At 34.8% G+C, this 72,089-nt stretch overlaps 3 protein-coding genes and 1 long non-coding RNA gene across 11 annotated transcripts in view; 1 reads left to right on the top strand and 3 right to left on the bottom strand.

Moving 5' to 3' along the window:
- The window catches only part of LOC144970821 (PAN2-PAN3 deadenylation complex subunit PAN3-like), a 24,119-nt gene extending 5,813 nt beyond the window's left edge, over positions 1 to 18,306 (top strand). For 3 of the 8 annotated variants that reach the window (XM_078910878.1, XM_078910877.1, XM_078910885.1), the window contains 15 exons: positions 85 to 532; positions 836 to 987; positions 1,821 to 1,910; positions 2,498 to 2,602; positions 3,997 to 4,057; positions 5,034 to 5,192; positions 6,095 to 6,211; positions 6,581 to 6,718; positions 7,575 to 7,725; positions 9,159 to 9,234; positions 9,591 to 9,727; positions 10,635 to 10,761; positions 11,680 to 11,744; positions 13,061 to 13,235; positions 14,514 to 14,777. In XM_078910878.1, coding sequence (XP_078767004.1) covers positions 85 to 532; positions 836 to 987; positions 1,821 to 1,910; positions 2,498 to 2,602; positions 3,997 to 4,057; positions 5,034 to 5,192; positions 6,095 to 6,211; positions 6,581 to 6,718; positions 7,575 to 7,725; positions 9,159 to 9,234; positions 9,591 to 9,727; positions 10,635 to 10,761; positions 11,680 to 11,744; positions 13,061 to 13,235; positions 14,514 to 14,660 — 2,148 coding nt within the window. In that variant the 3' untranslated portion in view covers positions 14,661 to 14,777. Of the gene's footprint in view, positions 1 to 84; positions 533 to 835; positions 988 to 1,820; positions 1,911 to 2,497; positions 2,603 to 3,996; positions 4,058 to 5,033; positions 5,193 to 6,094; positions 6,212 to 6,580; positions 6,719 to 7,574; positions 7,726 to 9,158; positions 9,235 to 9,590; positions 9,728 to 10,634; positions 10,762 to 11,679; positions 11,745 to 13,060; positions 13,236 to 14,513 lie in introns of all 8 variants that reach the window. The other 5 variants (XM_078910884.1, XM_078910882.1, XM_078910880.1 and 2 more) reach the window with 4 other exon arrangements.
- Positions 18,307 to 31,456: 13,150 nt separating this feature from the next.
- On the bottom strand, positions 31,457 to 58,184 carry LOC144970820 (glutathione S-transferase C-terminal domain-containing protein-like). Its single transcript, XM_078910876.1, has 15 exons — positions 58,043 to 58,184; positions 47,370 to 47,570; positions 45,864 to 46,052; positions 43,640 to 43,675; positions 43,127 to 43,197; positions 41,323 to 41,884; positions 40,735 to 40,982; positions 40,318 to 40,384; positions 38,745 to 38,841; positions 37,333 to 37,448; positions 36,229 to 36,273; positions 35,155 to 35,244; positions 33,859 to 34,065; positions 33,336 to 33,399; positions 31,457 to 32,061 (listed from the first exon to the last, which is right to left on the bottom strand). The coding sequence occupies exons 2-15, from the start codon at positions 47,550 to 47,552 to the stop codon at positions 31,910 to 31,912; spliced, it is 2,127 nt and encodes a 708-aa protein (XP_078767002.1). The 5' UTR covers positions 47,553 to 47,570; positions 58,043 to 58,184; the 3' UTR covers positions 31,457 to 31,909.
- LOC144970819 (uncharacterized) lies at positions 53,684 to 56,959 on the bottom strand. The gene is made up of 3 exons (XR_013645028.1): positions 56,693 to 56,959; positions 56,000 to 56,146; positions 53,684 to 55,283 (listed from the first exon to the last, which is right to left on the bottom strand). It is a non-coding gene; the product is annotated as an uncharacterized LOC144970819 (long non-coding RNA).
- A 10,744-nt stretch (positions 58,185 to 68,928) lies between the features above and the next one.
- Positions 68,929 to 72,089, bottom strand: part of LOC144970818 (mothers against decapentaplegic homolog 9-like) — a 20,837-nt gene continuing 17,676 nt past the window's right edge. Inside the window, exons 7-8 of the mRNA XM_078910875.1 lie at positions 72,075 to 72,089; positions 68,929 to 71,651 (exon numbers count right to left, since the gene is read on the bottom strand). The exon at positions 72,075 to 72,089 is cut by the window's right edge and continues 146 nt beyond it. Coding sequence (XP_078767001.1) covers positions 71,412 to 71,651; positions 72,075 to 72,089 — 255 coding nt within the window. The 3' untranslated portion in view covers positions 68,929 to 71,411. The remainder of the gene's footprint in view (positions 71,652 to 72,074) is intronic.

The following is a 72,089-nucleotide window of genomic DNA, read 5'->3' as shown; positions in this document are numbered from 1 at the left end:
AACTTTGAAATATTCTTTGATATAATTGAAGTTCATTAATTTAATTTTACCTTACATTATAGCTTTCCTATCGTTATATTTCAGAATTCCGCAGGAGATTTCTCCTCCCCAAAATCTCCAGCTCTTCCTCACAGTTCCAGCACATCGTCTTTTGCATCCTACGCATCTATGTTTGGTGGCCACCAGTCATCGTCAGTCCCTCCACCCCCACCACCAGCAAGCACACAGCAGCAAACGCATCCCCCTATCTCAGCTCAACAACACAATAACCACATATTTGTTGGTGGTGGTCAAAACCAGTCAGTCAGCATGACAAATAATGGTGTCCTCAATGATCCAGCTGCCTCATCGGCAGCCCCACCTCCTCCACTTCCAGCAGCATCCATATTCAATAACAATCCCCACACAGCTCCCATATCCACTCAGAACAACACTATCACCCGACCATCTTTCTACCACCCCCCTACAGAGCAGCCACCTCAAATCCCTCCGCCTAGTAATATCACCCAGACTGTGCATTCAACTGCAAATGGTGAGTACTATTTATATTTTAAACAAAGGCCATGGGAAATGTTTTGTCTTTTAAAATGAATCCTCATTACAGTAGGTGGGAATTGGCAGTAAGTTTACTGCTAAAATGAATACGGGAAACACTAAGTTAAGACAATATTTACAGGTCATAGGGTTGATCAAATTTCCCCCTCCCCCTCCCCCCCCCCCCCCCTCCCCTCCCTTTACTTTAATTACTCTAAAATGCTTCATTTTCCGGGCTGAATCCATGATTATCAAAAAATCAGAAGAATTCAATTATTTATTTTTGAACATCCTATCCAAGGTCTGGTCTACTCATCTTTAAGTCCTGCTCAGAGTCCCCGAATGTCGCCCGCCAGTTCACCTCTTGCGAGACGTCGCCTTCAAAATTCATCCAACATACAATCACCTCAGTCCAGTCTAGCTCAGCAACATCCTTCCAATCCTTTGGTGCAGGTGAGATAGATCATCTTGGGATATAATTTGACATGATAAATGGATAAAAGCATTTTAAACGAAAATTGACATACTATTTTTGTTTTACCCATCATTGTCTCACATTTGTGGGGATCAGCTGGCTGATGCCTAAGTTATTCCATTCTTCCCTTGGAATAGATTTTAAAAAGACAAATTTCAACGTGGGGATTAGTAAAAGAATTTATATTTATTTGCTAATCTGTTTCCAATGATGAATAACTCCACATTTATTAAAAGACAACAAGTAGCAAAGATTAATATAAAACAGGTGGGGAATCTTCCATCTACGTTTGATCCAGAATTTTTTTTCTCTTGAAAATCGAATTTTTAATTTAAAAGATTTTTACAAAGAAGGATAATGGCTATATGTTTTTCTTCTGCTGTATCAATTGAATTTGAAATATTCAGTCATGTTTACTTTTTCTGCAATCATTTAGTCAAGATTTTGCTTCTTAAATCTCCTTTAGCTCTGTTTTTGAACTGGTTCTGTTCATCTATTTTGTTATCACTGATTGTACACGGATGAAGTAAGTAAAGTTAGAATCTATGATATTTTTATGATACTGTTTTTCTTCTGATATGCACTGAAATTACATGACCTGCTGTTTAACTTCTAAAATAAGTATTTAAGAAATTTATGTTTGTAATCCACTACTTTGGTTAACTAATGTGACATTATTTTCTTTTCAAATTATTCACATTTCTATAAGATGAAGACATAATGGAAAACGTTTTTCTGGAAATGGGAATGATTTGAATTCATAAAGATTTAACTTAAACCAGTCAGACTTTCGTCTGTGTTAAAATTGAAGTACCCTGTTTACTCTGTGCAGGAGAGCGGTGGAACCACATACTTCTACAGTTCAGATGAATTTATGCCTCAAAATGAACCCCCTCAGATTGTAAGTTTTCAATTTAGAATAAGATGGATGAATATGAACTTTTACATAGTTCCAGTTTCACTATGCTTTAATTATTGTACTTTACAAGACATATGGAGCTACGCTTGCATTTTCGTCACCTTTTTTCTGTACCAGCACTATAATATTAAAGACAGGGCCTTTAGCTCCCTCTGTGAATGTAATGTCCTTTAAGGACGCAACACCCAAGTTATCCTAGGGATCATTGTCCTGACATTTGCTTCAAATTTAATGAATGAAAACGTTGTCTTCTTAAATTTTGCAATAAGATTTTTTATAAAGTATGATTCCCTGGACGCGATTTGATAAGATTTGTAACGGTGATCTTAACGCATTATCTTTTTTAAAGACACATGAAAAAAATTTGTTTCATACCTGCTAGAAGATGTCTCGTTGGGTCATTAAAAATAATTTATTTTGTTTGCTTTCATTTTTTATATAACTTTATGTAATTATTTATTTATTTATTTTATTTATTTATTTATTTATTTATTTATTTATTTATTTATTTATTTATTTATTTATTTGATCATTTATATATTTTACTTCTTTTTTTTCACTTCTTTCAGCACCTTCCCAATTTTTGTGCTTACCCCGGAATGCCATCTCACATTGTTCACTTGAAAATGAAATCATCAGTGCCTCAGTATTTTGCTCCAGATGAACTTAAAATGGTGAAGTATTTCCATTTCCGATTTGTTATAATAATAATGATAATGATTAAAAATAATAATGATAATGATAATAATCATCACCACCACAATCAATGAAAGTGCAAAACTTTTTGAGGAATTCAAGCAGCGCAATCAATGCTACATGGTCTTCCTGACTGATGCTAAGCAAGTCCTGGAAACATTGGAGTCTCTAGATAACATTGGAGTCTCTAAATAACACAAGTATGAAATTTGTGAGGTCAAATCCCTTATCCAGACCAAGGCCAAAACCTCAAGGAACAAGAAGCACCCAGAATATAGGTGAAAAATGACCCCATAAAACATCTTAAAAGACAAGATCAAGTTGCCATTTTCAGACTTCGCTGCGGACATAACTGTCTCCAACACCACATGTTCAAAGCATTTAAGATTAGAGAAAGATATTTGTGAATGTGGAGACCCTTCAAAACTTCAAAACACTGTCATCTTCACAGACTCCAAATCGGTTCTCCAAGCTCTCGATTTAGATAAACTCTCCTCAACGTTCAATAGTTTAAGATCTCAACTAGATGAATTCCTTACAACACACAGAGTAGACTTATCTCTCCAGTGGATACCGGGACATTCAAATATACCAGGAAATGACAATGCAGACAGACTAGCCAGACTCGGATCAACACTTTTACAACCATCATTTCCAGTATCCTTAGACACAGCGAAACAAACAATCAAAACAAATAAGAGAGAAGAATGGATGGACAGTTGGGCAATTAGCACCACGGGTAGATGTGTGTTTCCCATATGACCACTCCTGTGAAGACTGATTGCCTAAATAAGCTCAGAAGACACTAGCAACGCATCATCTTTCAACTAAGAACACAACACATACCGCTCAACAACCATTTAAGCAAAATTACAAAAGACACATCCCCTTCCTGCCCCCTATGTCAACACCCCAATGAAACAGTAACACACCACTTTCTTGAATGTCAACCTCTTGAAGACCTGAGATGCACATTCCTCCCACCAAATCCAAGCATCAGTAACACACTTTATAGTCACTTGGAACAACTACAAAAGACATCTAACTTCTACGTCATGGCACAAGACCGAAGGGCTAGAGCTCAGGTGGTCGCTGGTTCGGATAAGTAAGTGAATGTGGAGAGGGGAAGTAGGATGCCACAAATGTTTTGCAGGACTGTACAAAGTGCAATAAGCAAAGGGCAACCATAGACTACACTAAAGTCAAAGCTCTATAGGTCCCAGCACAAGCTTGGGAAGACCACAGCATTCCTGCATCTTGTTGACCATAAAGACATCATGAGGGGAAATAATAATAATAATAATTGTAATAATTTCAATATATTCATCATTTGATAACCATGTTAACGGTTATGAATAATTGTCTTTTTCAGGATATTTTAAATCGTCATGTCTTATCAATGATGCAAATTGACCCGTCATCATCACAAGCAGGTAAGCATTATAACTTTATTTTCTCTTGTATTTCTTTAATTCACAAAGGCTTGTGGATCTAGACTTAATCATGCAACACTTTGTGGCTGCCTACTGAAGGGGATTCAACGTTATAACATTGTTTTAATGTAAATTAGAAACAGCTACCCACTTTTACATATTGGGGGTGAGAGAAAAACAATTCTAAATTTGGGCAGTTTTTCTCCAACTATTGAGCCCTCTGATTCTGATTATCTACGTGATTTTCAAATTTCATGGACAAAATAAGTTGATTAAATAATACTTCATTCATTTATCTATTGAGTAAACTATATATTTTATTCATCTACAATTTTAAAACTATGTTGTCTGTCTTGATAAAGATCTGGAAAAGTGTATATATTATCCATTTATTGATGACAGGAAAAAATGTATGATTATGTTTGAAATTACATTAACAATAAATAAAACAAGTCATAAGATAAAAGGTTATCTCCTTTTATCAACATATTTCTTTACATCTGTTAAGATGGAAAATGAATATATTTATATATATATTGTTAAAATGAGGTGAGCGGTGAATTTAAAGTTTAAGTAAATTATAGGTGTCTCGGTCCAGTTGGATGAGTAAAATATAAAAATTTGTTATTTTCAGGGGTGGGGATCTTGCAGATTTTTTCAGGGTGGGAGTGGGGGAAGGACCAGTTCGACTTTGCATGGACCGTGATTGTGAAATTTTCCTCAGGGAAAAATCACTCTTGTTGCATTACAACATATCGCAACATTGTATTTGGGAACAATGCAAGGGCTGCGTTCACCTTGTTGATCTTTTTTACAAAGTTAGTCCCCATCCCTGTGCTACAGAAGAATTAAGGTGTGAGAAATTCAATGTTACTATTTTAAGTAAAGTAATATTTTATCGTCAAAGTTAACTTCCCATTACTAGCCTTTCTCTTAGTATGATTACAGCAATAGTCACTTAACTATGTCATCTCAGCTGAATTACCAGAAGAAATTGACAACTATTCGCACTTGTGCCCTCTGGAAAGAATGGGCCCTGCCAAGGCTAGCCCTTCATTAGGCAACATGCCCTCCACCACTTACAAGGCAATCAGTACAAAAGATGGCCTCTACTACTGTCTGAGGAGGATACATGGTAGGCAGTTCTGTACATTGTATTTGTTGTATGTTATATTTTCTACAAGGATCTCATTTTGAGTTCAGGTTTTGTTTTTTGTTGGAGTTTGTTTTGTTTTGTTTTGTTTTTAGTTTGTTTTTGTTTTTGTTTTTTTTTTTTTTTTGGGGGGGGGATTTGGTTGGAGTTCTTTAGTTTAGTATCATTATTTTTTCATTTTATTTTTTTTCGCTTGTATTTCTATCTGTTCTTTCTTAGATTACTTCTATATTTTTTCCTGTGTCGCAAGCACTCCATGTGTTAACAATCCATTAGTCCTATAAATATAAATAATTTTTATTCATTAATCCATTCTAATTTGGAAACTTGCTCTTTCATTATTTACATGAGATTTATTATACAATAATAATAATAATGATAATAATAACAACAACAATAATACAAATTTGTATTTCTTTCCATGACTTTTCTTTTACGAATGATGAAAAGTAATCAACATAATTGTTCTGAACAGGTTAAAATAGAAAACTTATAATTCGCCCATATTTATATCTCATAATTCACATTTTGTCAGTATACAGGGTGTCCACAAAGTGTCCACCAAACATCTCAAAGCGCTTTTTAATAACACTTAATTCCTCTACAAAAACAACTTTATTCAATTAGGGTTTAATCGAATAGTATATTCACAACACATGACCTCCAAGTCAATAAAAGTATCAGCCAAATCTAGTCTATGGCTGGAGTGAATAGATAAAAATAGATTTGGAAGTACCACATGTACCCAGACTTCTGGACACCCTGTCGACTGGAAGTTTTAAATAGACAATGTCTTTTATTTCCATGTTAATTTTTTATTTATTTATTTATTTTTTTTCAGTTTACATTTTTTATCACTCTTTTTATTCTTTTGATTTTTCCAGGTTACCGGTTAAACAACACCAAAATAAACACTATAATTGAAAGCTGGAAGAGGCTTTACCATCCAAATGTTGTTCAGTTGAAAGAGGTTTTTACAACTAAAGCATTTAATGACAATTGTGAGTGGATTTGTAAATGGGAAGATTTTCTTTTTTTTTTAATTTAAAAAAAAAGATTATTTAAACGTCTTTCATTATTGCTCTTTATTTGAATCCATACGAGGAATTAAACTGAATAGCACATCATTTGTGGGACACTGCGCAAATGAGATCACTGTCTTTAATTCTGTTCACTTTACCTTCATTTCACCCACAATTAAGGATTATTGATAAGTTGTGATTCTTTTTCTAATTTTTTTAATTTTTTTTTTTTTGCATTCAATTTTAACAATTACTTATTAATTACCATTATCACAAAAAGAAAAGAAAAAAACATTAGAATACAAAATTCAATTGATTGGCTGCTTATTTATTTACCCGACAATACAGCTATTGTGTTTGTGTACGAGTACTACGCTGGAGCAGAAACCATGATGTCTCAACACTTCTCATCCCACTCCCAAATGAATGGTTACAGTCATGGCCACCACCACAACCACCACCACTACTCAAGGGATCATGGGAAAAGTGAGCCCCTTTTTTTTTGGGGGGGGGGGGGGAGGGATTTTGGTTAATTTTTTTAAAATGGTATGATTTGTAATTTATCAGTCTTTTTTATTATATTGCAGTGTAACTGGTTTTGTTTTATTTTATTTTATTTTATTTTTATAGGGGGATGTTTTGGTTCTTTGTTATAATGATAAATAAAGTGAAATGTTATTTATTGTATTCAGATCCAATTCTGCAATTTTTGTTTAGCTACTAGTAAAGTGACTACTGATCTTCTATATTTGAGAGGATGTCAGTATCAGTGTTTTTTAAATCATAATATATTAAAGGTATTGAGTTGTGCAACAGTTTCAGCAATCTAATTTTTAAAATAGAGAGACTTAGTTTATTCCTTTCTTTGAAAAGAACAATGAAAAAGAATTTAACTTTCAATATTTTTTTCACTTTTTTGCATGTTGACAAGAAAATTGGTGTCGTATATTTCCTGTAAATTTTTTAGACAATAGTGTGGCTGCCGCGTACAGATCAATTTATGAATTGGACAAGTTAATACTTGTTCTCCGTGACCCGTTCCTTGTTTGTAAGCTCAATAATTGAAAAACTCTGGTTCCATCTTGGGTAAGGAACTTTGCAGATCTCATCCTACTTGACCCGTGGTGTAATGAATACCTGGCTACAGTACAATATGGATGCCTAACAGCTAACTTGTACTGTATGGAATGGAAATCTGGTGCCATTTGGCTTCCTAAGGAGCATTGAAGCATAAATGTTCATTAAAAAAACAAAACAAATATGTTGAAAAGCTTCCTCCACCTTCAAAAGCAAGCGAAATTCATTGAATTATTTTTAATATCTTTTTGCTTTTCTTCATCAGACAACAGTCCCCGTAACAACAACCTGTTGCCAGAGGGCCTTATTTGGACCTATATTGTCCAATTAAGTTCTGCCCTCAGAGCCATTCACGCAGCTGGACTAGCTGTGCGCTGTCTGGACCCTAGTAGAATAATTTTGACAGGAAAAGCAAGGTAAGATCTTCTTCTTCTTCTTCTTCTTCTCCCTCTTCTTTTGTGTTTGTGTGTGGGGAGGAGTGGAGTGGGTGTTATGGGTTGGTTTGGAGGGTTCAAGAAACCTGCTTTGTCATAAGACAAAAGAGACAAATGCGGCCTGTAACATAAAAAGGACCCATAGATAGATGGCTAAAGGCTCAAAATATCATAATATAGTGAGCCAAGATGGAGAGAAGTCAGGGAAAGAGAGAGAAAGTGAGTAGACAAGATGTCTCAACTTCTTAGTGACCACACTGAGGAATAAGGATGAATATGATAGGTCACTAAAACTAAACAAATGGAATAACACAACGGTGTTAAAACAAGTTAATATTTATTATAAATGGTACATACAGTACTTGCACCATTTACAAAACTATCTCAAACAACCAGTCACCTCCATCTCTAAAAACATAGACCTTTACTCTCTCACGACATTAAACATGGAAGTGATAAATCTAGAATCGACTCAAACCAAGTTTGTGCTTTAGGAAACTTGTTAGGGGAGATGATAGAATAATAATTCTCTCTTCAATCATAACAGTGAGGGGTTTTTTTTCCTTTTTTTTTTTAGTTTAAAAATCTATTTTATGGTTTTCTTTTCAAATGAGGTATAACTTAAGCAACTAATGTTCTAAAACTATCAAGTTCATGGATCACAAACAGGAGAATCGCTCATTTTATCCTTTAGGTAGGATTTTGGTCTAACACAAGATGGATTTTCTGTAGATTTAGACCAGTTTTGTCTGAGAGTGAGGGCACTCCTGTTTAAACTACCTGGACAGTCTTAAAGGAAATCAAAGGAAACCCTTTGCACTAAAGAAATTTTTTTTTTATGAAATGGATTTATTATAAGTATATAATTACTAAAGGATTAAAGCTCACTTATTTGGTTATAAACACGTTTTAATTTAAAACTTTCATGAGCTTTGACTAGTGAGATTTTTAATTTAAAATGTCTGTTTGTAACCCAATATATGTGATTTTATCTTATTTTTGCACCTTTTCTCATCTAAAATCATTCATAAAACAAGCAAGTCTAAAAAAAAAGAGAATGAGGGCAAAGCAATTGAATTGGATTGAAAAAGCCAACTATCTCTGTTGCCCTCTACATCTATTTCAATTTAACATCACCAATATTAACACAAAGACCACCCTGTGTAGTTTAAAATTCTCACTCTTGCGTTACGTAATACAGCATCACTTTGAGCGTGGGTCACAAACCATGATGATGATTCATGATGTACATTTATGATTTTTTAACTTACACTTACGTGACAAAGGAAATGATAGACGAAAGAAAAAAAAGATAGGGGTGTAATAATACAGTCATCATCATTGTCATCATCAACATCATCATCTTCATCTTCATCGTCATTATCATCTTCATCATTGATATTTAAAATTTTCAGGTTGAGGATCAATTGCCTTGGAATTTTAGACATCATTACTCCAGACAATTCCGCCATTCCAAGTAATGCTCATCAGGTTGGCAAAGTTATTTTTAATCATTAGATAGATTGTTATTATTATATTTATTTATTTATTTGATTTATTTGATAAAACATTTGATGTGTGTGACTTTTAGTGGCTTCAGCTAGAGACATAAATAGTAATTTGCTCAACCTTTGCTTTTGTTCTCTGCTTGAACTATTCCCTTCATCTTTAATGCTTTTAGTGCAGATAAGCGACACATATAAAATGTTTGGAATTATCATTTTCCTTATCACTATTGAAAGTGATACAAGTATTTTAAAACTCCTCAGGAAAATAAACCCACTTCCATCAATTTTATTAAGTTTTCTTTTATGTCTTCTTTTTTAAAAATTATTTTTCCATTTCAGCAAGAAGATATGACAGCAATGGGACGAATTATCTTAGCCTTGGCTTGCAATAACATCATGAGTATTCAAAGAGACTTCCAGACAGCAATAGATATGGTTCAGAGGAACTATTCTCCAGACCTGAAAAACCTCATAGAGTGAGTAGAGTTGTTTTGTTTTAACTCGAATCCTCGTTTTTTCATTCACAGGTTTTATTTTTAAAAACATTTCAGAATCATTCATATTTTACTTTTTCTTGTTAGCTTTTAATTGTTAAACTTGAATATTTCTTCATTTTTAATGACCTAATTGTGTCACAAGTATAGATGTAGTTATTCTCTCTTTGTGTGTGTTTGTGTGCATGAGTTTTTATCAGTTTTTGTGCTTTTACACTTTGAAAATTACTGACAAGTTTGTTTTTTTCAAATTTTTAAAAGTGATTTTATGAACAATCATTACTAGTTATGAAATGCTGCATAAGGCCCCTTGAAGCTAAAGTTTACCTTGGCTTCCCAAGCATTATAAGACTAGCAATTGCTTGCTTTCCTTTGGGCAGAATGCTTGACTATCACAAAGTACTTTTGGACAGATTTTAGTTACTGTTTGGCACGCCTGATGCCTGGGATATTCCGGTATTCTCTTGGAATAATAATACAGTGCAACACGCGGTCGCCTAACAGTCGACAATCGACAAATTCAACGTTCAACGAACAAGGACAGAATTCCAAAATTATGTCCTTAATTGTCTTAGTAAATTTTTCACACCATCCACGCATTTGTCTTAGTAAATGTTTCATATCATCCACGCATGGTTTCACAGTTTCTATGAACTAAACTTAGATTTGGCCCCACACACTGCCCACAAAGAGGCAAAAAGAGAGAGGGAGAGTTGTTTTTTGGGGTTCTTTTGTTTTGCTTTGTATTTTGAAAGAGCAGTTTGGAACTTTTTGCTGCATATTTTTGAAGAAATTAGAATCCATATTTATATGGGGAAACAATGAAAAGATTTAATAATATCACCATTATTCTGTGCTTATCATCTTTATCAAATCCCTTTTTTTTCAGCTACTTACTACAAAATCCCAAAGTCAGAAGTGTCAATGATGTGATGCCCATGATTGGTGCTCGATTCTTTACTCAACTGGACCATGCACAGTTACGCAGTGACGTAGTGGATCATGAATTAGCAAAGGTCATTCAGCTGGATATTTGGCTATTTTATTTCATTCTTACCGCTTCTTACTTCTTTTCTTTTCCTTTCCTCCTCCTCCTCTCCTTTCCTCCTCCTCCTCCTTCTTCTTCTTCTTCTTCTTCTTCTTCTTCTTCTTCTTCTTCTTCTTCTTCTTCTTCTTCTTCTTCTTCTTCTTCTTCTTCTTCTTCTTCTTCTTCTTCTTCTTCTGGGTGAGGATCCTGACCTCCCATAGTGGGCAGGGAAGTACTTGATGTGTCTACTATCACCCTGTGTCTGTTTTCCAATTGCTTTCCGTCTTTGTCTTGGAATGAGATTACTTGGTTTTGTCCTGACCCTGGCCGGAATCCTTGGTTGGGAGGGAAACAGTCAAATGTATAGTTATAGTTTTGGGAGATATTTTTTTCCTTGTAAATCATCTCTCTGTTATATACTGTTATTATTTTAATTTCTAACATATGATTTGTAAACATTTGAGTGTATTCCTCTTAGTGGGGACCTGTGCTGGTGTATGTTTGAGACTTTTAGGTGATCTCAAACTAAGTACACTGAATTGATAGTGTGCTCTTGGAATCTAAATCTATTCCCTATTTGAACCGATTCCCATCTGTCTTACTTTTTCTTCAAGCCCTTATCATTGTTCATCAAGAATGTCTTTACTATCCAATTTTCTTCCTTTTTACTGGCACTGATATGACCTAAATGTGTTGCAAGCGCCGTAAAACCCTTAAAAACAAAAACAAATCTTCTTCTTCTTCTCCACCATCACCCAGTCGCATCATCCTCCCCCTTTTTATGTTGAATCTTCAAATGGTACTAATATAAAAGTGGTTTGTTGAGACTTTAATTTGTTATGCTGCAGGGAATTTAAATTCATCAACAGTAATATATTTTTCCCCATTTGATATTTTCCATTTGCAGGAGATAGAAAATGGTCGATTATTTAGGATCATGGTAAAACTTGGATCCATAAATGAACGTCCAGAGTGAGTATAAATTTATTGTAGAGAAATGAATGATTCATTAGAGCTTCATTGGATGAGCTAAAATTAACTCGATTTCTAACAGCTGGTCATCATGATACTTCATTTCTTTCTACCTGTTTGTCTACCAACACAATGATATGGCTATAGAAATTAACAAATGATGATTAAAGTAAATCACACCATTGAAAAAATTTCAAGTTTAATGTATCTTGAGATTTAAAAAAAATTATTATTATAAATGAACAAAATTCCTGATCATCTTGGAATGGAAGTGGAAAGCTGGAAGGAAGAGGAAAACAGTTGCATAATGTTATGATCAAAATGAAAATCTAATTCCATTCTGCTTCTCTGGCCACCGTTATGGATTTAATTAATCTATGCAGATTTTTTTGTATGACAAAATCTGATGTTTTTCTTTTTTTTAAAACCTAAGTTATTGAAATTTGTGAAAATATTATTTTACTCAGAAATAGATATGCGATTAAAGTGAATTATGATAATATGACCAATGTTACAAAACAGACCTTATGTCAATGATTATTATTCTTGAAATTTGTGCTCTGATAAGTTGATGATTGTCCATATGTAAATTTCAGTAAAGTATCCTGGATGAATTTAAGTACTCTAAGAGACCATTTAGTTTAGTAGATCTCCAAGTGACCATTTAGTAGATCTTGTGTGAACAATCTTAAAGTTATCAGCACTATTGATAGAATGCGGTGATGTCATATCTTTTTTTTTTTTTCTTGCCAGCCCTAGCAGGGCTTATAGAATCTATTTCTATTTCAGAAGTCATCTGGTGGGCACCCTTTTGTTCTTGTACTCTTACAATATCCCTCACTGCCTCTAGCCAACCATTGCTCAGCAGTATGGTGTCTCATCTTGTCGGAAAAAGTCGAGCAATGTAAAGCATGGTGGCAGTGAGCATGAACAATTCTGGTCCCTGCGTTGCCTTAGGGTATGGCACTTAACACAGATAACTACATAATGTCTTTTTACTGGCACTCCGTCAATGTGTTTGTGTAAAATTTCAGAAAAATTTTGCCTCCTGAATTGGCAACCCTGGCGTAATGTACATGAAGGGCCTAGAATTTTGTCACCCATCTTCTCACCGACTATACTCAACATTTGCTGTTGTTACAAGACAAGACACAATACTGCTGAACCACAAATAAGGCTGTATTAATTACTCTTTATTTTGCTATTGTTTTTTAAAGTCAGAATTGGTGAGCCTTTGACTGAACCACATGTTATCAATGCAAAACAAATATTTATTGTTAGATAATCAGGGTATCCTGCTGTTTGTTATCACATAGGGTCAGTAACCCATTGTTTTTAACTTTTTCAACCAGGTACAATTCTGAGCCATCGTGGGCTGAAACAGGGGATCGCTTCATGTTGAAATTATTCCGAGATTATCTCTTCCATCAAGTGGATGAAACTGGTATTCCATGGATTGATATGGCCCACATCATACACTGCCTGAACAGGGTAATGCATTCCTTTTTGTAATAATTAGATTTTGCTCTTGTATATCATAAATGGGTACATGGATGTATATGCATAATTTTTAAAAATAAGAAACAGGAGAGTTTATAACATGAAAGATGATTGGTTTACAACATATCTTGTGAAATAAGAATAAGATATTAAAGTGTTTTTTAAAAATTATTAATTTAAAAACAAATTTATTTATTTAATTGTTGGGGGGGGGGGGGTCCAAATAGCTCAGTTGCTAGAGCATTCGTTTCATACAGGCAAAAGGGACAGATCGATCCCGGGTGAAGTTGAGGTGTTTTTTTCTGATGCCACTGTCCACCCAGCAGTGATTGGGTAGATGGGTCTACATTTGGTGGCAGGAACTTTGCAATTGTTATTGTCTCGTTTCACGCTATAGAAACCAGGATAAACTACTGGGTGGGGTTCCTGGCCTCCCATAGTGGGCAAGGTGGGACATACTGTGTTTTCTATCCCCTTATAGCTGTTTTCCAATTTGCTTTCTGTCTTTGTCTTGGAATGAGATTACTTGGTTTTGCCCTGGCCCTGGCTGGAGTCCTTGGCTGGGAGGGAAACAGTCAAATGCATAGTTATTGTTTTGGAGATTATATTAATTTCCTTGTTAAATCATCTCTCTGTTATGCATTATTATTTTTATTTTGAATGTATAATGTAGGTATTTGAGTGTATTCCTCTTTGTCGGATCTTGTGCTTGTGTCTGGATGAGACTTATAGTTAGGTGAACTCAAAACTAAGTACATTGATTGTATGCTCTTGGAATCTTCATCTGATCCCCATTTGTTCATAGTTCCCCTTTTTCTTACTTTTTCTTGGGCGCTTTAATTGTAATGCTAGAATTTAACTATTCCATTTTCGTTCTTTATTTTGGCGCTAATATAACCTAAATGTATTGCAAGCACCTTTAAAAACAAACAAAACAAAATAAACTAATTTCTTTGAAGGACCAATTTTTGTTTTGTTTTTTTGTTAAATTTTATTTTAATTATTTATATATTTATTCTTTTATATATCTTTTTTCTTTAAGTTACATGATAGAAAATACTTAACTTTTCAACAAGCGTTATTGTTGCTTCGAAAATTGTGAATGTCAGAACAAGCTTTTTTACCTTGAATATTGAAACTGTTGTAAAAAGTAAAGAAGAAATGGGAGGATGAATAAATTAGTTCAAACGGTTCTTTTGTCATGAAGTTCAAATGTCATCTGAAATCTGGTTTATATGTCCCTGCATTATTTTTTTTTTCTCTCCACAGTTTGATGCCGGAGTCCAGGAGAAGATTTGCCTAGTGTCCCGAGATGAGAATAATATGTTGGTCGTTTCGTTTGCAGAGCTTAAGCGATGCTTCCAGTCGTGTTTCCATGAACTTGTCTCAGCTAACCAGACCTCCTCTTACTCATAACGCCAAAACTTTGGCACCAAATAACTTTTTATCTCAAGATATTTTAAAGAATGAGGGGGACATTTTAAGATTTTGTTAAAGATGAAGAACAGTTGTAATTACAAAGTTTTATTGATAATGACCCATGTTCAAAATGTAATTGATGTGTTTTTAATGAAGTTTAATGCATGTGCTTTGTTATTATAAGATGTTATGTGAATGTTTTGTTTTTTTGTTTTTCATTGAAAAAACATTTAATGGTGACTGTGCCTATTGTCCGTCCTATCTGTTTGATATTATATTTTCTGTGCAGTTAGAGATCAATTAGGTCTGTTCGGCTGGATGGGTTTCCCAGGTTGCACTTACTGTGTCTTCTATCCCCTTATATCTGTTTTACAATGTGCTTTCCGTCTTTGTCTTGGATTGAGATTACTTGGTTTTGTCCTGGCCCTGGCGGAGTCCTTGGCTGGGAGGGAAACAGTCAAATGTAAGTTATTGTTTTGGAGATTTTTTCCTTGTAAATCATCTCTCTGTTATGTATTATTTTGTTATTTTGAATGTGTAATGTAATCATTTGAGTATATTCCTCTCAGTGGGGACCTGTGGTTGTGTCATGCACAATGATAGTATGCTCTTGGAATCTGCATCTGTTCCCTATTTATGCCATTTCCCTTTGCCTTACTTTTCTTCTGGGGTTTTATTTTTCAATATATAACCTTTTTACTATCCCATTTTCTTCCTTTTTACTGGTGCTGAAATGACCTAAATAAGCGTCGTACAACCCTTAAAAACAAACAAAAACAGGTCTGTTCAGCTGCAGTACTCACCCAATCCAGGTGATACAATAACTTTCTTGTTGTATTTTTCTATATAATCTTTTCTGACCTACAAAGAAATGTAGAATAATGACATTTGTTTACATGGGAGGTGAAATTGGGTGAGTGAATAATGCCTACTACCCTCTTTAATTTGAAATCGCATTTTTGGGCTAGATGAAATAACTTAATCTTAACAAAAGTGTCTGTTTTTGTGGGAACGTTGGGAAATGAAGACTTGGAAAAAATGCACGATAAGATCTTGGTGTCTGGTCTGGCTTTCAACTTTTTAAAAAATGACTCTTGGACCATAAAAAATCTTTTTTTGTTGTTGTTGTTGGTTCTTCCTGTCTGGATTGCTTCATGTCTATAGCAGTGGTTACTATCAGCTAGTGAAAATGAAACTTTATCCATTTTAACCTGTCTCAACGATCAGACAAGACACAAAAAGACTGGTATGAGAGTTTCTTTGTAGGTTCAAAGTAGCTTGGTCCATTTGACAACTGTGTGGTGAAGGGAAAATTGGATTGATTGCACTTCCTCCGTATTAGATTATTTCTATTGACTTGCCATACCCTGACAAAACTCAGTTTTTTTTTTAGGGTTTCTAAATTTAATTTAATTTTTGAAGCTGTGTTGTGAGAAATATGATCCGAAAATATCATTTTCTGGGCGTTTCTTAACTTGTTTTTTTATGTTCCTCTTGCTTTCCGAACAGCGTCTAAAATTGATCCTCTCAATGCTTTTGTCTTGGTGCTTAACTTTTAAAATATTTTATAACCATTGTTATGATTTCATTTTTCAAATATATTTCCTTGGCCATTCGACAGTTTGAGGAATTATACAGGAAATTCTAGATTAAAATACTTCTGGATTAGTAACTTGATTTCTTAACATTATTTTAGTTCTCCATACAAATAATATTCATCCAGTCAACCCTATTATATTTTGATGAGTTGAAAACGATTATTTGAGTTTAGTAATATAGATACTTTTAGAATATTGATTCACACCAAATTTGAAAGAAATCTGGAGGGCTTTATTTTTCTGAGAAGGGGAATGGTGGTGGCAGATTTGATTTAAAATGTCTTTATTAAAGTTACTGATGTACGTTTTACTGTTCTACTTTACTGTTATAACTCGTTAAATGGTTTGTGCCAATCAAAATATTTATTGCACGAATTTCGTTGTTTTACAAGATTTCGAGAATTGAACTCCAGTTGGTCAGGTTTTGTCTTTTAAATAACCATTTTTAAAATATTTTTTTTTCACTTGTCCCTCTCTCAAGCCCTAAACTTGAATTGACGACTCCAACTTACTTTTATTTTGTACCCAATTTGACTCGTTTAATTTTAGCAATTTTGCAAGTTGATGTAAAATCACATTTATGGGTAGCGGGTGGTTGGATGGGAGCATCACCCTTGAATCATATACCTTTGATGTTCGCATGGGTGTACGATCCGATAGTGATGTCGTTTCTTCTTCTCTTTACTAGCCTATCCTGCTTCTTTGGTTTGTGATTGTATTTTTGACAGGGGATATTTTTTTTTCCTGTAAATCCTCTGCCTGTTTGTTCTTGGTTATTTATAATTTAGCTTATGATATCTTTAGGTTATGATTTTGATTGACATTTGTACTATTTTTGTTAGATTGCTTGTTTTTTTGTTTCAGCGGTCTCTCATATAACCTCAATTGTGTTGGAAGAGACCTAAAGCAACAAACAAACAAAAAAACATTTATGGGTGGGGTTCCTGGCCTCCCACAGGGGGCAGGGAGGTACTTGATGTCTTCTATCCCCCAGTATCTTTTTTCCAATTGCTTTCTGTCTTTGTCTTCGAATGAGATTATGAGACTGACGCGCTACCTACTGCGCTACCGAGGCGTGGTTATTCCTGGGTGGGGATCCTGACCTCCCATAGCGGGCAGGGGGGTACATACTGTGTCTTCTATCCCCCTATGTCTGTTTTCCAACATGCTTTCTGTCTTTGTCTTGGAATGAGATTACTTGGTTTTTTACCTGGCCCTGGTCAGAGTCCTGGCTGGGAGGGAAACAGTCAAATGCAAAGTTATTGTTTTGGGAGGTGATATTTTTTTCCTTGTAAATCATCTCTCTGTTATGCATTGTATTATGTTTAGTTTGCATGTTATATTATATAATTTGTAAACATTTGAGTGTATTCCTCTCAGTTGGGGCCTCTCCTTGTGTCTGGATGGACTTTTAGGTGATCTCAAACTAGGTACTTTGATGGTGTGCTCTTGGAATCTACATCTGTTCCCTATTTGAACCAATTCCCCTTTGTCTCACCTTTTCTTTTGTGCTTTAATTGTAATTCTAGAACTTTTTACTATCCCATTTTCTTCCTTTTTACTGGCGCTTATATGACCTTAATGTGTTGCAAGTGCCGTAAAATCCTTAAAAACAAACAAAACAAAAAACGAATGAGATTACTTGGTTTTGTCCTGGCCCTGGCTGGATATCCAAGCTGGGAGGGAAACAGTCAAATGCATAGTTATTGTTTTGGAAGATATTTTTTCCATGTAAATCATCTCTCTTTTATGTATTGTTATTTTGAATGTATAATGTAAGCATTTGAGTGTATTCCTCTTAGTGGGGACCTGAGCTTGTGTCTGGATGAGTCTTTTAGATGATCTCAAACTAAGTACTTTGATAGTGTGCGCTTGGAATATAGAACTGTTTCCTATTTGAACCATTCCCCTTTTTCTTACTTTTTCCTTGTCCTTTTAATTGTACATCTAGAATGTTTTTACTATCCCATTTTCTTCCTTTTTACAGGCGCTGATATGACCTTAATATGTTGCAAGCACTGTAAAACCCTTAAAAACAAAAAAAACATAGGTAGGGATTCAATTTATAACTATAGTTGAATAGAAGTTTAATGACCCCAGCTTTAATGACTAACTATGGCTTGTTTATTAATGCGACAATTATTTTTAATTGTTTGGAATTTGTATTGAGAGGAGCAAAAGCTGTGGACCGAAACAAAATAAAACGGATTGTATTTTTATTATGCCCTACAATCTGTCCAGGAATTGATTAAGCTGTTATTTGAAGGCTTTTTCCTTTTTTCAAATTTCTGAGATATTGCTGGATTTGACATGGAGAGGTATTTAAAGAAAACTATTTGCAACCAATAGTTTAAGATATAAAAATATCAATTTCTTAATCAATTAATTGACCAAAGTCGACCTTTGAGACCACATTGCCGAAAAGCCATTTCAACGACAGTTTTCCAAGCTCATCACAAATTTTATCCATGTGTTCTTGCTCACTTTGCTCCATTTTTTAAAGAGGTGCCCGTTTTCATCAATTATGTATTTTTGTTGGGGGGGTTTTTTTTGGTATTTTGTGTGTTTGGGTTTGGGTTGCTTTTTTTTTTGATATTCTGATTTGTTTGTCCTAATTGTAATTTGATGTTTGTTTTTATTTATTAGTATTATTTTTTATTTATTTATTCATTTTGTTTTAAGGAAAATAATTTCTTATATTGAATGTGTTCATAACGTTAGCCTCAACACTATGTGAGAATCTCCACGCACCATGTCAAAATTTATATATTCTATAAGAAAAAGACTCCTTTTTAAATATCTTTTGAGCAACACATTTCTTCTTTCTGCTGATGACTATTAAATATATAGATATATATAATATTTATATATATATATATGTATGAACTGGGTGATGTGTATGTAATCGGGTAGATTTAGTTTTGTTTCATCAAAGTTAATTTTTATGATTTAAATCTGGTTTTCTTATCTTTTCTCTTTTTCTTTTAGTTCTTTGTATGAAAATGACTTCCGTGGCTAATTCTTAATCTGGCCAATGTTTGGAAATCTAATTATTCTTTGTCTGTAGATTGATTTTATCACTTTAATTATGACTGTCTTCATTGCAACTTATTTGATCTTTGTTTATGTGTTCGGAAAGAACTCCATTCATTACTGTATTTGATCTCTTTTTAAAATATTCATTTTGTATGTATGTATTATGCTAAAAGATTTGATTTTAATGAGTAAACTATATTGAAAGATGTTTATTATATTTTTAACGTGAAAGAAATGGTGCATATTGATATTAATGTTGGTTTCTTAGGTTGTTAAAATAGTTTTCAAATTAGAGACATTACGAAATATAATTGTTGAAAGTTGTTGTTGGTGCATCTTTGATTAATGGGTCAGTCAATTCATATTGTTTGTTTTAATATGAACAATACTAGTTTAGTTTTAATAATGTGATGCTTTAATATAAATTGTGATATTCCATGAATATTTCAATTTGATATCTCATAACACTTTACTGTTCTATCATCTAAAGTTTGTTTTTAGAATAATGCCTTGATATATGTTGCCTCAATCCATGTTATGGTATGACTTTTGTGTTGCAAAGAGATGCGAAGGAAATACAGTCCAATATGTCCACAATATTTCTTCAAAATCACGAGAAAGGTGACCATATATGAAAACAACAAATTATGTGAAAAGATTAAAAATACATGAAAAAATATAAGGTTGTCACGGGTCAGTGGCTGATGTTATGAGTACTTCAAGTGACTCGTATAGGGGTGATGGTGAAAACATATTTGATTATATTTCATATGTACAGTGTATATTTGTTTTTGTTTTTTAATCTATTGCTGAACTCAGGAATATTAGAAGTGAATGAAGATGATGATTATGATGATGAAAGGAGAATGCTCTTAAAATGAAGTGGGTAGATTACAGCATTTGGTCAAATGAACTGTGTTGTGTCTAGTCAGCAGATTCACATATTTCGTAATTTATCTTCATAAAATGGAAATCTGAAACCTGTTTTAAAATCTGTACTGTAGTTAGAAGTTTCTTTAACCTTTAAATTGCTATCTTGACTGACTTGGAGCATATCGGAAGGCACTGGGTATTCTAACATCTATTTTACAAATTTGAGCTAGAAATCTTTTACTTTGGATATCGCTTGATTAAAATAACCCTAAAGATGTGATAGTCAAACAAGAAGATATTTCCATGTTTGATTAATAGTTGAAATAAGAGCGAAGATTGTTTTTTTGTTTTTTTGCCTGAAGATTTCAATGGGGCTGAAATTTCACTGCGCCATTACAATTAGTTATTAAAATGTTTGACGATAGGTCAAGTATATATGTTATGAATAAAATTGCTTTATAATATATCATTATACTTAATATATTTATTTAATTAACAACTGTTCACTTGTCATGTCTTTTAAATGTAGAGCAACTTTTATCTGGTATTGCTAAAAAATAGTGACTGAGCCATTCTGGGAATTTATTAATTAAAACAAGACCATTTAGCTTGTGGGATTTAAGTACAATGATGGTTAGATTTTGGGTAATTTGACTAGCTCATTGAAAGATACTGTAGCGATGATGTCAAGACAAATTGCCACCAATCAAACCGTAAGAAATTAAAAATCTAACATTTGTTGTATCAGACAAATTTAATTGTGTGAAATTTAATATTGTATTTTTGCCTTCCTTTAGAAAGTATCTCAAGGTTAAAACTAAATCAGATTTTATTGCTTTGTGATAACAACAGAAACAGAATGTGAAGAAATATCCTCCTATACCCTTGAAAATGTGTAATGATAATTAATGATTAATGATATTAATATATGCCTATTATTATAGAATTCCAAATCGGACATGAAATCAATGCATTCATATACATTGCTTCCATTGATACTCATTTTAAATGTGTTTCACCAATTGACAAACTTTTGAATGATCCTTTTTTTTTTCCAGTTTGACTTAAATTATACTTATGCTTTTTGGGGGGTTTTTTTAATGTGATGTTTTGTAAACAGTTGGAGTGTATTCCTCTGAATGGGATCCTGTGCTTGTGTTTGGATGGGATTTTAGGATTCCCAGTATTCTGATATAATGCTCTTGGAATCTACTTCTGTTCCCTATTTGGACTAATTCCCTTCTTGGTGGGGTTCCTGACCTCCCATAGTGGGCAGGGAGGCTATTATTGTCTTCTATCCCTCTATAGCTGTTTTCCAATTTGCCTTCTGTCTTTGTCTTGGAATAAGATTACTCGGTTTTGGCATGGCCCAGGTCGGAGTCCTTGGCTGGGAGGGAAACAGTCAAATGAATGGTTATTGTATTGAGAGATTATTTTTTTCCCTTGTAAATCATATCTTTATTATGTATTCTTATATTTGTTGTTTTGAATTTATAATGTAAGCATTTGAGTGTATTCCTCTTAGTGGGATCATGTGCTGGTGTCTGGATGAAACCTAGGTCTGGGTGGAGTTCCCTATCTCCCATTGTGGGCAGGGAGCTACTTGCTGTCTTATATACCCCTATACTTGTTTTCCAATTGCTTTCTTTGTCTTGGAATGAGATTACTTAGTTTTGTCCAGACTCTGACCAGAGACCTTGGCTGGGAGAAAAACAGTCGAATGTATAGTTATAGTTTTGGGAGATGATATTTTTATCCATAGTGGGCAGGGAGGTACTTACTGTGTCTTCTATCCCCGTATATATGTTTTCCAACTTGCTTTCTGTCTTTGTCTTTGAATGAGAGTACTTAGTTTTGTCCTGGCCCCAGCCGGTTGGCCTTACTGAGAGGGAAACAGTCAAATGCATAGTTATTGTTTTTGGAGATTTTTTTTCCTTGTAAATCATCTGTTATATATTATTATATTTGTTATTTTTAATGTATAATGAAATGTAAGCATTTGAGTGTATTCCTCTTTGTTGGATCGTGTGCTTGTGTCTAGGTGAGACTTATAGGTGATCTCAGACTAAGTACATTGATGGTATGCACTTGGAATCTACATCTGATCCCTATTTGTTCCCAGTTCCCCTTTGTCTTCCTTTCTCTTGAGTGCTTTTATTGTAATTCTAAAACTTTCTACTATCCCATTTTCTTCCTTTTTACTGATGCTGATTTAACCTAAATGTGTTGCAAGCGCCGTAAAACCCTTAAAAACAAAAACAAACATCTTCCTTTTTACTGGCGCTGATATGACCTAAATGTGTCACAAGAACCGTAAAACTCAACTAACATACAACTAATTCCATTAGTCTTACGTTTTCTCTTGTGGTTTTAATTGTAAATCTAGCCTTTTTGACTATCCCATTTTCGTCCTCTTTTCTGGCGCTGAAATGACTTGTCATGTGTTTCATGTGCCTTAAAAACAAAAAGCCTATCGATCCAATTCTTTTCATGATCAATCCATCAATCAGTTCTGAAGTGCGTACTGAGAGCTCTTATTCATGATGGTTGACTTTATTAGGCTTTTCGAGTATTTGATTGATCCTTCTGTAAATATCAGCGATGGGAGAATGCCAATTATATTAAATTATGTTTCATATGTGCCTAAATCCACTACAAGTTGATCTATGGTGCTTAGCTGTGTTTTAAATCAAATAATCACGAACATGCACAAATTTATAGTAATTTTTTTTCTGGGTTTTTTGTTTTATTTGCAGCTTTTTTTTTTGTTAGTCTTTTTGGCTTTTCTTTTCTTTTTATACCATTGAAAAATGCCTGTCCCTGTCCCTTTTTTTAACTGCTCAAAGTTAAAAGGGACTTTACTTTTTAAGGTGTCGATAAGGCACGACAAGTTGATCTTTGGTGCTGAGCAGTGTTTTAAATTAAATGATCACGGACGTGCATTATGTGTAGTTTATTTTTTCTGGATTGTTTCTTTTGTTTTGTTCGGGGGATTTCTAGTCTTTTTGCCTTTTTTTTTTTTACATTAAATGCCATTGAAAAATGCCTGTCCATTTTTTTAAGCGCCCAAAGTTAAAAGGGACGTTGCTTTTTAAGTTGTCGATCATAACATGGATATCAACTCATTTTCATGATAACATAACATCTCAAATACACCCAATTGTTCATAATGGCAATATGAGTGCATGTTGTATACAACTTCTCCCATCCTCGATATTAACTTTATTAGTTACAAGTTCACAATAATATTTCACTTCAATAATGTAGCGATGAGTAATGTGTAATTCTACTATTGTGTAATCATTCGATCTGTAAAATATTGTAATGTAATGAAGCCACAAAATTGCTAAATTATAATTGCATTTGTTCTAAGAGATGTTTTTAATCAAAGGGCAACAAGAGTTTTATAAGAGTATCATATTTTATATGTGTGAATCCATGTCATCTGTCAGAATGGATTGAGAACTGAAATAGTTGTGTCTATATGCCTATTTGTCACGTTTGTTTATCTCTTTGTCATATGCCAGAATGCGGGTGGTTGGATGGGAGCATCACCCTTGAATCATATACCTATGATGTTCGCATGGGTGTACGATCCGATAGTGATGTAGTTTCTTCTTCTCTTTACTAGCCTATCCTGCTTCTTTGGTTTGTGATTGTATTTTTGACAGGGGATATTTTTTTCCTGTAAATCCTCTGCCTGTTTGTTCTTGGTTATTTATAATTTAGCTTATGATATCTTTAGGTTATGATTTTGATTGACATTTGTACTATTTTTGTTAGATTGCTTGTTTCTTTGTTTCAGCGGTCTCTCATATAACCTCAATTGTGTTGGAAGAGACCTAAAGCAACAAACAAACAAAAAAAATATGCCAGAATGGTCTGGGAGTAGAAAAAGTTTGTGTATTTGTGTGTTAATTTGAAGTCATATTTTGGTATGGAGTGAGAGTTGACAGAGTTGTGTGTATATGTCTATCATTGTTATTTGTAAGAAAGATAATGAATTATTATTATTATTGTGAATAAATAAAGAAAAACTTAAAGCTAAAACATTGTTAAATTTTTTCACCCCTTCCATTTAGATATTTTCTATTTCAATCTGTAGTATCTTTAACACTGCCATGTTGCAATCAAAACAGTTTATGAAAAAAAACATTGAGGTAAAAAAAATAAATAAGAAAAACATTTTTGTTGGAATCAAACATTTTTGTTTAATGGATAAGGCGTAAATAATGGATATTGTGTAAAAATATTTCATTATTCACTAATTTGCTGATAAAAGGCCTCTGATATGTTCTTTTTGTCATTGAAGATTCTAACATTAGATTCTTTAGCTTTCTGCCATTTTAAAATTTACTCAATGTGGTTTTTGTTTTGTAGGTGGGCTCTTTTTTATATGTTTTTTTTTTGTTTTGTTTTTAAGTTGAATCAATGTAATCTTTATTCGATTTGGAAAAATAAAAGGAGAAAAAACATCCCTATCACAATAGTATGAAGAACAAGGGCAAATTGGTGCTCTTGGTGGAATTGCCAGATGGATAATTGCACTTTTCCCCATAGTGGACAGGGAGGCATTTACTGCGTCTTCTGACCCATCTATATCTGTTTTCCAACTTGCTTTGTCTTAGAATGAGATTACTTGGTTTTGTCCTGACCAGATACTCTAGCTGAGAGGGGAAACGGTCAAATGTATAGTTTTGGGAGATATTTTTTACCTTGTAAATCATCTCTGTTATGCACTGTATTATGTTTTGTTTACGTATTATATATGATTTGTAAACATTTGAGTATATTCCTCTTCTTGGGCGGGTGGTTGGATGGGAGCATCACCATTGAATCATATACCTATGATGTTCCCATGGGTGTACGATCCGATAGTGATGTCGTTTCTTCTTCTCTTTACTAGCCTATCCTGCTTCTTTGGTTTGTGATTGTATTTTTGACAGGGGATTTTTTTTTTCTGTAAATCTTCTGCCTTTTTGTTCTTGGTTATTTATAATTTAGCTTATGATATCTTTAGGTTATGATTTTGATTTACATTTGTACTATTTTTGTTAGATTGCTTGTTTTTTTGTTTCAGCAGTCTCTCATATAACCTCAATTGTGTTGGAAGAGACCTAAAGCAACAAACAAACAAAATCCTCTTCTTGGGGACCTGTGTCTTACATTTTCTTGGGTACTTTAATTGTAATTCTATAACTTTTTACTATCCCATTTTCTTCCTTTTTACTGGCGCGGATATGACCTTAATGAGTTGTGAGCACCTTAAAACCCTATAAATAAAAAACAAGCAAAAAAAACTTGCACTTTTACCCGAATGACACAAGTTCTATGCTTTCTTTTGGAATTTTTATTTTTTTATTTTTTCTTTTGCTTTCTTTCTAGCACACTCTGTAGATGATATTTTGGCCATATGAGTCTTTCTTTGAGATAGATTAAACTCTTCGAATAAACCAATTATTTCTATCTTTTTATTTATGAGATACTTTTTGTTAACAAGTTTGCAAAACACTTTTTCAACCCACCCAAATGCATATCATCTCACACCACCATTTATTATAGTTCATGTATTTTATGATGTGCATTGTTCATTGTTTGTTGTTATACCAAGATATTAATGAATCCAATTCGAAGTGAGGGGAGAGTGAGAGTATACCAGGAACTGTTGATCGAGTTGTCAAATGTTGAAACATTCCCTTGCCAGCCTCGTTGAGTTGTTAATCATTTTTCATTATCAACACTCACATTGACATTCATTTTCACCCATCTATTTTGGTAACATTTTACCCTGTACAGGCTGGATTTGATTTTACCCTAATCTGTTTTAAATCTTACCATTTTTGCTTCTAACTTAGGCTAACATTTCGTATGTGCATAAATCCACTACCTACAAGTACAAGTTGATCTATGGTGCTGTGCGCTATGACATTACCATTACTGCCCCTTTATGAACATTCTATAATGAGATGAATCTTTGGGTTGGAGTTTTGACCTACCTTGGTGCCCGGAGAGGTCACCAATGTTGTCTTCTATTTTCCTATATACGTTTTCCCCTTCCATGTTGCTCTTGTCTTTGTTCTGGATTGACATTGCTCAGTTTTTTCATGGTCCTAGCACTGATCCTTAACTGAGGGGGAGGCACTTAATGAATATATCGTTTTTTTCCCCCTTTTTTTCTCATTTAAAAATGATTTCTGTTCTTTGTAAATTACCTCTTTAATATGTACTATTATAGTTTTTAGTTTTGAATATATTGTACTTTGTAAACATTTGAGTATATTCTTCATATTAGGATCATTTCCTAGTACGGGACTTTTTTAGGTAATGTCAAAATAGGCTCATTGATTGCTCATGGAATCTTCTGTTCCCAATTAGAAACAGTCCCCTTGGATTACTTATTATTATTTGTGCGGCTATGTGGTCTACTGGTATGACACTCTTTCTGATCAGAAGGTCTTGGGTTCGGGCCTCGCTCAGTACATAGTTGAATCCTTGCAAAAAAACTCTTTACTCACATTCTCTCACCATACTTGGGTGTAAAAAGAGTACCTGGCCTTTAACAGCATTGTCTCTGTCAGAAAAAAAAATTAATTGTCGCCTAACAGGCGTCGTGTCTCGTTCTACATGTTACATGTTGCTGTTGGTCAGGAACCTTTGTAAAGCGCTTTGAGCACATTTAGTGGATATTGCTCTATATTAAAGCTCAACTTTTTAGTTTTGGTGGTCTTCAGATCTACAATTTCCTCCCTCTCAAATCCCATTAGACTTAAAATTGAATTCCACCTGCAGGTGTTATTCACAGGACTAAGCAATACAATGGAGTAGCTATGAAAATTATGATATTATTCTGTTTTCAAAATATCAACAGTTATAGAGAATTGTGTTGTAAATCGAATTTTTATTCTCTATTTTTAAAAAAGTCAATTCCTGCAATGGTGGAATCAAAGGCACTGTCAAACAAATATTTTGACACGTACTGTTATTTTTATGGGAAAAAAAAACAAATGTGCTTGGTCATATGCTGTTGTTAGTTTTGGTGTGGAAATATTAATTTATTTTAATATTGCTCCCATAGCGGGCAGGGACGTACACACTGTGTCTTCTATCCCCTTATATCAGTTTTCCAACATGCTTTCTGTCTTTGTCTTGGAATGAGATTACTTAGTTTTTTTCCTGGCCCTGGTCGGAGTCCTGGCTGGGAGGGAAACAGTCAAATGCATAGTTATTGTTTTGGGAGATGATATTTTTTTCCTTGTAAATCATCTCTGTTATGTATTAGTATATTTGTTATTTTTTAATGTATAATGTAAGCATTTGAGTGTGTTCCTCTTTGTTGGATTTTGTTCTTGTGTCCGGATGAGACTTATAGGTGATCTCAAACTAAGTACATTGGTGATATGCTCTTGGAATCTACATCTGATCCCTATTTGTACCAATTCCCCTATGTCTTACTTTCTCTTGGATGCTTCAATTGTAATTCTAGAACTTTTTACTATCCCATTTTCTTCCTTTTTACTGGCGCTGATATAACCTAAATGTGTTGCAAGCGCCGTAAAATCCTTAAAAACAAACATATTTTAATATTGTATTGATGCGTTAATTTACTTCTTTTTAACTGGATGGTTAAAAAAAAAAAAGAAGAGGGGATAGTTTTGTCATATGTAATGCATATGAAGAGTTACTTTTGAGCTTTGAGATTCAAACAATTTCAACTGCAGATCTGTATTTTAATAAAAGCTGATACGCACAACGCCCCCCCCCCCCCCCCCCTCCAATTCTCTCTCTCTCTGTCTCACACCCTCTTTGTCCTCTCTCCCTGCCTCCCTTTCTGCACCATATTCCTAGATAGATGTTTACAAAAGCACAATTCATCCAATTGTTGGGCACCACCAGCCACTGGTGTTGTTACAAATTGATTGATTTATGAAGATATTTCTTACATTTTGTTTGTTCTTATCACACTCAATCATGTCAGTTTGTCCAGAAAAAAAGGCAAATATTCTTCACTCTACCGTTTTTACTGGAAATTTTCAGGTTTTATTTTAATGGGCATTACTAAAGCGCTGTTCTGTCCATTTTTTCTCTACTTGTCTTTATTTTTAGAATATTTCTTTTCTTGTTAAAAGTTTTGCCAAGGTTTGGGGGGGTTTTTTTGTGTGTGGGTTAAGTTTTTAGAGGACAAAAGAAAAAAAAAGTGCCCGCTCAACGAACTGAGAGATTTATTTTTTCTTTTCTTTCCAAAATTTCGTTTTTGTTTCTTTGTTGTTTTTTCTTTTTCTTTCTTGTTTTGTTAAATTTGACACTCATACTAGACTATAAAGTGAATATGTATTGGCAACTCGCTTAAAAACAGATTTCCATATCTGGGATAAATGTTTGTTGGCATTGAATTTTGATTGTAAAAAATGATGATTAATATTAATGAATTGTTTTTAAATACGTTTGTCTCCATTGATTCATGCATCCCTTGTTGTTATTGTAAAATATGTGATCCAACAGTGATTGTGACCACAGTATTTTTACCACAAAATGAAATAAAATCATAAAAATTAAATCATTTCGCACTTTTTTTTTCTTTTTTTTTGTTTTTGTTGGGGTGAGGGATGTGATTGTGTTTGTTTAAATCATACTGTTTTATTGATAATAAGAAGTGAAGTGAGCTTATATGTGACAGAGGACAATAGTGAATAAAAACCTTATTGACAATACATAACACGAGCCGATGTGCAATTCAAATTAAATGGCAATACAGAAAAATACTAACCTACAGTATAAACCCATTTAAGCCATCATGTTTATATTCCATGCATGTTTGGTAGTAATAATGAATTGATGTATTGGTATATGGAAACTTCATATAACACAATATAATACAGAATGGGACCAGAGCAAAATGCATTATATCCATCAAGTAAATCATCAGTGGAAGTATTGGCAGTTCCAGTTGTAGTTGTAGTAGTAGTAGTATTGTTAATTCAGAAAAGTGAGTGGAGCAGGCACTTATGTTGGTAACAACAAGATATGAAGTGAGTAGAAAAGTGCCAGAAGACAATAGAGAATAAAAAATTTTCGCGGCGGTGGTGGGGTTTGAACCTGCGACCTTATTGGTACGACAACTCCGCCTGGCAGGTGAGAGCGTGGCTCTACCGTGTGAGCTATCCACGAACACAAAAATATTTGTTTCAAACCCAAGTCATTTCTAGATCCCTCTCTCACCCACTTCTTGAGACCGCCGATTCGTTCGCACACCACCATCGCGAAAATTTTTTATTCTCTATTGTCTTCTGGCACTTTTCTACTCACTTCATATCTTGTTGTTACCAACATAAGTGCCTGCTCCACTCACTTTTCTGAATTAAAAATTCACCCCATACACCGGAGCATACTCAATGTCTCAATCGTTTTTATGTTATATGTTTGTGTTGAGAATATTGGCTATTAAGCTTAACTGCTGGTCAAAATTACTTCGCGATGGTGGTGTGCGAACGAATCGGCGGTCTCAAGAAGTGGGTGAGAGAGGGATCTAGAAATGACTTGGGTTTGAAACGAATATTTTTGTGTTCGTGGATAGCTCACACGGTAGAGCCACGCTCTCACCTGCCAGGCGGAGTTGTCGTACCAATAAGGTCGCAGGTTCAAACCCCACCACCGCCGCGAAAATTTTTTATTCTCTATTGTCTTCTGGCACTTTTCTACTCACTTCATATCTTGTAGTAGTATTGTGTGGCTTTCTGGTCAAGTATTATGGCCCTTGGCTTCTTCTAATGTGTAGGTCTCTGGTTCGAGTTGTACTGCGCGAGATTGAGACTCTTGCGGCTGCATTGCAAATACAACATTTGTTACTTCCACAACGTAATGCAAATTTCAGACTTTTTGTAAAATCTTGGATGAGAAATTTAGACTTTTGGGATCAATTTTTAAACAATAGTTTAAATCTGGTTACTTTTGAAACGGGTAGTTCTGAGGCTTTCCTCCCCCCATTTCTCTCTCTCTTCCCCTTCCTCCACACCAACATTATTAACTTTTTCTTTGTATGTTCGTCAGTCCTATAGTTATGAATAATAATACAAGAGAAATTTAAAAGACGCTAATATAATAAAATCAAAATAAAGGCTCTAGTTGCTTCCCAACAAGATCTTGAAAAAAATTAATATTTTTATAACCTGTGATCCTACACCTTAAAAAAAGTAGTCCTCCAGAGCCTTTAGGCCCATGGAGTTTATCCCAGTTTCTATAGCGTGAAACGGACAATAGCAACTGCTTGCTACCCTTTGGATAGGATGCTTAATCTTGACATTAATGATATTATGCCACAGCGAAATGACAGATAAAATGATTGAAAGTGAAGTATTTGAAGTCTCAACCACCTTTGTTTCAAAAGTATTCAAATTAGATCAACTTTAAGCAATTGTGTAAAAATTGCCCCCAAAACGAAATTTCTCAATTTAAATTTTACAAAAAATCTCAATTTTGACATTGCGGAAAGTAGCAAATTTTGCATTTGCAATGTAGCCACAAGAATAGAAAAAAGCAGTGTTAACCTCACACAGCAGGACTCGAACCCGAGACCTACAGATTAGAAGAAGCCTAGTGTCATAAAACAAGACCAGAACACCACACATTGTTGAGAGTCATCATTATCTACCAATTAATGAATCAAAAGTTCTCTTGACAATTTTTTTTTTCAACAAAAAGTTGTTTGGTCTTTGCAGGACAGTATTTCATCATTGAGTGTAGCCTGGGGCTGCCAAAAAACCCTGACACAGTCAACAGCGAGAGATCTTTGCCAAAAGGGGAAAACCCTCATAATTACGAACGTGAATAAAAGGATAAAACACAGATTAAGAGGGGGGAAAAAGAGGGCAGCACAGCATAGTGGTGGATTTAGTCTTTTCTTTGTTGCTGATGCCTGGGTTATTCCAGTCTTCCCATGGAATAGACCCTAAAGAAAATTTCCCTTGAGGATAAAAACAAGAACATTTTATTTATTTATTATTTATCTTCTTCCATCAACGGATCCCAGTGAGGGCTTAGACATCATCTCAACACAACACATGGAAGGGGATAACAAACACAAAGAATCTATAACAATAATCATCTTACTATCTTTGCCTCCCAGAGATGGAATTGACCCGGTGTGCAACTAGCACCATCAAACTCACGAAAAAACAAATAAACAAACTGAAAAAGGCAAGCAAAATAAATAAATAAAGGAATGATTCAACAAATAGATGAATAAATATATAAATAAAGCAACAACAACAACAACAACAACAAAACCCAGTATTTCCTCCATATAAATATTTGTATTTTTATTTTTTTTTTTCAGTATTTCTTACATTTCAATATCAAATATAAGGCTGTACCAAAAGGTCGTTTTCCGTTACATTTGCCAAAAAAATAATACTCTAATACTAAATTATTTTGAAAAACTAAGAACAAAAATAGTTTCCATCAGTTTCCCTGGGTTAGATCATAAAAAATAACCCATTAACGTGTCAAAAAAGTGTGAGCATAGTTAATATTTTGTCTATACTTTTTTTAATCTTTTAGAATCTACTTCTACTCTTCTATCCTATTGGTAATAGATTGTCAATTGAACATTTATTTACTATTATTTGACCCCACAGAAATAATTTAGCATTAGAGTATTTTTTAGGTGAATGTTACGAAAGCGACCTTTTTTGCACAATCTCATAAATATATATTTATTTACAATGTGTATAACATCACACAATATCACAAACATCTATTATTCCTCAACGTCCCAACAAGGAGATTATTCTTGGGAGAACAAGTCAACGGCTTAAGGCTACACAAAGTGACATCATATCCTCGTTCTTTGGCATACTCAGCTCTGTCAGTGTCCACAAGATTCATACAGGTGCGGCCTGAAAACAAAGTATTAATCGAAATTATAGGTAAACATGATGAGCCATTTTGAAACAAAGAACCAATAATAATGGCATTGAAAAACTGAATCGACCCAACTATCGGGGGGAAAACCTGTGGTTCTGTGTATTGGTTACATTAACATGTCTTACAGGAAGTCTGAGATTCGATCCCAAGTCTAGGCATTCCGATTTTTTGCAAGCATTTTTTCATGTCTTTTTCTCTGCTTCATCCAGTATTGTTTCACACACACACACACACACACACATACCTTTTCAGATTAATTTTAACAATATTTCGCTTGAAGTTGAAATATTTTTTTTTTCTTTATGCTTTAAAGTGCTTGGGACACTTTGTCATATTTGCATCAGTAAGATGGACGATGACAAGAGTCAAAAGATTGATTATGTGGTTAAAGTTTAGCACTAGACCCCAAGAGTTTTCTATCTATGCATCTCGTCTGAACAATCTTAAAATCCCACCTAGAAAATGGCACATGATTCCAACGAAATAAGATACGCTTATATTATCATAATGTACAAATAAACTAGCAATAATACACAATGGCGCTTGGAAACTATGAAAGTAACAGAACTTGCAATCATGTTACAATAATGTCATATTATAGCCCTATTATTATACTCGTGTGTAACTTCATCATTGCACGTTATATGTGCTGTTTATCAAAAATGAACAAATATATAATGACCTTTATCATTTTACATTATAACCCTGAGATTGTTTATATTATACTTAAGAAACTTAATATATACTAATTCCTAGGGCAATTTACAAAAGTGTAAAATTTATAAATATTTATCAAAGAATTCAGTAAAATGACAGATGATCCATTGAGTCTCCTCCTGTTTCATGAATAAGGGTTTTTATTTATTTTTTTATTTTTTAAAGTTTTCTTTTTTTTTTTAATGATATCAATGGTTTGTTAAAGCCGAAAACTAAATTTTAAAAAGCCCATGGAATTAAGATTTTATCTTGATTTCTGTAATTTTAAAAGTAAAGCAAAAACGGATTTGTATACTTAAAATAGGACACTACTCTATTGTAAAATACTTTCTCCTATATCTAACAGACCCAGCCACCCATTCACTGTTGGCGGATGGAGGGATCAGGAAAAAAAAATTAATCATCGTTATTCGAGCACTACACCAATTAAGCTCTCAGGATTGAAGCAGGGTCAGTTATGCAAGTCAAGATCTCTTAGGATTGGGCTACTGGGCCTCTGACTAACTGTAAACCAGTACTTAACACAAACCTTGCTTTTCCAGCTTGATGTCAAACTCAGTCTGGTCTGCAGCATGTCCAATTGTCAAGAAGTCCTGAGAGATCGAAAGGATACATATCAGGATCAACAGAGATAAATGAAATCAAATATAACCTCATTATATGTTGTGACAATAAAGTCATTCTGGGACAAAGGTCAGAACTCTGCCCACACTTCTTTTTTTTAAACACTTTTTTAAGGTGAGAAACTATTACTGCTATTCTCAATTACAGAATCGTTTGTCAATATTCAATTATGAGAAACTGACGAAAACCTTATCATTTCCATAACTTTTCAAAATAACAAAACGTTTTTGTCTTGTTGAGTAACATTACAAAAAATGACCTTTTGTTACAGCCTATACCACACTTTTTATGGATCAACCATCAAAAATGGTGGCAATTACTCACTGAAAAGAGGGGTTCAAATAAAAACCCAATCAAATCTTTGCAATTTCAAACTAAATAAATCAAGTGCTCAAACAAATGGGCTACCCATATTCAGCCATACTTACTGTGTATGAGATGTCAGACTGGATATACAGTTGACTTCTAGGATACTCCAGAAGGTGAGTGTTGTGGATGCCACCATAGCAACATGGGCAGATTACAAATGAGGCTTGAGACTTGGTGCACAGTTCCAAGACCATGTCAGTGGCAGAACCACATGCGTGCAAGCACAGTCCAACTCCAAATTGTCCAATGAAATAGTCCATGTTGCACTGTAAGTTAAAAAATTTTAAAATAAATAAATAAACCCTCACAATTTCAATGTGAAGTTGTGAAAATGCTATGTTCTCATCATTGGTAATTTCAATTTTAGATTAGCTAAAACCACCAAATTCCAAATGTTTTATTAAGCCATAATGCAAAGTCGAAAAAAAGCTACAACTTCATAGTGGATAATAAATAAATAAATGATGATGATAAAACATTTTCAGAGTGTCAATTCTCATTGTCTCATTTAGTCCCCTTACAGGCCATATAAAATCTAATTTTCACTTCATAAGCACAAGGGACCTGTTAGGGACCCTTGCAATATCCCTTACTGCCAGGCACTCATTCTCAACTGAGACTAAAGAGGTAATGTGCTAAGCATTCATTTGTTTATTGTTGTGCTAACAAAGGGTTTGTACCTGAAAAGTCCATTGTCTGTATTGTTCCCATCCGAAGCCTCTCCATTATCACTCTTTTGTTTATATTTTCACGATTCCAGGCTTCAGGCAGCCCCCACAGCTCTCTCTTTTAATATGTGTTAAGTATCTCACTAAACAAAACCCCAACACTACAAGAATTTGTTATCAATATCACTCACACTGTCAGTGAAAATTCCATAAAAATATGTATGAACCGAAATCATGGTTTCCATCCTACTTTATATGAAATGTCACTTTAAAATGTTTTACAGTAGGTTTGGTAAATTTCAATTTGACAGCGGATCAATTTCTGAATAAAATCATGCCACATTCATCATTTTCTTCTAAACTTTCTGTTTTAAAAACAGAATTCAAAGCGAAAAATTTGAACAAGGCAAAATTTGACTCCTGAAAAATCTGTATTACCAATTTGATCTCTGTAAGGGGCATATCTGAATAAAAATATGCTTGGAAGACCAGGTTGTCTAATTATAAATGTGCGGACAGGTAGAAAAAAAAAAAAGCAGTCCTCAAATGACAGCAGATTGAACCAAGTCTTCTTTACATAAGTATGCATATAGCAATATTTATATCGAGTTTTGGGGAGCCTTTGAAATGAAATTAAAATGATCTTTCCTATTGAGAAAATGGGCCAATATTTTTTTTGTAGCAAACCTGATAGAGAGTAACATTGTCAAGGCCAAGACTTCGAAGACGAGACGAGGACTTGAGTAAGGATTCCTCTTTGTTTTCAACTAAGAACACCTGTGGTATAAACAGAAGGAAAAGGTATAAAGAATAATATATATCATTATTATTATTATTATTATTATTATTATTATTATTATTATTATTATTATTATTATTATTATTATTATTATTATTATCTATCATTATATTTATTATTTATCATTATTACTATTAATATTATTATTATTATTATCATTATATTATTATTATTATTATTATTATTATTATATTATTATTATTATTATTATTATTATTATTATTATTATTATTATTATTATTATTACAATCATTATCATTATTATTATTATTGTAATCATTACTATAATTACTTATATTATTATCATTACTACCATTATTATAATCTTCATTTTTATCACAAGTAGTTTCATCACCGGCATCAATTAAAAACCAGAAATAGGCAGTGATGTTTTAATTTTTGAATCAGTATTTTGCTTCCTAATCTTCCAATCGATTTTTTAATGAGATGATCAGAGGCAAATTAATAATTGGAATGTCAAGATCAAATCCGTGAGTCAAACTGTCATCAAGATCAAATTAGGTAAGAACTGAAAAAGGAAATGGAGACAGATTATGTCCAGTCCTTCATTCAAAGAAAAAAACTATCATTTCTATCGCAGACACACTTAGCACTGTGTCAACAAGACAATTGTGTTACATTCCTATTACCCAGCTATCCGTCCTTCTTATTTCCTTCTATATTAGTCAGATTCGATTTTCTGAAATATCTGGGTTGCAATACAATAGCTAGTCACCAATTACCAGTTGGATAGGATGCTAGTGAAGTGCATAGTAAATTCTCATCATTCTGTTTGTTCAAACCTGGATAAATTGTTACAATTAGATTAGTAAAAAAAAAAATGAGTTACGAAAAGACTGAACCGAAAATGGTTGTCAAGACAATTAATCTTTTGAGCACATTATTTTCATTGCACTTTCTAGTTCAACCTTCTAATTTCAAACAAAGAGAATATTACTAACCTTGCACTGGGGAAGAAGGTAGGCACATAATATACCCAGATGTCCCTGTAAAATTTATTTTAAAAAAAATATAAACAATCTAAATGAAAATTGGAATAATAATCTCATCTATGTAATAATACAATCGTAAATATCATCATCATCACCATTGTCATCTGAAACACCATTTTTATAATTACATGAATAATAATCAATAATATCGAGGTTGGTGACCTCAGCGCATCAAGTAAAAATAATGACAATAATAATGTGATAATAATGAAGAAAATGAAGAAATGTGTTGTTCACTGAAATCACCTTCAGAAACTCTACAATAATATTCAAATACATTAAAAAATAGTACATTACATAAAAAGAAAAGTACTTTTGATTGCGAAGGACATATCTGGAACTGGAGTTTATCACAGCGTTTATAGAATCAAACTGACAAGTAGTGCTACCCTTTGGATTGATTTGCCAGGCTATAATGAAGCACTCTCTGCCAGATCTAATAGATACAGCTACCCAATCACTGCTGAGTGGACAGAGGAGTCAGTAAGAAAAAAAGTCAAGCCTTGACTCAACCAAGGATCAAATCTAATTGCTTTACATGAGAAAGTACTCTACCAACCACTTGTTAGAAGGGACACACGGGCACATCTTCATTAAAACAATGAGCAGAACTGCCTACTTGAAAATCTAAAAATTCGTAAGTTTTTAGGAGCTAAAAATTGAAGTCGCTAAAGTTAACTTTAATAATCAACAATTTACCCTCCCAAAGATTAAACACTTCAAAATCGTTAAGATTATGTGGTCTGGCATCAACTTTCATTTTCATTAAATTTTAATGACTTCATGAAGTTCTGAAATCGAGGCCAAAATTTCGAAATTCTACGAATCTTTCTTAATAATAGGCAGATCTGAAAGAGGATTTTGATTGGGGCATGTTGTGGACAGACAGTTTCTACATAGTTTGGCATGGCCTGACGAATTAGTGTCTACAAATCTTAAATGTGAAAATTGCAAATTTATGGTTCTGATCTCAGAAAATCAATAAAATACACCTTAGATACAAAACAAAAAAAAATGCAGCTAAAATAGTGACAATTACTACTATTAACTCACCCCTCCACTACAGAAGTCGACAATGATGTCCCCAGGTTTTGCCACTGTCTGAACAGCTGTAGCTAAATTCTCCAGTTGTTCACATTTCCTTTTTGTTCTCTTAACTGGTACATTTCCTTTTTGAGTGAATCAAACATTAAAAAAAGGTTAAATTTTTAATGACTTACAGTAATATATCGTTTTGATGTTTTTTTTAAAATGAAGATTAAAAACTTCTTTATCTTATTTATTCCCTTTGGACTTCAAGCAATAAATCTTTATTGACACGGATGCCAAAAGCAACAAAATATTTTTTTCCCTCTTTTCCTTCCTTTTTTAAATTTTTCTTTATTCACCATTGTCAACGACAAAATAGAAAAAATTTTCAAAACCAGCCCGTGAGACCAACAACATCCAGGGAAAAGAGATTGCCCAACAGACAACCCCCTTCCCCCCCCCCCCCCACACACACACACACACACAGATTTGGGAGTAGGCAATGGGGTATTCAGAGATCAACCTGAATGGAAATTAATTGGATAAGAAGATGCTAGTGACTGTATTGTTCAAACCTGGGTAAATTGTTACAATTAGATTGATAAAAAAAAACAAATCTCAGTTACGAAAAGACTGAACCGAAAATGATAGTCAAGGCAATTGAGCTTTGGAGCACATTATTTTCATTGCGCCTTCTGTGCGACTTGTGGTATGATACTTGCTTTCGGATCGGAAGGTCCTGGGTTCAAGCTTCGCTCGGCACATGAGTCCTTGGAAAAGGCTCTTTACTCACATTCTCTCACCATACTCAGGTATTAAATGAGTAAACAGCGTTGTCTCTGTTGGAAAAAATGTAATATCACCTAACAGGCGTTGTCGTGTCTCATTCTACAGGTTATGTGTTGATGTTGGTGAGGGACTCCTTGTAAAGCCCTTTGAGCATGTTTAGTGGATATTGCACTATATAAATGCACTAATTTAAAAAAATGAAAGATGACTTATGCCCCAAACAGAGTCAAAATGATTAAGTACACAATAATTACAAAATATAATAAAATATTATAGAGGAAAAAAAAAAAAAGAGCCCTAAATGTATATTTCTTTGTCTAAAGGTTTTCAAAAATGAATAAAAATGAATAAAAATGAAAAAAAGATATGCTCAAAGGATAACCTAATCAAATTCTAATAATACAATATTGTGTGGGGGGGGGGGGGGGAAAGAACCAAAATGTATAATGTTTTGTCGAAAAGGTTGTTTAAAACGAATAAACTGACAATCCTCACAATACGATATTATGGAGAAAAAACAAGAAACCTACTTGAGTAAATCTTTATCTAAAGGTTATCAAAAAATGAATAAACAACATACAACATTATGAAGGGAAAAAAAAAATAAACTTATGATATTGGGGTTATTATTGAATCGTACGTGATACCTTGTTTAGGGTGAACGCCATCTGGCAGGGAATCCCAGTCAACTTGAATGTTCTCCCCTTTAGGATGTGGTCCTGTGACAGCTTGAATTCCTACAGACTGATGTGATATCAAATAGAAATACTTAATTACAAGTAGACAAAAAATTAAAAATTTTGAAGTTTGACAATGCTATTATATGGAATTTTCTTTCAATTTCATTTAGAAAATCCAACACCAAAGCCACCTCTATAACAAACCTTAAAACCTTTTTCATAAGAAAAGGTATGATGGATAAAAAAACAGTATTTTGTTAGACCAATCAGCTTAGTCTGAATGTCAAATGTAATTTTTGTTATTGTAAGTGCCTACATTAAATGACAAGGCGCCTAGAGCAGTTGTCAAATGAAATAGGCAAGATATAAATTATTATTATTATTATTATTATTATTATTATTATTATTATTATTATTATTATTATTATTATTATTATTATTATTATTATTATTCATCATCATCATCATCATCATCATCATCATCATCATCATCATCGTCATCATCATCACCATTATTAATTTTACTAGCAACATCCTGATTATGATGCCAGCAATTTTGTAAACAGTGTTCTGGTACGAAACAGTAACACAGTAGCATGTTTTGTTTGAGTTACAAGTGAGAATTTTTAATTTGTTGTATTTTGTTGTAAAAGTATTTCCCAAAAAAATATTGTAAAAACCCAAAATACATTTATTTCAGCAGTGAAAAATATGCCTACGCACACATCTTAAAGTATCTGTCACCATTTCAAAATTTGTATTACACTCTTTGGTCATTCAAAGTGCTGAAGCCAACATATAACGAATTAAATCAACCTACACCGTTTAGACAATACACAAATCCTATATCATTAAACAGACTTAGCGTTACTTTGTGCTAAAAACCTGAAACACTCTTATGTCACGTACACCTAACATTAACATTTAAGAAAAAGAGGTTCAAGAAAGAATAGAGGTAAATCCCAACTATGAGGACTCCTAGAGTCCCACAATAACCCCAGAACAGGATCTCCATTAAAATTTGAGATACTCAGATGGACTCTAATACACACTCATTATAGGAAGTAAAAACAGACAAACAAAATACAAAATATACAATATGTCACATATAAATATGATTTCACAGAACTGAGATTAAGATAATTATATAATTCGTGTGTATTGCGTGTTTATTATGGTAAGATTTTAAATCATAGATGGTATCAAATATGGTAGAAATATTGATGCAGTCACATTCAATGTTTCTCTGATAACACAATTATTATGTCTAAATATATTCACATAAAATGTTATGATCGTGAACAATTCATAAAAGTCGACCTTTGGCATGAGGTAACCAGACGGAGATAGAGGAGGGGGAAAAGAAGGCAGAGGAGGAAGAGAAAGAAGAGGAGGGAGAAGAGAAAGAGGAAGAAGGGGAGGAGGAGGAGGAGGAAGAGAAAGAGAGAGAAAAGGAGGAAAAGGGGGGAGAGGAGGAGGAAGATTGATATTTTAATAATTTCAGTTGATATCGATGGAATGTTAAGAGGTTCTTATATACCTCGAATTTCTTTAATGCTTGTAAGACATCAGGTTTTATGGCTCTGTGCTTCATTTTGGCATTTCGACTGTAAACCCAAGAAAGAGCATGTATCAGGAAATAGCAAACGTGTCAATTATCTTTTAATTAAAACAAACATTCATCTCCTTATATTAGATTTTTTTTTTTTAAAAGAGAACTTATCTGACCAATTAAATCTAGCCTTGTTGAATCTAAAGAAAATCTAAAACATCTTTAACAGCACAACTCTGGAGAATTACTTTGATATTATTTTTTATCATTATTATTATTATTATCATTATTATTATTATTATTATCATTATTATTATTATCATCATCATTATTATTATCATTACATTATCATTATTCTTATATTTATTATTTTTAGCTTTATTATTTACTTACTGAATTACTTACCTCAGCTCCACCTCCTCTTCATCTTCTTTTTTATCTACCACCTGGAATGTGATAGGTGAGTTATTTTCATTTTCATTTTCCACAGTTTGAGAAAGACAATGAAAGGCATTTCTCAGTTTTCCTATATTCCAACCAAGGCTATGAGCAGTGTCTTGAACTTCACTGAGAGAGAGCATGTGTTGTGTCCATTTCAAGATGCTCTTTACATGGCTAGAGAGAGCTTGAACCACAGCAAAATTCATCGCATTCTAGGTGTAGTAAAAAATTTTTAAAGGATGAAAAAAGAAATATCTTTTGAGATGATGATGATGATGATCAAGAGAAATGGGAAAAAGTCGAGCAAAAAGGGAAAAAAGGAAAAGGTGGAAGAGGAGGTAGAGGGGAAGTAAGGGAAGAAGATCGAGGAAGAAAAAGAAAAGGATAATGGGAGTAGGGGGAGGGAGGGGGGGGGGGAGGATCGGATGTGGAGCTTACAGAGAATTTTTTTTTTTTTTTAAAAGAAGTTAGAGAAGGAGAACAAAAGAGTTAATAAAACAAAGAGAAAGAGAAATTCGAACATAATTTCTTATTCCTTTCAAAATCACTTACCAGAAGATGATATATATAGGTAATGAGAATTAGGTCAGCTACAGTCATCTCAATCCCTTCCGAATACAAATGCTCATACTCAACATCCATGAATGTCAACTCCATTACTGCAGCCTTCAAGTCTGACAAATCAAAAACAGTCTCTGATGCACTATCCGTCTTTTCCACCACCCCATTTTGTGAGGATTTGTCACCATCTTTAAAATGTTTATTCACTTTGAATTTCCTAACGCCGTGTTTTAACTGGACAGTTTGTTCAATAAGGACATGAGAACTGTCAAAGGCAATTCTATCTAGAAATAACAAGTGCTCCTTTGATATTTCCGCAGAGTTTAATCTTTCTATAACTTCCTCTTGAGTGGAATGGCTGTGATTCTCATCTGTTGTGCCATTGAAGGATTGGGTGAAGAGTTCTTTCAGGCGTGCTATCTCTGCACGATATCGTTTGTTATCATTATGAATAAGGCATTTCTGATTGAAATGGTTTTCTAATGTTGTCAGCTCAACTGGAAGTGTCAAATGCTTTCTTCCTGTATTATTTTGTTCATTGGTCTCCATTTCTCTGTGAATATAAATAGACAAAGGGAAATAATTCAATCATAATATTTCATAGCCAGGTTTAGACTTCATCCAAATAGAAGTTTATTAGATTTCTGATTCAGTTCAAATTTAATTATTTATTGTTGCATGTGACTCACTGTCTCAAACTGGTGTTATGGTGGGATGAATCAGGACTCGAAAAGTGAATTTAGAACTAAAATGATAAGAAATACGAAATTGGACTTTTTTTCATTGTATTTTTATATTTGTTCTCAGAAAATATGAATGAATTTTAATAAACCGCAAGTTTCATATTTTTCAAGATAAATTCAATTTCCAACACTGGGTTTATCCAAGATACTGTTTGGAGATAGTGGGTCAGATATTACATTTTTAAAATGGTTTGTTCCACTCATTTAAAAAATAAAAATTTTGTTTAGTAAGTATTTAATAAATATCACTTTATAGCAAAGCAGATTAAACGTGAAATAGTGTCCTATTGAAGGCTACAAGGAAAGGAACAGGCCACGCTACTACATTAATAATAAATAAATAAAATAAAATTCCCTTTATTCATCCCAAAGGAAAGATTTGTCTCTAGGGTCAATTCCAAGGGAAGACTGGAATAACCAAGGCATCAGCCACAGTACAGGGCCACAAATTGAACTAGGACGAGCTGATTTGCTCAAGGCCACACAGCGCAGCAGCGGGTGATCGAACTCGATACATTTCGGGTATGTAGCAAAGACACACCACTGAGCCAGAAGATTGAATGTTAACAAGTCAATCCCTAATGCCGGCTCAGACATGGGGCTTTGGTATCATAGAAAAAGTTGACTCATGTAAAATCTGATTTGCATTTGTATAACTTTTTATTTCCAGATCTTCTTAACTTTTATGTTGGAATAATACCAGGAAAAATTATCATAAAAGAACAGTCAAAAGAAAAGTAGCGAATAAAAAATTACACAAAGAGAAACATAGAGCAAGAACAATCTATTGATTGCATAAATTCTCATATCACTCAGCTGCCTGATTCCCAAGGACCTAGCTCATAATTGGAGACCAATGTATAAACATTCTTTGTTAACAAAAACATCATGACATTCCACTTGGTTGTCAGTTACCATCCAAAATGTAGATAGCATCAATCTATTTGAAGAGCTTCTCCAAACATTGTAAAAAGCAAAACTTAATCTAATAAGGACCACTGCCATATTTTATTAACAAGCTATAACTGTTATCCCATATGTGGATAACTAACCTCATATCTGTGATCAGATAAGTCACACTGCATGGAATGTCCACTTCACATAACTTTGTCCAACTTGAAACCTAAATAATGACAGAAACACAAGACAAGTAGTTATAAGTACTTTTGATTGACCCATAGACATTTAATTTTCAAAACATAGATGTAAAGGTAATTTATGGAATTTAGTTCCACATTGTAAGTTTTCATTAAACAAAGATTCAATGAACTGATAACATTATAAACGTGACTTAGACAGGGGGGTGATATTTATATGAAGGAATTAGAGCAGACTGCAATACTAAAATTGTAAAATTGCATAACAGAACTGAGTTGTTTATTTAAAGAAGGAGTCGAGGCTCTGGTGCCTATATATAAAATAATAAAAACTTGTGTAAAATACAAAACAAGAAAAACATTTTAAAATAAAAAAATAGCACAGAAACAACATCAACGTCTATATATTTCTCTTTCTTTGTTTTGTTTTTTTACTGACACTATAGCTCTATTTAATAATAAACTCACCTCTGCACACATCTTCATGCATCCTTGTTTAAAACCCTGTAAATATGAAAATTTAAAGAACAATGAGCTGTGATTTTTTTAAAGTCTCATTTCTGTCATGTTTTGTTTATAAAACAACATGAGTACTGTAGACTGTGGATTCAGGTTCTTAGACTGAAGGTCAATTCTTGTGTATAAAAAGCATTGATGAATGCAAGATGCGATTACTTAAACTAATTGGTTTCTGAAAATGTTTTTGGCACCTTAATAATTCAATGGATAAAGCATTGCATTAACACTTGAATGAACGGGATTTGAACCTTACTCAGTCTGAAATTATACTGCCGCTAAAGTGTAAGTTATTTCATTAAAACAGACCTTTAAAAAAAATATCTCCATGGGATTAAAAAATACTTATTCTCAGTTTTCTCATTCGGGTTTGGTTCATGCCCATTAAATCCAAATCGTAATTTAATTTTAAAAATTTGTTAAACATGAAAGTAGAGTAAAACCTCTTACTTGCAGTCATCTAAGATAATGGACCACATGAAATGGAAATGTCAAAATACTATGATTAAAAACTTTTTTAAAGTAATCAAATATTCCCTTCTGACAAAAAAAAACTAATGTAGAGCACTTCCATGCAGGTATGACCCATTAAAGTGGGGTTTTTTTCTTTAAGTATTCTAGCGTAGGGGCATTTTTTTCTTTAATTTCTTTTTTGTATTTGTTTTCATATTCACCTTTTATTGAAGTATTATGTAATGCATCTTTGTTTCATTTTTTGTCTTCAAAGTAACAAATTAAAGACGTCATTTTTTCATCCTTCTTTAAAAACTCTTTCCAGGGAAGTTGAATGGCAATTAAGGTTGCATTACTAAAACTAACAAGCTGTGATGGTGACATAATAAAATATTCACAAACAGACTGACAAAACATCTCAAATATTGAGAACTAAGAATTAATCAGGATTCCCACAGCACTGATGGTGGTCATAGTAGTAGTGGTGGTAGGGATAGTGATGGTGATGTTGTGTTGGTGGTAGTAGTAGTGGTAGGGATGATGTGGTGGTGGTTGTAGTGGTGGTAGGGATGGTGATGAGGTAGTTGTTGTGGGAGTGGTGGTAGGGATGGTGATGTGGTGGTGGCTGTTGTAGTAGTGGTGATATGGATGGTGGTGTGGTGGTTGTAGTAGTGGTGATAGGGATGGTGATGTGGTGGTTGTAGTAGTGGTGGTAGGGATTGTGATGTGGACGTGGTTGTAGTAGTAGTGGTGGTAGAGATGGTCATATGGTGGTGGTTGTAGTAGTAATAGTGGTAGGAATGGTGATCTGGTGGTTGTAGTAGTGTTGGTAGGGATGGTGATGTCGCGGTGGTTGTTGTAGTAGCAATGGTAGGGATGGTGATGTGGTGGTTGTAGTTGCTGTGGAAGGGACGGTGATGTGGTAGTGGTTGTATTTGTGGTGGTAGGGATGGTGATGTGGTGGTGTTTGTTGTAGTAGTGGTTGTAGTGATGGTGGTAGTGATTGAATGTAGTTGTGGTGGTGGTGGTGGTGGTGGTTGTTTTAGAAGTGGTGTTAGTGATGATGATGATGATGATGATGATGATGATGATGATGATGATGATGATGTAGTGGTGATGGGTGTTTGTAGTGGTGGTAATGACGATGATGATGAATTGGTGTTGGTTGTGGTTGTATTTGTGGTGGTAGTGATGATGATGATATAGAGGTGGTGGTGGTTGTGGCTGTGGTAGTGGTGGTATTCATTGCCGTTGGAAGTAATGAAGATGGTGTTTTGGTTGTAGTAGTGTTGGTAGTGATGATGATGCGGTGGTATTGATGATGATGATGATGATTATGATGATGATGTTGTGGTTGTAGAAACGGTAATCTCGCAAAATTCAATGTTTTATGCTAAAATGGAATTCAAGGAGTTTTCAAGATTTTCTCAGTAATATCATAATCAAGGAGTTTTCAAGGAGTCCTTGAATTTAAGGAGGCCGTGGGAACCCTGAATTAATTCTTTTGAATCCAAATTGCGACTAATCACTTCAAAACCATATGATGTCGGGATGAGACAGTTATAATATAAACCTTCGTTGAAGAGAGAAAATTTTGTTTCTTAAACTTTCAAAAGCATTATTTCAGTAATTCTGACTTTAAACACATTTTTCTTCATCTAGTTCATTCCAACATAATACCAGATTGTCATAGTGTGGGTCACAATTAGAAATCATGCTTTACCAGTAAATCAATCAGATTCAGTGAAGGATTCTGGGTGTGTGAGTCCTTTATGATGTGTCTGAGCACAACACATAAACCAGACCGAATCAGTCTCTGGTCCGGCTGGTGGATGGATGGCAGGTTGACATTCCTAACCAGACTAGGTAGATCCTGCCATGATGAAAACTCAAAACAAAAATGTGACAAATCCTGAAAGGAAAAAAAAAATATTTTTTTTAAAAGAAAGAAAATTGGAGAAAAAAGGGAGATAATTATTTATGCATTTTGAATGCAAAAGCTCACGTGATTGTAAATGCATCATGTCAAAATTAGAGGGTTCTTCCAGAATAAACAGGGGAAACGCTATAATTTGAAACAAGTATGAAATTTTCAATTCTGGAAAAGGTCTAGGTTTCTCTTTCCCTTCCAGATATTCTCGCAAAATATCTGCACACTTATTGCATAACCAATTTCAAATATGCTACCCTTGATACTTGGTCAAAGAGGAGAGTTATAATTTTTTAATGCAAGGGCTAAATCCATGAGATATTTGTTAGTTTATTTTTAAATGTTTTACAATGCTTGCAACACATTTAGGTACATAGTCATATCAGCGCCAGTAAAAAGGAAGATAAATTGGGATAGTAAAAAGTTCTAGAATTACAATTAAAGTACCCAAGAAAATGGAAGACAAAGGGGAATTCATTCAAATAGGAAACAGATGTAGATTCCAAGAGCACACTATCAGTGACTTAGTTTGAGATCACCTAAAAGTCTCATCCAGACACAAGTACAGGTCCCAACAAAGAGGAATACACTCAAATGTTTACAAATCATATTTATGTAAAACAAAAATAATACAGTGCATAACAGAGAGATGATTTACAAGACAAAAAAGATCATCTCTCTAAATTCTGACTATACATTTGACTATTTCCCTCCCAGACGGGGTATCCGGCCAGGACCAGAACAAAACCAAGTAATCTCGTTCCAAGACAAAGACAGAAAGCATGTTGGAAAACAGATATAGGAGTATAGAAGACACAGTAAGTGCCTCACTGCCCACTATGGGAGAAATCCATGAGAAGTACACAGTGAGGATGAAAGTGTTTATGCTGAGGGTGTACTCAATCATTCAAGGATTTATCATTTGTGCAGTCTATTTAAAATGGGGCATTTCGTCTAAGCCAGGAAGATTGCCTTCTTCTTTAGTGATGTCAGAGGGCAATGTTAAGCAAGTCCATGAGTTAATATAGCAAGATCTTTAAGATAGACTTATTATTATTCTTAACCAGCCAGGGCAGTAACCACCTCTGACAGACTTCAGATCAAGTTTATAAATGTCATTATGTGCTGGTAACAAGAACTGGTCATTGTTTGCCAGCCGAATTGGTGAGCATTTTACTTGTTACTATCTGTGGGAATCTAACACAAAAAGATTTTAAACATTTTAAAATATATTTTGATGTGGCTTGCATAGTGCAAAAAAAATAATCTGAAATTTGAACACAAATGAAAATTACTCACACTTATATTGTATGAACAGACATCATTAGAAGATATGGATGAGAGCTCCACGGATACAAAAACAACTTTGATCTCAGTTTGACAATACTTTGCGATAAACAAAACAACACTGGATTGTAAAGGACATATCACCTCTGTCTTATCAGAGGACAGGCGACCAGAAATATATAATGTTGTTGACATTATGTTACATGTAGGTATCTGTCAGGAAAAAAAGAAATAAAAGAAATATTTTAAATAGAGTCAAAAAAGTGTGCCTTATTTCATAAAAATCAACAAATGAAAAATAAATAGAACCAAATAAAATGCAGACAAGGAGATCAGCATGGCTCAGTTGCATGGTTTTTGCTTTGTACCAGAAAGGTACCAAGTTTGATAACCCGCCACGCTGTGCAACCTTGAGCAAGTCATCTCACCTTAGCTTACCTCACCTGGGTTATTCCACTCTTCCTTGGAGTAGACCCTAAAGAAAAAAATTCCCCTTGGAGATGAATAAAGGGAATTTCACTTATTCTATCTATTAACATCACTTTCATGGATATAGTAAAGAGCAGTGGGGCTGCCTGAAGCCTGGGGTCATGAAAATACTAATGAAAAGATGAAAATAGAAAAGCTGCAGTTAGGAACAGTACAGTACTGTTGTACTATTCCCATCCATGTTCATCTTCTTCTGGAGATAATAATCTTTATTTTTGGCCGCTGGTAGACACTGCGTGCTACGCGACGGTGACCACGGGATGGTAAACATCGCGCGTTACGTTGTGGGAAAGAAACGGTAGTAGGTGCAGCGTATTACGCTACCACCCACTTGCCGAGATGGTAGCTGCAGCGTAGATAGGTAGAGTAGAGCGTAAAACGTTACGAAGTTTCCGATGGCTGTTATAAATCCATTTTCCGTTTCGCATCCAGATTTTATTACGCTACCACCCACTTGCCGAGATGGTAGCTGCAGCGTAGAAAGGTAGGGCGTAAAACGTTACGAAGTTTCCGATGGCTGTTATAAATCCATTTTCCGTTTCGCATCCAGATTTTATTACGCTACCACCCACTTGCCGAGATGGTAGCTGCAGCGTAGAAAGGTAGAGCGTAAAACGTTACGAAGTTTCCGATGGCTGTTATAAATCCATTTTCCGTTTAGCATCCAGATTTTATTACGCTACCACCCACTTGCCGAGATGGTAGCTGCAGCGTAGAAAGGTAGAGCGTAAAACGTTACGAAGTTTCCGATGGCTGTTATAAATCCATTTTCCGTTTAGCATCCAGATTTTATTACGCTACCACCAACTTGCGGAGATGGTAGTGCAGCGTAGATAGGTAGAGCGTAAAACGTTACGAAGTTTCCGATGGCTGTTATAAATCCATTTTCCGTTTCGCATCCAGATTTTATTACGCTACCACCCACTTGCCGAGATGGTAGCTGCAGCGTAGATAGGTAGAGTAGAGCGTAAAACGTTACGAAGTTTCCGATGGCTGTTATAAATCCATTTTCCGTTTAGCATCCAGATTTTTGTATTTTGTGGCTCGGTTTTGTTTCTCGATTATGAGTCCAAAATTTTGTTTAAATCCCACAAACGCCGCATGCTGCCAATTAACCTCCTCCTCCTCTTACTACTACTACTACTACTACTACTACTACTACAATAACTTTTTTTAAATGCTACGCAGCACTACTTCCAATTGTAATTGTATTATCTGACGATGTAAAAATACAAACGAAATGGTGAAAAATGAAAGATATTGGATGGAAAAAGTAGAATCAATGTACCGTTGGGGCTCAAATCCTTCGTCGGCAAAACAAACAAGTGGTGTAAATATGACAAATGCAGCGTTGCACTGTTGGGTGATTGAAGTATAAAGGAAACGGTGGTGTACCATACGTTGTGAGTAGATTCCCAAGGCTGTTTCACACATGAACATTAAGAGCAGGTCAGTTTATAGAAAGACGAAAAATGAGTAAAATAAAAGAGATACTTGTTAGAAATATATTAATCGTATCTAGTAGTAGTAGTAGTAGTAATGATATTGGTAGTATAGTTAGTAGTAGTAGTAGTAGTAGTAGTAGTAGTAGTAGTAGTAGTAGTAGTAGTAGTAGTAGTAGTAGTAGTAGTAGTAGTAGTGGTAGTAGTAGTAGTAGTAGTAGTAGTAGTAGTAGTAGTAGTAGTAGTAGTAGTAATGTGATAACTATGTGGATTAGAATGGGCTGGGGAAGAGGTGTTTGTGCGGTGTCCGGAACTTCGTGAAGGAAATGAATGGCCACTTTTGATGACTGGAAAGGAAGGAATAGATGGACAGATCTGTATTTTTACACACACACAGATAGAGAGAGAGAGAGAGAGAGAGAGAGAGAGAGAGAGAGAGAGAGAGAGAGAGAGAGAGAGAGAGAGAGAACAAAAGCATTTGTGGGAGAGACTTAGTGGATAATAGCACTGTTGGTAGGGACTCGGTTGATAATAGCACTGGTTGCTGGGAACCGATGGCTAATAGCGCTGGTGGAAGGGACTCAGTGGCTAACAGCACTGATGATAGGGACTCAGTGGCTAACAGCACTGATAATAGGGACTCAGTGGCTAACAGCACTGATGATAGGGACTCAATGGCTAACAGCACTGATGATAGGGACTCAGTGGCTAACAGCACTGATGATAGGGACTCAATGGCTAACAGCACTGATGATAGGGACTCAGTGACTAATAGCACTGATGATAGGGACTCAGTGACTAATAGCACTGATGATAGGGACTCAGTGGCTAATAGGGCTGGTGGTAGGGACTCAGTGGCTAATAGCACTGGTGGTAGGGACTCAATGGCTAATAGCACTGATGATAGGGACTCAGTGACTAATAGCACTGATGATAGGGACTCAATGGCTAACAGCACTGATGATAGGGACTCAGTGACTAATAGCACTGATGATAGGGACTCATTGGCTAACAGCACTGATGATAGGGACTCAGTGACTAATAGCACTGATGATAGGGACTCAGTGGCTAATAGGGCTGGTGGTAGGGACTCAGTGGCTAATAGCACTGGTGGTAGGGACTCAGTGGGTAATAGCACTGGTGGTAGGGACTCAGTGACTAATAGCACTGGTGATAGGGACTCGGTGGCTAATAGGGCTGGTCTGGTGATAGGGACTCAATGGGTAATAGCACTGATGGTAGGGACTCAGTGGCTAATAGGGCTGGTGATAGGGACTCAATGGGTAATAGTAATAGCACTGATGGTAGGGACTCAGTGGCTAATAGGGCTGATGATAGGGACTCAATGGGTAATATCACTGATGGTAGGGACTCAGTGGCTAATAGGGCTGGTGATAGGGACTCAATGGGTAATAGTACTGATGGTAGGGACTCAGTGGCTAATAGGGCTGGTGATAGGGACTCAATGGGTAATAGTAATAGCACTGATGGTAGGGACTCAGTGGCTAATAGGGCTGGTGATAGGGACTCAATGGGTGATAGCACTGATGGTAGGGACTCAGTGGCTAATAGCACTGGTGGTAGGGACTCAGTGACTAATAGCACTGGTGGTAGGGACTCAATGGCTAACAGCACTGATGATAGGGACTCAGTGACTAATAGCACTGATGATAGGGACTCAGTGGCTAATAGGGCTGGTGGTAGGGACTCAGTGGCTAATAGCACTGGTGGTAGGGACTCAGTGGGTAATAGCACTGGTGGTAGGGACTCAATGGCTAAGAGCACTGATGATAGGGACTCAATGGCTAACAGCACTGATGATAGGGACTCAGTGACTAATAGCACTGATGATAGGGACTCATTGGCTAACAGCAATGATGATAGGGACTCAGTGACTAATAGCACTGATGATAGGGACTCAGTGGCTAATAGGGCTGGTGGTAGGGACTCAGTGGCTAATAGCACTGGTGGTAGGGACTCAGTGGGTAATAGCACTGGTGGTAGGGACTCAATGGCTAATAGCACTGATGGTAGGGACTCGGTTAATAATAACACTGGTGGTAGGGACTCAGTGACTAATAGCACTGGTGATAGGGACTCGGTGGCTAATAGGGCTGGTGATAGGGACTCAATGGGTAATAGTACTGATGGTAGGGACTCAGTGGCTAATAGGGCTGGTGATAGGGACTCAATGGGTAATAGTAATAGCACTGATGGTAGGGACTCAGTGGCTAATAGGGCTGATGATAGGGACTCAATGGGTAATATCACTGATGGTAGGGACTCAGTGGCTAATAGGGATGGTGATAGGGACTCAATGGGTAATATCACTGATGGTAGGGACTCAGTGGCTAATAGGGATGGTGATAGGGACTCAATGGGTAATAGTAATAGCACTGATGGTAGGGACTCAGTGGCTAATAGGGCTGGTGATAGGGACTCAATGGGTAATAGTAATAGCACTGATGGTAGGGACTCAGTGGCTAATAGGGCTGATGATAGGGACTCAATGGGTAATAGCACTGATGGTAGGGACTCAGTGGCTAATAGCACTGATGGTAGGGACTCAGTGGCTAATCGCACCGATGCTAGGCACTCAGTGGGTAATAGCACTGATGAAGGGACAGTGGCTAATAATAGGGCTGGTGGAAGGGGCTCCGTGGCTAATAGCACTGGTGGAAGGGAGTCAGTGGGTTATAGGGCTGGTGGTAGGGACTGACTCAGTTGATAATAATAGCACTGGTGGTAGGGACCAAGAGAGAGAGATGGAACAATAGCACAGGTGGCAGGGACTCAGTGGTTTATTACACAAACAGGTGGCTAATAGTAATGAAGTAGGTACAAGTAAAACGAATAAAAAAATCAAGACATGTAGGATTGCAATATCCGCCACAACCAGCAAGGAATACAATTTATTACTGTAATAAAAGATTCAAATTCAATATAGAACAAACATTGACATCGAAACTGAAGGCATAAACCAAACGCCCATGCCAAATATTTCATGATAAGAATATCACCATTGCAATGTACTGTTCATCAGTAACATAATTGAGAAAAAAAAAAAAAAACACATCAGAGGCACGACGAAACACCTTGACTTGGGATTTAGTTCCCCCCCCCCACCCATTCCACGTTAGCAACTGCACACCCCTGCAGCCACGCAGTCCTCAGCACATAGGTACACCTTGACTTGGGAAAATGAGGGAAGAATAAACTTCAATATCAAACCATGATTAATTAATTTAATAAAAACCTGACTACTGGTAAGCAAATAAATATAAAACTAAAAAGCCCAAAAGAAAAAAACAACCCCCAGCACCTTATGCCATACTCTCCAGTGACTCTGAAAAAGACAAGCGTGTGCAGTCGGCGCTGCAACAAGAAATTTCCGATAAAGCAAAATAGTTACAAGGGATAGAGTAGAGTCATGTAAAGAAAGTAGGGCATAACATACTCCAAGAAATGTGTTACATAAATGAGAACTTTATGCATTTCTGGTGATTATTTAAGAACATGCACAAAATTTACAAACATAAGAATTACTGTCAGGCAAATGAATGCAAACATTGTGGAACCAACGGATACAACGAAGACATCTTGTCTAGTCAGTTGGCCCACTGCTTAGCTCTCTTGGGGGATCTTCTAATCTAGATTCATTTTTTTAAATCCTCCTTTTCTTCGGTAAACCTAAAACAGTAATTCCAACACCTTTTGGTCTTCCTCTCTTTCCTAACTTTGTTGGTGGTTTGATATTTAAAAGATGCGCACTGGTGGTAGGGATGCAGTGTGTAATAGCACTGGAGATCAGAACTAAGCAGTCAAATTATATGTCACCAATGGCAGTGAATACAATTTACATGCATTATGAAAAAAAATTTATCCCACATTGGAACGCACTAGTCCGCTTAAAACATCTGAGCTAGGAAATGTTTCACCGTAAAGGAGAACCTGTAGTCAAAAGTCCATTTTTTATCTCGCAGTGCCAATATTGGTATTCCCCTATTATTTTTTAGGTGGTAGGAGGTCTAATTTAATGATTAACACAAACACACACACAAAAAAAGCTAAAAACTTAAATGTGTGGCTGTGTGGTCTTATGGTATGACACTCGCTTTCAGATCTTTACTCACATTCTCTCACCGTACTCGGGTGTAAAATGAGTACCTGGTCGTTAACGGTGTTGTCTCTGTCCGAAAAATTGTAATATCGCATAACAGGCGTCATGTCCTATCCTATATGTTAAATATTGCTGTTGACCAGGGACCCCTTGTAAAGCGCTTCGAGCACATTTAGTGGATATTGCACTACAGCATTTAAAAAGCTCAATATGTTTAAATGACTTCAATGACACAGACAATATAGGCTAAAATCAGACCAACCCCCCCCCCCCCCCCCAATTTTCTACAGTGATGCATCGAAAACCAACGAATACCTTCCAAATTTGCACACACTGTCTCCGACAATAGCTTCATCATGATGTAAAGGTTTAGCAAGACTTGAAAATTTTAATTAATTTATTTATTGAATTGTTCTTCGATTACGATTGAAAATTTGGCACAGAATGACAGGCAATTTAATCCAATTTAAAAGTTCATAAAACCACTAAATTTTAGTCTAGCCCAAAACCAAATCCATCATGATGCAAAACCCATCATACGAAAGATTCTGACCAAATTGGAAGACTATTGGAAAACAATCCAGATATGAATGTCAGAAAATCAGGAAATGATGCAAAATGGAATTTTGAGAAAAAACATAATCTTTCTTTAATTTGATAAACAAGCTAATTTTGTAGATAACGTCCATCAAAATACCAAAGTATAATCAATATGGAACAAGAAAATGTAAATTGATCAAGTTCTGAAAAGAAATTAGAAAAATAATTGATTCGCTAACCCATATCGCTCAGAAAAAAATATTGAATGATCTCAATTTTTCATTTTTTAAAAAAATAATTTGGTGGTCAAATATGCTTTATAGTTAATCTCAGAAACTAATAATGTGAAGATAAACACCAAAAAAACCAAGTCTTTAATTATTTTTTTTTACATTTTACAGGGACACCCTATAGACTAAGATTAGTTGTAAAACCCTAAAATTTCTAACATTGATCAGATGCACCAAAAACAAGCATATAAATTTCTTTCAAATTTACACACAATGTTTATTACATAAATAACTACATCATGATGGAAGAGTTTACCACTAGTCTACAAAATAAATTCTTTACAATATCTTTTAAATTTCGACTGTAATTGTGGCGCAGGTCGACAGGAAAAAAATAATTTCTAAAATTAAAAAATCCTCTAAATTTTAATTTACCCCAAAATGCTTCCATCATGATGCAAAAGACATCATAAAAAAGATTCTGAACAAATCTGAAAATAATCTAAAGGAAAATGACATTTTTATGGTAGTTAGAAAATCAGAAAATGACATACAAAGGAAATTTGAGAAAGCACTAATTTGACATAAGCTGATCCATAAAATTTTCAAAATAATGACCATCATAGGACAAGAAAACACGAAAATTGTGGAGACTGATTTGACTACAAAATGTATAAATGATTCGCTAACCCATTCCCTAAGAAATTAAATGCTGAAAATTTTTATATTACCTTACTCTAATTTTGTGGTCAAATATGATTTATACCTTACGAATTCATCATCGTAATTGTAATCACAAAAACTAATTATCAAAAATTCTCAAAATATGATTTCGCAAAATATGATTTTAAGCACTACCCTTATTTTTCAATTTTTTAAAATGCCGCTTGTGAGAGAAGTATCTAATCAATTTGAACTGCAAAATAAAATCTATTTTAAACAAGAAAACAGCTAAATGGTGAAAATAGATCTAGCACCAAATAAAGAGCAATTTGCTTTCGCAAACTCCTAGAAAAAAAATTTCTTTCGTCTCAATACAGGAAAAATCAACACCACATGTTTGCACTGCTTTTTCTGTAGTTCCACAAAGAGGGTTGATCTTGCTCTGGTTTGAAAAATGGAAATAAAAAAGAGACATTTCATTACGTAGCAATTTTTGGAAATGGCTATATAATTAAAATCATTGTCATAAAATGAATTTGTCAAAGACATACCAATTTTTTCTTTAAATGGTCATCGTTCTCACCAACATAGTTGAAATTTTGTTCGCATTACATACAGGACAAAAGTCTTGACAACAAACTCTATTAAGTTAATAAATGCAGTAGTAACTCAATTCAAATAATCCTTTGTCATTTTCATTTAGAAAAACGAGAATTTACATTGAGCATGCAAATCTCAAAGTTGGTAAAATTCCCAGTTTCAATCCCTCTATTTCGTTAGTATTGGCAAAATGAAAATCTCGAACAAAGTGGACATTCCTTTGCGATGTTGAATTTTTTACCCACGAATTGATTGTCTCGAACTGGCTGAGAAAAGGAAATTGAATAGTCTCACTATCGACTCTCGACAGAGTTCATAATAACGGAGCGCTATCATTATAATTATAATATGAATTTTATCAAGACCACCCACATTTACCTCCCTCAAATTCAAATCCTCTGTAAAATACTCAATTTGGAAAATTCGAAAACACGGAAATCTCGAACAAACAGGCATGGTCATGGTCCCGACTTGTTCGAAATTTCCGTGTTCGAGTGTACTGTATTGATCACCAATACAAATGTAAAGGCGCCATGAAGATTTGAAAACATTACTAACCAGTTTCAAGAAAAGCATGCAGATACTCTGCTCTGCTGGCAAAGATGATGGTTTGCTGATTGATAAGATTGCCACAACACACTTGAGCCAACTATCTTTCTTGATTGTCAGAAAACCAGTATGGTCAACTGAATTCTTTCATGTTAGCTGTCGATGAAAAAAAAAAAATAATTAAATTCTCTGCAGTGAAAATGGCACATACCAATGTCATTGCTTAAGTTAATAATAATAATAATAATAATAATAATAATAATAATAATAATAATATTAATAATAATAATAAATAAATAAATAAATTGAAAAAAAAAAGTAATAGTACTAATGATGATAATATCGTTTCTCATTATTGGACAATACTGTATATAGATCTAATCTATATTCATCGTCATTATCATGATCATGAGGCATTTCACTCCAAAGTTCTAAAAATTGTGTCACCGCCGGTACGGCTTCCACTGCTGCTGCTCACTAAAAACTGCCTAGTTGTTACAGTTACACTAGATCTACACAGTATTAGAATAGAAGTAAAATCAACGAAGGATTAATCCATAACGATCACATTGGCATGCAGACCACACACATTCATTCATTCATCATTCATCTCTATCCACAATCACATCATCATCATATCGCCATCGGTCGAGTACACACTGTCCTAGCCTTGATCAAATAAAAGAAAAGACAAATTCTTACCTTTACAGAATCCTGGCGAGTAAAAAAGGTGTTGGTCTCAGTCTGCAATTGCTTAACTGCATTTAACTGCAAGTTTGTTGATGCTCGGAACTCGAAGAGTCACAATTCACAATCGAACAAAACGACCACGACTTCGCGGTTGGCGCCACGGTCGACTTACCGGATGTGACCTTTGACACGCCCGGTAACCTGGTGGAAAATTTCGCTCACTACGCTGCGAGGAATGGGGGCAGTAACGGTTGCGTATTACGCTGTGGCCACCCACTTCGTTTATCTTTTATTTTTATTGAATAATGTTGAGACTTATTATAGTTTTTCATTTGTTGAGAGGACATACTACTTTTTAATTGGCTGAAGAGCATAAAGAAGAAGGAAAAGAAGAAGAAGAAGAAGAAGAAGAAGAAGAAGAAGAAGAAGAAGAAGAAGAAGAAGAAGAAGAAGAAGAAGAAGGAGGAGAAGGAGGAGGAGGAGGAGGAGGAGGAGGAAGAGGAGAAGGAGGATGTGGAGGAGGAGAGACAGGAGGATGAGGGGGAATGAGAAAGAGAAGGATGGGAGTAGTGGAGGAGGAAGGATGAGGAGGAGGAGAGGAGGGCTGGAATTGGAATGAAGTAGGTTGTTTGTTTGTTTCTAAGGGTTTTACGGCGCATGCAACACATCTGATTTTCACAATTTTGGTATCATTAGAATCGTGTTGAAAAGCACTTTATAATGATAAAGGTTTCATTGAGCTCAATCTAATTTGAATTTTTTACCACAGTACCAACTATCAGTCACAGTCTATCTTCTATTGTCATTGTCACTTGTTCAAGTTGAATAAAAGCATCAATTCAAGCTGAGCAACTACGTAGAAGAGGGTGGTGGTATGGAAGGGCTCCCAAGAAAGGTCTTTTTCACATCTCCAAAATTTAAATTGTTTGACCTAACGGATGTATAGCTGATAGCGACGCTGATGAACAGAAATGTAAAATGTTAAAATGAAAATGACGACACTCGTCGACTACAGTCAGTGGGAGGCCTTCGGACCGAAAGCTCCTACTCCTACTCCTACATCCCCAGTATTCTTTTTTTTTTTAATATAATGTTCTAGTAGGGGATTTGAGAGGTGGGAAACTTTTTTTTTTAAGTCTCCCACTCCCCCCTCCCAAATCCCCTATGCCTATAATAGAATAATAGACCATTATAATTATTTTTAAAAAGTTTTCCCCCCTCCCAAACCCCCTACTAGAACATTATTAAAAAAAAAAAAAAAAAAAAGAATACTGGGGATGTAGGAGCTTTCGGAAGGCCTCCCAAATAAAATTTCACTTAAAGGAAAGAAAGAAATTAGGGAACGCCTGAGTACTGACTTACATATTAAATACGAGAGTAGACAGTCACACACCATTCAGTATTCAATATTGACCTACGCAAGAAATGAAATGAAACGAAAATGAAAGGAGGACGGATGACGGAGGAATGATTGTAAATGTAGCATGCAGAATTGATTTTGTTTCAGGATGGGCCTGTTTGCTTGATTGGACTGGATCAAAAGTCAGAGGCGATCCGTCTCGTGTGAAAATGTCCCTCAGCCCGACATTTCTAATAATAATAAACCAATACAGAGGCTTGTCCCTCGCTGCCAAAAAAAAAAATGCTCTCGGCAGACAATAAACTCAACATTTGTCACTGACACCATGGCAACTATAATAATCATCACCATTAAAAAGCTAATCTAATATTGATACAATTAATACATGTGGTGCGTTCTATCGATTTGCGCGAGTGAAATCCACCTATTGTTACTCATTCTGCATATCGGCGGCGCTTTTTGTGGGAGGCTGAAACTGTCTTTGTTGCGCATTCTGTAGCCTGGATACATCCCTCTGGCTGCGAGAGTAACTGGTAGGATAAATATAGAATGATTCTGCTTGGCACGTTTTAAATTCTACATGCTCATAACGTGGTCAAATCATTTTACAAGGAGACAAATTGAAAGTCACTGCTAAAACAAATTACACTATATTTAAGGTATCCATAATTTAAAATCGAAAGATAATATGTAAGGGCAAGGGTGGTGTTATACATAATCTCTCACAAAATAAAGAGAGAGGAGAAATCCGTCTGTTCATCTATCAGCCACGTGAGGCCCCACTGCTCTCTACTATATCCATGAAAGTGATGTTAATAGATAGAATAAGTGAAATTCCCTTTATTCATCTCCAGGGGATTTTTTTTTTCTTTAGGGTCTACTCCAAGGAAGAGTGGAATAACCCAGGTGTCAGCCAAGGTGCAGCACCAAATGAATTCAAACAACAGAAATTAGAAGAAGATCGAAGGGCATATTATAACCTTTTAGCTAGCCTAAGGCCACGTGAAAGCCCAATATTGACACTGCAACAGAATTCTCGCCTACGGGATATACTAAGATGATTTGAAAGTGAGTATTATATTAAGTAAAAAATGGTAGGGCTGCCTGAAGCTGGGAAAACGGTATGGGGGTGTCTGAAGCATTGCCTGTATTGTTCCCATACGAAGCCTCTCCATTTTCACTCTTTCATTAGTATTATATTAAATGTACTTGACAATGTTATATAAAAGAGGGGTGAATTACAAGGAAAATGTTATTTATCACAAACAGATGGATAAAGCAAAAGACACAAGTAAGGTTCTAGGTTAAACCGATTATTCCCATTCCAGCGTAAGGACAGAAAGTCATATGGAAAGAGCAAAGGGGTGTAGAAGAGAAAGCAGGGATTGCGTTTCTTTCTTTCTCTTGTATGTGTGTGTGTGCCCTTAAAAGGGTGTTGTGTGGTAAGTAGTGTGAATTGCTTTTGAAATGCAGGCTTCAACTTAAGGTCACTTCAGCGCTAGAGAAGAAGAATAAGAAAGGGAAATGTAGATTTAAAATTAAAAGACTAGTCTTATAGGGAACAAAAATGTCCATGAACAATCTATCTATGTGCCCATTTGACATAACCCAGATAAAAGTCCCATCCAGACACAAACAAAAGATTACACTAGGAAGGATACACTTAAATGTTTACAAGTACAACACCTTAAAAATTAAAAACTAGAACAGTAATTGTAATTAACAGCCCACCATGGGAAGTCAATAGACCGTACCTTGAAAGCAAGTTTTTTTTTGTTTTTTAATAGAGCATTTATATCGTGCAATATCCACTAAACGTGGTCAAATCATTTTACAAGGAGCCTCTAACCAACAGCATCACTTAATATGTAGGAGAAAACATGATGCCTGTTAGGCGATTATAACGGAGTTCCCGCGGCTTCCTTAAATTCAAGGACACATTGAAAACTCCTTGATTGTGATATTACTGAGAAAATCTCATTGAAAACTCCTTGAATTTTGCAAGATCACCACTACTACAACCACACCATCATCAGTGCCACAACTACTACAACCACAACACCACCATCATCACTACCAACATGAATACAACAACCGCTACAACACATTATCAATACCACCACTATTACAGCCACCACCACCACCATATCATCATTATCACCACCACCACAACTACAACCAAAACCACCACCATTTCATCATCATTGTCATTACCATCACTACATCATCATCACCATCCCAACCCTTAATACAACAACCACCACATCACCATCCTTACCACAACAATTACAACAACCACCACATCACCATACCTACCACCACTGCCATGTACAACACCGCTACTAAAGCAACCACATCATCATCCTTACCACCACTACTACTACAACACATCGCCATCCCTACCAACACTACTACAACAACCACCACTTCACCATACCTACCATCACTACTATAACAACCATCACATCACCATCCCTACCACAACTGCTACAACCACCACATCACCATCCCTACCACCACCACTACAACAGCCACCACATCACCATCCCTATCGCCACTACTACTACAACAACCAACACATCACCATCCCTACCACCACCACCACTACAACAACAACCAGAAATTCCTGTTTTTGGCATAAAGTTATAGTTTTGGGAGATTATATTTTTAGGTGATCTCCAACTAAGTACTTTGATAATGTGCTCTTGGAATCTATATCTGTTTCCTATTTGAACCAAATTCCCCGTTGTCTTACCTTTTCTTGGGTGCTTTAATTGTAATTCTGTAACGCTTTACTATCGCATATTCTTCCTTTTTACTGGCGCCGATATGACCTTAATGAATGTGTCTCAAGCGCCGTTAAACTCTTATAAACATAAAAACAAAAACAAAGTTCAGGAGGTCTATTTCTTTCAATAAAAAGGACATAACTGCGGAATATTAATTGAATGGGATTTTTTTTATCTTACCAATTCAAAGAGCAAACCATTTCCGATAAATGGATGGGGTTCCTGACCTCCCATAGTGGGCTGGGAGGTACATACTTAGTCATCTATCCCCCTTTATCTGTTTTCCAACTTGCTTTCTGTCTTTGTCTTGGAATGAGATTACTTGGTTTTGTCCTGGCCCTGGCTGAAAGGGAAACTGGGGAGATGATATTTTTTTTCCTTGTAAATCATCTCCCTGTTATGTCTTAATATATTTGTTGTTTTGAATTTATAATGTAAGCGTTTGAATGTATTTCTCTTAGTGGACCTGTGTTCGTGTCTGGGTGAGACTTTTAGGTGATCTCAAACTAAGCACATTTCTACACCAATTCCCTATTTGTACCATTTCCCTTTGTCTTACCTTTTCTTGGTGCTTCAATTGTAATTCTAGAACTTTTTACTATCCCATATTCTCCCTTTTTACTGGCGCTGATATGACCTAAATGTGTTGCAAGCGCCGTAAAACCCTTAAAAACAAACAAACCTTTCCGATAACTGATAATAAATTGCTGTTAGGTGTTAATTTCAGGGTCTATTACTTTAATAAAGGGGATGTACAAGCAAAATATTGATGAAAAGGTTTCTTGATGCCTATTATTTCAAAGAGCAAGCCCTTCCCAACAACTTTTGTTCTTTGACATGTGTCCAATTTTTGATGAAAATTTGTTTGTTGTCGGGATTGTTTTAAGGGACTATTTCTCTCAGAAGGGAGATAACTGCAAAATATCGACGATAGGGTTTCTTTTTGCCTATTGTTTCAAAGATCAAACCCTTCCCGACAACTTTTGTTCTTTGACATGTGTCCAATTGTTGATTTTAAAAAAACCCGATTTTATACGGGATCATTTCAGGGCATATTTCTTACAAAAAGGGACATAACTGCAAATTATTGATGGGATGGTTTCTTGTCTTTTTTTTTTTACAAAGGAAGCCCTTCCCAACAACCTTTGTTCTCTGGCTCGTTTTTTATTTTTATTATAAAATGTTTTGAAAGGTATTTTTCAGATGCCTGCATTTTTTTTTTAAACTAGGGGGTCATAACTCTAAAATACCCGCAATGGCCACGTGTTACCATGCATATTATAGGTCTTAAATATTCCAAGAACTTTTGTTTTTGTACTTGCCTAAAATTTTTACAAGTTTTTAAAATAGAAGGCTAAAATGCTAAAAAAAAAGGCATACTTTTCTCCTCCCAAGGGGCATAACTCCTGCCAATAGTTGTATTTAGCTTAAATTGTTAAACTGTTTTTGTCAACTGCCCTAATACGTCATTCAACAGTAAATATTAGTCTGAAATATCACGAAACACGTGTACAAGAGATTAATAAAGCCCCGACTATGGGCTGTAATATGAGTGACTAAAACAAGGGCAATAACTCCTGCACCACCCAATAAAATTGTATTTTTCAACCATCCAATTGAAGACCTAGTTGTTTTCTACAACTTTATTCTAACACTAGTTATGTTTTCTCAGTACTTAAATGACCAGATAATGCGCAATTGCACCTATCACTGTGACAGATTTCCCCCACTCTTATTTGACATCGAGTCAACTATACATTCAACTCTTTCCCTCCCAGCCAAGGACTCCGGCGGGGGTCAGGACAAAGACAGAAAGCATGTTGGAAAACAGATATAAGGGGATAGAAGACACAGTATGTACTTCCCCCCCCCCCCCCCCCCCCCCCCTGCCCATTATGTTTTGTTTTTGTTTTTAGGGGTTTTACGGCACTTGCAACACATATTAAAGCATCCAATAAAAAGTAAGACAAAGGCGAACTGGGAACAAATAGGGATCAGATGTAGATTCCAAGAGCATACCATCAATGTACTTAGTTTGAGATCACCAATAAGTCTCATCCGGACACAGGCACTGCCCCCACTAAGAGGAATACACTCAAATTCTTACATTATAAATTATAACAAATATAATAATACATAACAGAGATGATTTACAAGGAAAAAAATATCATCTCCCAAAACAATAACTATGCATTTGACTGTTTCCCTCCCAGCCAGGACCCCAACCAGGGCTGGGACAAAACCAAGCAATCTCATTCCAAGACAAAGACAGAATGCAAGTTGGAAAACAGATATAGGGGGATAGAAGACACAATAAGTACCTCCCTGCCCACTATGGAAGGTCAGGAACCCCACCCAGAACAGAGAGATAATATACAATGAAAAAAAATACTAACCCTATACATATATGACTGCTTCTCACTCAACCAGGGACTCCGGCAAAGGCCAGGACAAAACAAGTAATCCCCCTCCAAGACAAAGACAGAATGCAACTCAGAAAACAGAATGGGAGACAGAAGAAACACCGACTGTCATAACACAAGATCCCATAGCCGCACACAATTCAAATGATAACGCATCACAACAAACCATGAAAAAAAAAAGATTCAACTCATTCAATATAAATGGTATTTTAAACATTTATTCTCTTATTACAAAGTGATGACATTGTAAGATTTTTTAAAATAATAAAAAATTGTACAAGAACTCCCTATGTCGTACTTCAAGTTCATATTCATAGATTAAACCATTTTCCATTCTTTGATTTATCATTTTTTTTCAAAAAAAAAATTAAAAAAATAAAAATATTTATTATATCACTATTTATCCACAGACGTTTTCACAGCTTCACCAGATACAACAATAATCTGAAACTTTTCAAGTATATTTTGAAACATCCATAACAACAAACTCACAATGCATATATAAATCATAGCAGTATTGCTCTCTGCTTCTCTACGATATTAACAAATAAATTGCAAATCAAAAAAAGATTTCAGATTGGATCTGATGAATTCAATCATAATTTTTAAAAAATAAAATAAAATAATAGAAACATATTTCTAAAAATAACAAAGTAAAAAAATGTCGATGATAGGCAAACCTCTTGAAGGTATATAGGTAATTATCTTTGAAATGGTTACAGATTGACTATTTACAAGAGTGAAATGGGCTACAAACTAATATATGGTATAATACGCCAATTGACTGACTTTGATAAGGAGAGGGGGAAAAAAACCCAGCTTTGAGGTCAAGAATGCCAAAAGGAGCAAGTCAAACATTATACTGAGGTTACTTAAATGTTAGCTTGTTTTGAAAAGTTCGCTCTTTGATGTTTTAACGAGTGTTTCAGCTGAAACACCTTTATAAGGTCATTTCAGCGACATAGGAGAAATCATTGGATAGTGAAAAAATTCTTAAAATATAAAATTTTGTGGCAAATCCAAGAAAACAGAAATTTGTATGTGTATTCTCAGAGGCAAGTTACTACCATGGGACAATAGAAATGCTAACAATATGCATATAATTAATGAACAGAAACCCAAAACAACTAAATAAATTTACAAGAAAGAATATTGTCTCGAAAATTATCTCCGTAAAGCACAAGACCTCAAGCAGGACCAGGATAAGAGAAAAATGGCCTCAGCAGCCAGATAAAGGGACAATTGACATCTGGATACTGAAAATGATATATAAATGGTAGAGCGCCTCTCAATTTAGCTGTACCGGTCCTGGACGTTGCCAAAGTTATTTCTGATATTTTGCTTTTGTTTTTAAGGGTTTTACACCTTCGCATCACATTAAAGTCATATCAGCACCAATAAAAAAGGAAGAAAATCGGATAGCAGAAACTTCTAGTTTGTTTTGTTTTTAAGGGTTTTACGGCGCTTGCAACACATTAAGGTCATATCAGCGCCAGTAAAAAGGAAGAAAATGGGATAGTCAAAAGTTCTAGAATTACAATTAAAGCACCCAAAAAAGGTAAGACAAAGGGGAATTGGTTCAAATAGGAAACAGGTGTAGATTCCAAGAGCACACTATCAAAGTGCATAGGTCCTCACCAGGAGGAATTCACTCAAATTTTTACAAACCATATATAATATGTAAACATAACATAATACATTGCATAACAGAGAGATGATTTACATGATTTAACATATCATCTCCCAAAACTCTATACATTTGACTGTTTCCCTCCCAGCTAGGGTATCTGACCAGAACAAAACCAAGAAATCTCATCCCAAGACAAAGACAGAATGCATGTTGGAAAACAGATGTAGGAGGATAGAAGACACAGCCAGTGCCTCCCTGCCCACGATGGAAGGTCAGGAACCCCACCCAGGTTTTTTCTGATCCCTGGTTCCACCCAGAAGTAATTGGGTAACTGGGCCTGTTGGATCTGACAGAAGGCAAGAGACTAATATTCTGCCGAAGGATAGCAAGCAATTGTTACTGTCCATCAAATGTTATAGAAACTGGAATAATCTCTGGCTCCTTGGAACATATGGCTCTGAAATACTTCTTATCAAAAGGCAGCAACCTGTGAACTGATATATATCCCCTGACATTTAAAGTAGACATTTCTCCTATTGGACTCCATTCACAACACGACAGATGATGTTAGCCTGTGTCTTTGCCAGGAAAACAACAGATGAAAGTAAAAAGGGGAAAGCAAAAATTTATCTCCCTGCCCAAAAGATGTCCATAATTTGTGCACAATGCCATTATAATAAAAGTATCAAAAAATATATATTATCAATGCCTAAGAAGACTGTAATTGTGTGACCATTCATAAATTACATATTATGTCATGCTCATCCTCAATTATTTATAAGAATATAAAGGTGAGCTCAGGGTTGCCAACGGAATCATACATATTATCAGGAGGATTATTTGTTTTCAGCGGCTTTAAAAGTAACTGCATCCCTTTTTTTTTTTAAGTACAAAAAAAAAAAAAAAAAAAAGCTGGAGATTAAAATCTATTTATCATGCACCTATGAAAAAGTAAGATAAATGGGATGAATTCAGAGATAGTAGATCCAAGAGCAATATATCCATTTATCTAGGCTGAAACCACTTTAATAAAAGTCATGCGCCTACACATCATAAGATCTTTGTCAAAAAGGATACATTTAAATGGTTAATTAATATCATATTAAAAACCTCATTACATGGTATATTCATAAAAGATGAGTTACAAAGAAGAAAAATGAGCTCTCACAAAAAGATGAATCTTCTATTCATTTATGTCTTAGCAATACTCCAAGCAGGACTCTGGTGAAATTAAATGGTCTCAATCCAGAACTAAGACACAATGCCACATTGAAAGGAAATCCATGGTGAGGGTTTGGACGATGAAGAACTTACCCCTGCCCTTAAAGGAATCCAACCCAATTGTGTTGGATTATGTCCATGTACCTAAGAAAAATCTGTATAATCTTTTACTTTAGCTCCGAATCACCATTAAAACGCTTGTTTTACAATAGACGCAGTGCAGATTAAGTGAGAAACTAATCCAATGCTAGGAGATTAGATATATTCCCATTTTTAAAATCCTAATTGTTAAAACTTTATCTGGCAGCAATACATCAACTTTTTAAAAAGTAGAAAATAATTTTTAACAAAAAATATCTAATTGACAAATTCAATTTTTTGTAACACTAAGGCTCCGAAACCACAAGGCCAATTGCCGCCAAATTTTGCATGGTGCTTACAATTGACATGAAGATGGTTTGTGTGTATTATGAGATTGAATAGACATAGAAAAATATAATTTATTTAATTAAAAATCCCATCAAAAACAGATGCCAGCATTTTTAGCATGTGGGTTGTGTGTCAACCTTCAGGATTTAATCATACAATTTTTTGAACGGACAGCTATGCTTTTTGAACAAAAATGGCAGTTCATAAGTATTTTTGTGGCAGGTCTGAGCTTTCGGGCAGTCTGTTTGTTGCTTTAGGTCTCTTCCAACACAATTGAGGTTATATGAGAGACCGCTGAAACAAAAAAACAAGCAATCTAACAATGATAGTACAAATGTAAATCAAAATCATAACCTAAAGATATCATAAGCTAAATTATAAATAACCAAGAACAAACAGGCAGAAGATTTACAGAAAAAAAAATATCCCCTGACAAAAATACAATCACAAACCAAAGAAGCAGGATAGGCTAGTAAAGAGAAGAAGAAACGACATCACTATCGGATCGTACACCCATGCGAACATCATAGGTATATGATTCAAGGGTGATGCTCCCATCCAACCACCCGCTTTCGGGCAGTAAGAATGTAATTTTACAAACAACTCGAGAAAGAGAAATCCCATTGAGTGGAAAATTCCTAAACTAGATGATTAGGCAAATTAAAAGGCACAAGCAGCAAATAAATGAGTTAATTAATGGAAGCTTGTCTGATTGGATCAACAAAATGGCAATAAAATTAATAAACAAATGCATACCATTATCAGCAGTAAAAACTTTACCTCACTCGAGACTGAGCTATTTCAGTGCACCAAAGGAAAGCATTGTTCTGCAATCTCGAGTGAGCTAAATTAAACAAATACAAGACAAAAAAATAGATAAATATAGAAGATTCATATTAAGTATTGTGATCACACTTGTGAATATCTTTAAGGAAAAAAGAAATATAAAAGGTGAAAAATGAAAAAAGCCAATCTGGGCCCAAATTGTTCATTCTGTTAATAGAAATAAAGTTTTAGAATTTGTTCCCATTTAATCAAACAGTTTGTAGTGCAGTTTTTTAGTGTAGTAGAAATGTCACCACCTCCAATTATTTTATAAAAATAAGCCAAAATATAATAAATGAACACTCTTACATCGTATTAAGTAAATCTGTAAAATTATAATACAACACATTCCATGTCAGTAAAGGTCTTATGATCAAATATATAATCATAAGGAAAAATGTAGAAGTATACTTGCCTTAAGACAACACACAAAAAAGAATCAACATCACATCTTTTATATCTATTGCTCTCATGAAAATGGCAATTGTAAGTAGTATTACAAAACAACAAGACAACAGGTGAAAATTAAAAAAAAAAAAAACTTTTGATTAAGTTCACAGTAAGACATTTCTTCAACATTTTATGGTTAGCATATTCATTTGGCTCGTTTAAGAATTCAACTGTTTGGAGAGTGATTCTACGTCAGATCATTCATATAATCCATGTTATGGAAATTATTTGTCATTCAGCTTATGTTTTTATTTCATACCAAAAAAAAACAACAAAAAAACAAAAAAAAAAAACAATGATTATCTAAACAAAATAATAGGGACGACCAAAAAAAAATATTTAAAAATATTAAAAAAAAAAAAAGATCTTTAAAAGTTGAATAACAGAAGCAACAAAGCACAGTAAGGAGCTGTTAAAAAGCTGGGAACTGACATATTTTTATATAATAAAACATTCTTATTGCCTACTTAATGCAGAAATTGACATTTCTAAAATGTTTCTAACTTAGAATTACAAACAATTACAATTTAAGTTAAAGCCATAGTAAAAAGTTCTAGAATTACAAATAAAGCACCCAAGAAAAAGTAAGACATACGGGAACTGGGAACAAATAGGGATCAGATGTAGATTCCAAGAGCACACTATCAAAGTACTAAGTATGAGATCACCTAAAAGTCTCATCCAGACAAAAGCACAGGTCCCCACTAAGAGGAATACACTCAAATGTTTACAAATCATATATAATACATAAACAAAACATAATACTGTCATCTGCATTTTTTGTGGCCGCAAATATCAGGGTGACCCGCAAATTTTGGCAAATATCCCAAAATTGGCAAATCGTGGGAAATTTGGGAAAATTGGCAAATCGTGGGAAATTTTGGGAAAATTGGCAAATCGCGTGGCAAATTTTGGGGAAAAAAAGAAGCGAAAACAAAATAATGAAAAAAAAAAGTTCGAAACTTGAGAAATGTTGCAGCTTTGCCTGGGCCCAAACCAAGGGAAGCTACTCTCTACTGATAATGATCCTTTAAAATCTTTGTAACAACGCTATTCACTTTACATTGTGTAAATTAATAAATGTAGCCTCCTTAAATGTAATAAATTGTCTTTTACATATATTTTTTTCTGTATCGCGTGTTAATTTTTACTGAAACGCTTAGTTCTCTTCGGCAAATTTTGGTCTTTTTGGCAAATTTCTTGGCAAATTTTGAGGGGTTTTTTGGCAAATTTTAGGTCCCAATTTGGCAAAAAATGCTGATGACAGATAATACAGTGCATAACAGAGAGATGATTTATAAAGGAAAAAAATATTATCTCACAAAACTAACTATACATTTGACTGTTTCCCTCCCAGCCAGAGTATCAGGCCAGGGCCAGGACAAAACCAAGTAATCTCACTCTAAGACAAAGACAGAAAGCATGTTGGAGAAAAGGTATAGGGGGATAGAAGACACAGTTTTTTGTTTGTTTGTTTGTTTGTTGCTTTAGGTCTCTTCCAACACAATTGAGGTTATATGAGAGACCGCTGAAACAAAAAAAACAAGCAATCTAACAAAAATAGTACAAATGTAAATCAAAATCATAACCTAAAGATATCATAAGCTAAATTATAAATAACCAAGAACAAACAGGCAGAAGATTTACAGAAAAAAAAATATCCCCTGTCAAAAATACAATCACAAACCAAAGAAGCAGGATAGGCTAGTAAAGAGAAGAAGAAACGACATCACTATCGTATCGTATACCCATGCGAACATCATAGAAGACACAGTATGTACCTCCCTGCCCACTATGGGAGGTAAGGAACCCCACCCAGAATTCCTGGCATACTCATTTCAAAATCATGGAAAGAAAAAAATTTATAAAGAACACAGAGACAACACTGTATAAAGAATAGTTTCTAGTTCTTCAAAATGAGAAATCAAATACCTAACTGGACTTACTAAGTTATACCATATAGTAAAACAATATCTGAACAAAATTTGTGACCCATCACCTCACTCCGGTATTGTTTTGTTTTTTTAAGGGTTTTATGGCGCTTGCAACACATTTAAGTCACGCCATCAATGTAGGTTTAGTTTGAGATCACCAAAAAGTCTCATCCAGACAGCAGGACAGGACCCTACTAGGAGGAATACATTCAAATGCTTACATCATACATTCAAAACAACACATATAGCAATACATAACAGAGAGATGATTATCAAGGACAAAGATATAATCTCCCAAAACTATTTATACATTTGACTGTTTCCCTCCTAGCCAAGGACTCCAACCAGGGAAAGGACAAAACCAAATAATCTCACTCCAAGACAAAGAAAGTTGGAAAACAGATATAGCAGTATAGAAGATACAGTAAGTGCCTCCCTGCCCACTAAGGAAGGTCAGGAACCCCACCCGCCACTCCGGTATTACACCAGGGTAAAACAAATGACGAACAGTGACTTTAAGTTTTAAAAATGATTAGAGAAATTACATTTACTCTTAAACTCAAAAAAAAATTCTAATTTAATCCCCTTGAAAAACACACACACACACAAAAAAATCCATCTTATCACATCCCATATTTCTAGCTATAAATTAATTTTTCATCCTTAAATCACCCCGACATAATACTGTTTTGAGGCAATGGGTCACATTTAAAAAGGAATGGGGGTAAAAAGAGACCCCACAAATGCACAAATACGAACATAAGAGTTTGTCTTGCATAGCAGAAAATAATGTAAAAAAAAATAACCTAGTATCAAAGCAGCAGTTATCATAAAATATAATTTAATATATAATCAACATATGAAAATGAGTGAGCAGAATCTAATGTAGAAAATTTTCATTTATATAGATTTATAATAAATTTATATAATAGATGTTGTCAGGAGGGAGTGAAAAAGAAATTTAAAAATTAAAACATTAAAAAAAGGCAATGGTAATAATGGCGCACAAGTAAACTTTTGTTCAAAGTTATTGGAAGACTGTAGGGAGGGAGGACCAATGGCGACAACATATTGAACTGGGATTAACACTTTGATTGGGATAAATACAACATTAAGTTGCCAAATAATTCAGATGTTTTGGGGGTTTTTTACAAACATTATTGTAGATGCATTACTTTCACTTGACAGAATAAATTTTTTAAATGATTTTTTTTTTATCATAAACTTTATATCCACAAATATAATATATATTTATACAAATTGAGAAGAAAAAAAAAACAATTAAAAAAAAAACAAAACAAACACATGCACACAAAAATATAAACATAAGTATTTACTGGAGTACCCTGGTTTATGCATATGTAAATCCCATCGACATAACTGATATGAACATATGCAGCACAGGTGATGTTCAGAAACTTAAGACGAGAACTGTAACTTTTGGCTTATGACGAATTTCCTATGTCAGTTGGTGTCACATCATAACAAGACAGTACAAAAAAAAAAAAAAAACAATAAAATTAAAACAAAAGACTTTTGACAAGGAATTGAGCAAAATTCCTTGAAATTGAAAACACTCAATTCTCGTCCTTGGACCACGTGGTTTGTTAACACAATGTTATGGGATTACCCTTGAAAATGATGACTCTCATATCAATAACAGTAGTTCATCATGATACAGAAGAAATAGGATTCATTGGGGATCCCATCTGAGTGAGAACTTTATCCAACCATTGCAAGGGACCATTGAGATGAAGTTCTATCCAGCAAGGTGTTGATGTGATGTCCTGTCGATGGTACTCCGCACCCCAGCCCTTGACAAAACTGATGCGAATGGTACACATTTTTGTTAGTTCGAAAACAGCTTCGAAACCATGATTTACAGACTGGCGCAGTAAGGTGGCAAACTCCTAAAACAAAAAGAAAAGTTTGACACACAGAGTAAATAATTCTGTTCTCTTTATCCTTACAATTAGATTGTCTTTTGGTAGGTCATTAGAAATGTTCAAGAGGTCGCTCTAGAAAAAAAATTAAATCAGATTCTTTTTTGGTTCATGAATGTTGGGTTATGTTGCTAAAGTAATAACATAAGATGATTTCGCCTGAAGTGAATTTGAAATTAAAATTATTCAAAATAGTTGATAGACACATCATGAATAGTGAAAATAACCTTAAGACTATGACCTTATGCAATGGTTTGGGTTGTCTGACAACCAAATTGTTATGGTCACATTGCAATAACGGAAAATTCTTCAAATTAACACAAAATGTGAAGATTTAATTAACAAAAAAAGAGGAACAATATTGCTAAAAAATACATTAAAACGACATACTTGATTATTGAAGAT

Source organism: Berghia stephanieae, chromosome 4 (assembly GCF_034508935.2).
Source record: "Berghia stephanieae isolate SIO BIC M18660-M18661 chromosome 4, UCSD_Bste_1.3, whole genome shotgun sequence".
Taxonomy (NCBI): domain Eukaryota; kingdom Metazoa; phylum Mollusca; class Gastropoda; order Nudibranchia; family Aeolidiidae; genus Berghia; species Berghia stephanieae.
This window is presented reverse-complemented; position numbering and strand designations above follow the sequence as displayed.

What these genes read in the sequence shown, in the direction of transcription:
- LOC144970820 (XM_078910876.1), bottom strand. Translation starts at nt 47,552, where the DNA reads ATGTCAACAACATTATATATTTCTGGTCGCCTGTCCTCTGATAAGACA. An exon ending in TATCTGATCACAGATATGAG is followed by an intron (nt 41,885 to 43,126) that starts GTTAGTTATCCA and finishes TTATATTCACAG; the next exon opens with AGAAATGGAGACCAATGAAC. An exon ending in TCGACTTCTGTAGTGGAGGG is followed by an intron (nt 36,274 to 37,332) that starts GTGAGTTAATAG and finishes TAAATTTTACAG; the next exon opens with GGACATCTGGGTATATTATG.